At 38.4% G+C, this 72,089-nt stretch overlaps 2 protein-coding genes across 4 annotated transcripts; both read left to right on the forward strand.

Annotated features, from left to right (window-relative positions):
- Positions 1–13,916: 13,916 nt before the first annotated feature.
- LOC139976248 (alpha-(1,3)-fucosyltransferase 7-like) lies at positions 13,917–40,254 on the forward strand. 2 transcript variants are annotated; one of them, XM_071984856.1, is made up of 2 exons: positions 13,917–15,621; positions 37,086–40,254. In XM_071984856.1, the coding sequence occupies exons 1-2, from the start codon at positions 15,047–15,049 to the stop codon at positions 37,891–37,893; spliced, it is 1,383 nt and encodes a 460-aa protein (XP_071840957.1). In that variant the 5' UTR covers positions 13,917–15,046; the 3' UTR covers positions 37,894–40,254. The 2 variants fall into 2 exon arrangements, with proteins under 2 accessions (XP_071840957.1, XP_071840968.1); XM_071984867.1 differs by lacking the exon at positions 13,917–15,621 and adding an exon at positions 29,980–30,691.
- An 18,203-nt stretch (positions 40,255–58,457) lies between these two features.
- Positions 58,458–68,777, forward strand: LOC139976255 (myo-inositol 2-dehydrogenase-like). Of its 2 annotated transcripts, XM_071984895.1 has the most exons (8): positions 58,459–58,621; positions 59,578–59,922; positions 60,358–60,428; positions 61,353–61,461; positions 61,768–61,895; positions 63,355–63,578; positions 64,243–64,408; positions 66,407–68,777. In XM_071984895.1, the coding sequence occupies exons 2-8, from the start codon at positions 59,720–59,722 to the stop codon at positions 66,517–66,519; spliced, it is 1,014 nt and encodes a 337-aa protein (XP_071840996.1). In that variant the 5' UTR covers positions 58,459–58,621; positions 59,578–59,719; the 3' UTR covers positions 66,520–68,777. The 2 variants fall into 2 exon arrangements, with proteins under 2 accessions (XP_071841005.1, XP_071840996.1); XM_071984904.1 differs by lacking the exons at positions 60,358–60,428; positions 61,353–61,461 and having other exon boundaries at positions 58,458–58,621.
- The last annotated feature ends 3,312 nt before the right edge of the window (positions 68,778–72,089 follow it).

The following is a 72,089-nucleotide window of genomic DNA, read 5'->3' on the forward strand; positions in this document are numbered from 1 at the left end:
TCACACCAACCACGGCAAAATAACACCCGTTTTCCATGGTAAACTATGGTACAATACCAACATTTGACTGGGTATTTTGGTCCTATATGGATGCGGTTTACCACAGTTTTTCCATAGTACCATACCACAATTTTAACATGGTTTGTATCACTTTCTATTTCATCCTCACCATGGGTTTATCTCAAATTTACCCTATGTGGACTATGGCAGTACTATATAGTTTTACCCTAATAAACCACAATTTTACCCTAAAGCTGTACCAATTAGTTTTACCGTAATTGTACCAAGATTTTACCCTAATTGTACCATAGTTTTGCCCTAAATTTTCCAAAGTTGTATCCCAATTGCACAACAGTTTTCCCTACTTGTCTTAATTATAATCAGTACACCACAAATTACCTTAAATTTCACCCATTGATGGTTGATTGTATCATAATTGGGCTAGTTGAAACATACAACAGAGCAACTCATACTGTATGTCATGATGACGTATGTATATTATGGCATACTATTTTACAACACCAGATTTGGTCATTATGCCGTAGTCAAAACAAGCATGACAACAATATAAAGGTTAAACAGTTTTACAGAATATGGTATATACATTTTTTTTAAAGTAAAATAAGTATGTACCATATTTTTATTCTATAGGGCTACCGTGGCAAATTTACCATGTTTTACCCAATATAACCGCATAGTTTACCGCTGTAAGACTATAGGGTACAATTTTTGGCTGGGAGCATATGTATATGAATTGTTTCTTATATCTTATATAGGGTGATATATTATTGTATTCATGTACTTTTTAACTGTTCGACCACATTTTCCTGCCATTCCTGGACTTGCCGTTCTACTGCTTTACCACAAGTCTTTTCAAAGTGTTTAAAAGCTATGCTTTGTTTTCTTGTTACTATTTTCTTACAGTTTTACGTCACAAAGTTTTATGTAATACGAACGAGAAATAAAGAGACCAAAAAAAAAATAAGGTGTGTTGTCATAAAAGAAAGCTCTCTGACCAAAAGTCTCTCAAAGCTGACCTTATCGTGGTGTCATAGTGGCAACCACTGTCTTTTCAGTGGGTGAAATATAGCTTTGTCTGGTTATTTTAAAGCCAAACTGCCCTATAATGTGTCATATATAATTGCCTGTTGTATAATCTGCATGTTTTCACAAAACTAGTTATGCTTGAAAATATACCCAGTAAAAAGGCCCCTGTCTCGATACCATCAAGGCTCCATCAGCTGATTACTAGCAACTCCGTGTACAATTTCAGGAGGGTGAATTTGAAGGGGCACTGGCAGGGCTTGTACTCTTTGCAGTGGCAGGGCTTGTACTTGGAAGCGCACCAGCATGGGTCCATCTTCATGAGAGTTTCTAAATAAAAGTATTGCTGTTGATAAATGCAAACCAGTGTTGAGTGCCTGATCTCAGCGAGTAGTGCTAAAAGTAGCGATTGTTACGATTTATGGCATTGCTTGCATGTATTGTTATGTGTGGATGTGCCAAATCGATGTATTGGCAGTGAGTATTTCATGATCGCCAGGCGTCCTTATGCCCCTATCCACAGAGAAAAGTCATTTCACTGCCATGAATTGTTCCTCTTATCATTCGATATAAGCATGGAGTTCGATGATATAAGCAATTTCAATTCCATTAGTTTTATCACGCTTTGTAGTAGCATTTCGACAATACGTACCAACGTGGAACGGGACAGTCACCACTTTTACTCGTAACCTATATTCGTAACCTGTATTCGTGTGCGTATTTATTTGCCGTGAACTTGGCTTCGTTACATGATGATTTGAAGAGAAATGGATACACATTCGTGGTTAAGGAGTTTATTCAGCAAATATACTAGTTTTCAAAATTGGATATGATGATATTCATGCACAAAAAAACCCAATTTTTTTAAACAGTTCGAAAGTGGTTAATTTACGTTCGGAGAATACGGCCGAAATTCCCTTTCCACTCCTTTTTTGTGTCTTTTGCAATAACGATTGGATTAAACACCTTTCCTTCATCAAATTCAGTTATTACCAGACATATAAATTGGTTTTATGACTGAGAAATTGACCTTCGAAAATGATAAGTTTTACCATATTAAAATTAATGTGGAGTGACGTCAAGAAACCCGTGCATATTCTACAAAGAAAATAAAGCACTTTTCGCACCGCTGGGGCTGACTGTTAGCGTTTGTTGCTGCGGAGCTATTGAAAAGAGGGCGGCAGTCAACATTAATCTATATTAAAGACATAACGTTCATCTGAAGTAACAATAACTGTACCCGAGGTAAAGTCGATCTGAATCGTGCGGTGGTTTATTAGGGACAAAAATCACCAGGCACTACATCCCATGTCAAGGCAGATACATCCACCAACTAGTTTCTGTCTTGGCTACTGTTTAGGATGAGTTTGCGACATGCTCTTCCCCTGAGGTTCATCACTTAAAGTGACTGAATTACATAGTCTAACCATGTACAGTTAGAGCACCTGTGGAGCCTTCAAACTACATAGTTACAACGGTCTCCCAGGTAACCTATAAAGTCAAGGATCGAGGCGTAAAAGGCGAAAACTGTAGATTTGTTCTCTGTGGAGTTCACGAATGAAGGGTTTGGATTTTTAAAATGCTTTTATACATTCAGCTCGGGGAGAATTAAAACACTCTTAGGGTTGTATACCCCACCCCCTCCTCCTTTTATCAACCTCACCCAAGAGATCAAGAGTATTTTTTAGCACAACGTTGCTTCTAGAGCTAATTGTAGACCTAGTTTATAGTTGCCTCAAAGTGCACCACCCTGAGAGTTACAGCGTGTATTTAGGAAGAGGCTTCAACAAGCCCAGGCCACACACCCTTCTCTATAACATCATTCAGGCGCCTTTGGTCCTTTCACAAAGGTTCACGCCACTACCTAAATTACCTGGGGGGGGGAATTGAGCCTATACAACCCCCCCTCCCCTCAGCACTGCCCGTACAACAAGGAAGAGATTTGGAGTCACTCGCCTTTTATCATATACCTGCTTTAAAAACCTATGTTGTACCACAGCATTCAACCTACCAACATGAAAGAACCAATAGCGCTGCATCTCAATATCTATGCGTGCCGAACTTCATTTGTCGTTAAATGGGGAACACTCTTGGTATTCGGTGTGATTTCCCACAGTAGACACAAGGTGCAGTTACTTCATAGCTTAGTTTCTACGTCATTATATCGATTTCTGACATGACATTGATGCATTTCCGATTTAATATATCATCAAATGAAAACCTCACAGTTGGAGGTTTACGTAGAATGATACAAGCTACAATGGTATACTCGCATAGCCTAGGCTCTTACTTCAATTAAGGTGAAATTTGTTTCAGACTTGGCGTGTTAGGTAATAAATTAATATGAAATGGAAAGTTGATACACTTAACTCAACATCCTTTTTAATTGTTAATGTTGTTTGTTTTTGCTTTCCTTTTATGGATCTTTGCTTTCTTAGTTTATGATCATTATACACAAGATATCATCATCATCAATGATACAGGTAATTGGTCTCTGGTTTGACGCACAAGAAAATAAAAGAGATTTGTAAAGTGATACAAAAACGGTCTAAAGTTCAGCGACAACTTTATTACATACAGAGTGATTTTTTTCCGTAAGAAAAGGTGTCCATCTATCACTCCCTTGATTCTACAATATTTTGACCTTTTTTAGAATGTTACGCATTATCGTGTACAGTGTACATACGATATAAAAGAAAATTCAGCTTTTGACAAAAACGAATTTCGTATACGACTTTGACAATTTCAGAATCACAATGTGAATTACCATATGTACACTGTTTCGGCCAAAATAAACATATATAAGTAGTGAAGCATGTGATATCCTCGTTCGAATGCTAATTTCCTGCTATACAATCCCACTTCAACGGTAATCGTCTATTCAGATGTGATCCATGACTTTTTTCTCCTTATAAAGATTTCCCTGACAAATTATTTCAAAGAATTCCCATCTTGAACATATATTAGGCGAATATCCAATATTCATGAACAAGAAATTCTAATGCTTTTGTCGTGTGGGATTTAATGTATGACTTCTCAGGTCAGCAGAGGTGAACAAGTGCTAACCGTATTAATTAACGCGTTATGTCATAAAGAGAAACTTAACAATTACTTTGTAAAGTTCTTCCTTTCCCCAGGTCTTTTCTCAGTGTCCTTTCGAGAGGTTGGTAAAAGTTATTATATATCCGATTTCATTTCATTCCATACACACTTCATTGTAGTGATAATCAATGGTGCCTCCACCCAAGTAAGGAGAGATTACAGGGGAAATTACATCCATTTTCAACATTGTGTACAGATCTATTGATGGACCTAATCTACAGCCTAACTATGCCTCAGAATGTATACCATTGCATGTCCATTTTGAATCTGGGGGAGTATGCCCCCACCGCCCATAAATGGGAGTCTGCTTCCACGACCTCGGTGCAACCCCATGCCCTCCCCACCCCACCTCCACACACACACCTTTTTGAAAACCTTGATCCGGCCCTGCAATTTTGAAGTATTAAGTTGGATGCAAAAATTCGAAGCGCCGGTTGAGAAGTCACAATTTTTAGCCTACATTATACGTATTTGGAGCAACGTTATAACATGCCATGTATAACGTGTACACAGTGTGTACATTATTTGGACGTCAGCCTGGCCGATACCGGGAAAACGAAAATGTCTCTATCACGTCCTGTAAAGACTGGTAGATAATTATTCGTGAAGACATTTTAATTCTCCCAGGGAGAAAACAGTCGCCAAATATCCTTTCCCGTGGAAAAAGCATAGTTCATAACAATTTGTCATTTTTGTGCCTAAGACTAGAACAAACGAACATGGATAGCGAACGCTAACATTTGTTTACGTTTTCTCATCATTCAACATTAAAATGATATATTTTTTACGAACTAATATTGGCTGATGTCATTATGTAAGAACACATATAAATTAAGTGACAAACCGTTTGTTGTTCCTTCTAATGATACTCTCCAAGTTAATGGAGTGCATCTGGGTATTCAAGTAGTGAATAAAATAACATTAGAATATATACTAACAATTGCATGACGAAAGGAAGCCGTTTCACCATAATAAATGAAGCTATTCGTTCCGAATGGTTACTAGTACTTGGAAGTAAATCTCATGTTACATTAGCTAAGTAGTTGAATGAGTTACATCTTGCTTTCCAATGACAGGAAAAACCGGCGTAGTTTAAGAGGTAAAACATGAGCAACATTGGTAAATCATTACGTATATTTACACATGTTTTTGGTATACTTCGAAATGGCTGTTCGTCCTTTATCAGGGTTGACCATTGGCGTTACCCGTCTAGCTATAACACATGCATTTTTTGGGTATACTTCGAACTGGCCGTTTGTCCATTTCAGGGTTGACCATGGCGTTTCCAGTTTAGGAATAACGCTTGCATGTTTATTTGTATACTTCGAAGTGGCCGTTTGTCCTTTTCAGGGTTACATACTTCGGGCACGTTTGCGTATTTTTTTTCCTAGGAGGGTAAGGGGCAATTATCATATATAGGCGTATCCAGACCCTCGCGCATGCGTGTTACTCGTGGCTAGTAATAGTACATACAGTGTGTGCGACGCGATTCAAGTTTTGCATATGCGTTCATGCAGCGATGGAGACCTATTCGACTGACACCCAGATTTTAGACACAATGTACGGATTTCATATGTTGTCATCAACGTGCGCGACGGACATTAATTTAATGGTTTGGTTAATGTTAATCTGCTAGCCTACATTACATGCATTTCTAGCTTCACGGTAAACTTTTAAGGTTACGGTTAACTTTAAAATTCTATACATGATACTAATATAGTAGGCCTACATACAAAATTAAGCCTGCTTTTATGAACTATCAGTTCTATCAGATATTACTATCAGATATTAAATCACCAGCCGATACGCAGACTATTTGTCACCTACGTTAGCCACAACACCTCCAGAAAATTAGTAATTGAAGTGACGATTTGATCGCGCTTTAATTTGTATTTCTTTAGCCTGCGTTTCATCACTTATATTATTCAATTCTCACTTGTTAATCCTTGGCCAAAAAGCAAACTGCATTACGTGTAAAACTGTACAGCGGAGATATACTGCTTTGTACAGCGTACATAGTGCCCACACGTGTATTACAGCGATCAATGAGTAACGCGTGTGTATGAGTAACACGCATGCGCGAGGGTTTGGATACGCCTATATATGATAATTGCCCCTAACCCTCCTAGGAAAAAAAATTACGCGGGCCGTTTGTCCTTCTCAGGGTTGATCATGGCGTCCCCCGTTTAGGAATAACACATGCATTCTCGAGCTGGACGATGTCTTTCTTTTCTTTCTTTGCTTTCTCTTAGTAGAACGACGTAGGATAATTTGTGTGATTAGTAAGCTATAGACTAGAATAAGTCGATCGGTAACCAATCATTGTGCAATGTTTTGAAAAAACGATTTGAAAAAAATCTACGTTCGGTAGGTGTTAGAAAAGAAAATGTGTTTTGATATTTTCCTCTTGTATACATGCCCCAGGTAACATAAACACTATTTCAACTGAGAACTTCGAATGAATTTATGTTAGCGATTTGCATTTAAATGTGTATAGGCCTAACGCGTATCGTGCAGAACCTGTACATATCCTCGTATAATATTATGTCTTGGCGGTTCGAGACAACTTTTCGCTCCCCCCCCCCCAAAAAAAAGAAGGAAATCAAGGTAAAATGTCAACTCTTAATTCTTCTTTTCCCATTTTGAGTGATTTGAATTGCAGTAGATATGACGTAAAAGCTGATAATTCTTCTAGGCAGTTTACAAGGCTATGAGATGCATACCAGGGGCGTATCCAGGATTTTCTAACCCTGGAGGGGGGGCGCGAATTACTATCTAAGCGGAGCGCCACCATCGGTTGGCGCGCAGCGTACAAGAAAATTTCTGGTTTTGACACCCCCCAGATCACCGGAAATGACACATCTCGGGCTTGAAAATGACCAACTAGATGTTCACTATTGCCTGAGTAACCAAGTATTTTCGCAATATTTTTTTTCTCCATCCGTAACCTTTTTGAAGATTGTCACCAGTCACACATCATGTTCGACCTTATCGCATCTCTTGTGGATCATTGTTTTTGTAGGTGATTCTACGTCGCGGCCCACAATACCCGTCACCCCACTTTTCAAGGTTTTAAGCCCATTATTCGTTCAGAATTTGAAAATTCACACTTCTCGTGAAATCAGTTCACTTCAAAACATACCCATAATGTTGCACAAAATTTCATCTATGGACAGCCAATACAGAAAAACTTCCATGTTTAGGAATGTTTGTCAGGGAAATTTCAAAACTTCAGACACAGTTAACATATTGGTGCATGGGCGCAGATCAGTCTTGGATAATGGTGGGGACGTGTGCCTGTTCTCTGATACTATCTAAGCGGAGCGCGACCATGGGTTCGCGCGTAGCGTACAAGAAATTTTTGGCAAATACTCCTCCCAGATCGCCGGAAACAACATTTCCCAGACCCAATGATGCTCCCATACCTCCTTAAGTTTTAGATCTCGGGGCTTAGAAATTTAGTTTGGGGAAATGCATGGGCGTCTACAGAAAAAAATCAGGGAAAAAAATAATCCAAGTAGACTTTTGTATACGATGGGTCTGGTTTTGTAACTCATCGGGAAGCGATTAGAGGGGTGGGCGTAGGGTTGTGGGGATCCTTTTGGATCCACTACATGATCTTCACAGGAAATGTGCTCAATTCTCAAATCGCATGCGGAATTTATTTTTAGATTCATTGTATGAATTATGGTACTAGGGGTGGGGTAACAATTAGCATTCAGTTCGCGCTGTATAACATTTTAACTCTGCATGACAGTGTTGCATCGAAAGACATATGTCTAATGCAGTTCGCAAATAGATCCTGGGCTATTACCGAAGTCATGTTCCCCGACGACTCGGCCGAGTTCAAGACCAGCCACAGTTGGTTTCATAGCACAATTTTACAATTGTGTAAGGCGTCCATGCACACACACGCGTCATGATATACTATATATAGTATATATATATATATTTACATTAGTGAGAGAGGGAAAATGGAAACGTCAAAAACGGAGTTGTCGGTGTAAGGGGTAAGCTGAGGCGCACGCCCCTTCAGAAATCCTCGATCCGTCACTGGCTACCCTGTGTATATAATAGGGATCAGAGCTTTAATTATGACTGTTCCTCTTTCTCTTCCCGGTGTCTTGGCGTTTATCTTCTACTCCCTCCTTTTCTCCTTTTTCTCTCCTTCTTATTTTTCTTTTCCCTTTCTTCTTCTCCTTCTTCCTCTTTTCCCCCTCTTTTTTTCCTTTTTTTCTTCTCTCTTTTTTTCTCTCCTCTTTTTCTTACCCGGGGCGCGCGCCCCCAACGCCCCCCCCCCTGGATACGCGCCTGCATACAGTAGTAATCGAGCCATACTTAACACGTTAGGGTACATCAAAGCATAGACTGAAGGAATATAAGAATGTGTGTCCCTCGAAATGTTATAGTTATCTTTTCAACATTTACTTTTTGCGCAATAATCGTTATGTGAGTTCGAACTGAGTAAGCAGCCAAGTATGTTGTCATTGAGACTGCAGGACTTACATTCACTCTCGTGGTCCTTTATGGGCCTAATAACGATACTCCAATTTTTTTTAACAACATTCAGGAGGTTATTGAGGATTTTAATACCCCTCATATTATTATTGTTGGGGACTGGAATCTCGTTGTTGATCCTGATGTTGATACTTATAATTATCTTCATATTAATAATCCCAAAGCTAGACAGGCAGTATTAAACATGCAGAGTGATTTAGAATTGTTTGATGTGTGGCGAGTTTTGCATCCTAATGAGAGAAGGTTTACTTGGCGTCAAAGAAATCCAGTCAAGCAAAGTCGATTAGATTTTTTCCTAATTTCTTCTGGTTTACTCAACATGGTGTTGAAGTCATCTATCACAGCAGGTTATAGAACTGATCATTCTTTAATTACTACATCTTTTAACTTCAATGTAATTAGGATGGGTAGGGGCATTTGGAAGTTCAATAATTCTTTGCTTGATGATGAAGGTTACTTGAAGAAAGTCAATGATGTGATTGACTCAACGATTGATCAGTATGTATGCTTCCCATATATTCGCTCTAATTTAAATACAATTCCAAGAAAGGAAATTCAGTTTGTTATTGATGATCAGCTTTTCTTTGAAATGCTGCTGTTGAATATTAGGGGAGCATCAATTTCTTATTCCTCCTATAAGAAGAAGGTCCAAAACAGTAGAGAAAAATATCTTATTGAGGAAATTAATCGTTTTGAGCCTTTTTATAATGAGAGTGAGGACACAAAGAATTATATCGATCAGTTGAATCGTGAGTTGGAGAAGTTACGTGAAAAAAGACTTCATGGGTGTATGGTAAGAGCTAGGGTTGATTGGGTGGAATATGGAGAGAAGCCTTCTAAGTTTTTTCTCAATTTAGAGAAGAGAAATAAGGTCAGTAGAACTATTAGTCACTTGAAAGATGCAGATGACCATGATATTTACGACCAGGATCAAATTCAAAAGAATGTGCTCAATTTTTATCGCCAACTTTATAGATGTCATGATGCCTTTTTTAAGAAATGAAGATCTCCATGAGAAGTTCTCAGATAAAATTGTGAAATTATCTACTGATCAATCAAGTGATCTGGAAGGGCCTCTGACATATGAGGAAATTACAGGAGTTTTGAGGAATATGAAGAATAATAAGTCGCCAGGTTCTGATGGTTTCTCCGTTGAATTTTTCAAATGTTTTTGGGACGATATTGGTCCCTTCCTTTTACGGTCACTGAATTTTGGGTATAAAAACTATCTTTCTGTGACACAAAAGCATGGTGTAATTACCCTAATTCCGAAAGGTGGCAAACCACGTTATTACTTAAATAATTGTAGACCAATATCTCTGTTGAATGTTCCCTATAAAATTGCATCTTCTTGTATTGCTAATCGTATGAAAAAAGTATTGCCCAATATTATTTCTCCTGACCAGAGTGGCTTTCTTGGTGGTAGGTACATTGGTGACAGTATTCGCACAGTGTATGATATTATCCATTCCCTGGAGTTAGATAATACACCAGGTATTTTGTTTGGGGTTGATTTTGAAAAGGCCTTTGACAGTATATCAGTTACTTTCATTAGAAAAGTTCTTAATCTCTTTAACTTTGGGCCATCTATTATTAGATGGTTTGATACTTTCTATAGTGATAATTACTCCTCAGTGTTGGTAAATGGTTTTCTGTCAGAAAAATTTCCCATTGAGCGTGGTTGTAGACAGGGTGACCCTCTGTCCCCTTATTTATTTATTCTTTCTGTTGAACTTTTGAATAGCCTCGTTAACAGTGATGATTCTATTCGTGGTATTGATATTGGGGGACAGGTTTTCAAAACTGTTCAATACGCAGACGATACAACCTTTTTCATGCATGGTGATAGTACTTCTTTCAATAGGGTTATGGTACAACTTGACTATTTCAGAGATTTGTCTGGTCTCAAATTGAATTTGGACAAGTCCCTTTTAGTGGGACTGGGTAGTTTGAGAGGGCTTTCCATTCCACTTGATAAGAAGTATGCTATTCGTTGGAACACAGGTGAAGATTTCACTCTTTTAGGAATTGTTTTCAATACAGATTTGGGGAGCATGGTTAAAAAAAAATTACGATAAAGCAATGAATAAAGCTTCAAATGTGATAAAATTGTGGGAAAAGCGTTATCTCACAGCGCTTGGTCGTATTACAATTGTTAAGTCTCTCATGTTACCATGTTTCAACTATTATATCATGTCACTTCCGCTGCCTGACTTGGAGTATAGAAATAGGGTAAATTCTCTATTTTTCCGTTTCGTATGGAAAAATAAACCAGACCGTATAAGCCGTAAACAATTAAAGCTCAGTTATGCAGATGGAGGGTTGAATATGATAGATTTTTCTAAACACTGCGAGGCACTAAAAATAAGCACTTTTGGTCGTCTTCTGAAAAGTGATCATTTCAGCTTCAGCTCTTGTTATTTACGTAAATATAACATTTGCACCGACATGTTTTTTACCAATGGGGATTTCTATATAAAATTAGCTAGTTTGAGGTCTGCTAACCCCTTTTGGAGAAATCTCTTCGAAATAACGTATATATTTATTCGTGATGAGTTATCTACCATTAATGATGATGCGACCATATTAACTTTGCCTCTCTGGAATAATGGGCTGATTGAAATTGGTAACAGCCCAGTGTATTACAAGCGCTGGTATGACAAAGGTATCCGTTTTGTTTGCGATTTTGTCACAGTTGATGGCAGGTTTTATAGTTTTGACAATTTCATCCAAAAGTATCTTGTTTCCACGAATTTTGTAGAATATTATGGTATTATTAACTCCATTAAAACTTTTTGGAATGGACCTGCTCTGGATGGGAATATGGATATTGCTTTTCCAAACAATTGCTACTTTAACAAAATGCTTTACAATGGTATGTTCCGTTCGAAAGATATTTACAACAAGTTACTACAGGATTCGAAGTTGATTCAGAAATCCTATACGAAATGGTGTGGTACCCTCGATATTACTGAGGAAGATTGGTCTTTTTATTGTTCAGTGCCATGCAAGTGTTCTAGTGATGTTGATTTGAGGTGGTTTCAGTATAGGCTGCTTCAGAGGATTATCCCGTCCAATAAGTACTTGCATTTAATAAAAGCAATTACTCATGACACTTGTACTTTTTGTCATAGGTATGTTGAGACAATTGAACATTTGTTCTATTATTGCCCACTCTCAGCTAGGCTTTGGAATCATCTCCAAACTTTGTTAAACAATATAGATATTGGTATAGTACTAGACATTAAGACAGTGTTGTTTGGTGCGGACATTGCCAGAGAGCTGAATTTGATTATAATTTTAGTTAAGAAATTCATTTTCAACTGCAAAGTACGGAAAGAAATTCCACTGCAGAATAAGTTACTATTGTTTCTGAGGGACTATTTTCTATTACAAAAAAACATTTTGTTGCGTAATATGAAAAGCAGTGTTTGGAGGAAATATTGGTACCCTTGGTATAATTTTTTACAACTTCAGAATGTATTAAAATAAATACTTTTTAGTTTTTTCTAGGAATTTTCACTAAGTCACCATTAGAGTGCTATATTATGTTAAGTTATAGTCGCAAGAGAAATAAAAAAAGAGAGAAAAAAAAAGTATGAACAGTCGCCTCGACAGACATTTAGAAAGGGGTATGGGATTGAGGCGCATCAACATGAGAACAATATTTGCGGGGCACAGAATGCGGGTGATGCAAGCTGGCTCCCGGGGGGGGCAACGGTGCGAGCGCGAGGTGTAAAGCCATGGCGGTGTGGGGTCCCCCTGAAGCTGCTGTGCAGTTTTCATTATTAGCAGAACTTTTGTCATCTTTAAATCAGCAGAATCTTGGAAGAAGACGTATATTAAATAAATTATACTAGAAGTAAAAACGTTGTGTATCTTCTTGCCTATTGTTTATTGGACATGACATATTTCATTTGAGTGGGTGGCACCGAACAATTTCAACTCCCCACCCCTCCCCCTCCTCCCTAAACTACGACTGCTACCATGGCCAGCATGGCTTTATTAATGACAAGCCTCATGTTGATCGGTTCCGTTGCCTATACCCACTCTCGTGGATGTGTACTCAACGTTCCCAAACTTGTACTCGTATACTCATTACGTTGTACTCGTACTGCAGCACGTTACCCTATACTGCTCTCATACATACCGATGAAGGCTGCTGTCAATTATTGTGCTAAAGAGAGTTCTTATGAAATCTGGTTTCGCCATTTCTCTGTCAGAATGAGTGATAAAGCTATCCCACTTTCTCTGTGATGGAGTATACGTAACGAGGTAAGCATCTGTCTGCAATGTATACTTCCTTGTGAGACTCTGTCACAATACGTACGGTAATTACTATGTAAATTAGACACGATAATACTTACAGGACAGCACGCTAAATGCTCTTCCTGCATTATATGTAATAAAATCATAATGTATATTTTCATCTAATCTGAATAACAGGGAATCAACCCCAATGATGTTTCTGCCAGTTTCCTGTTCGTGATATATTCCTGTTCGTGATATATATATATATATATATATATATATATATATATATATATATATATATATAGTTCAGTATAATTCTGTTCTCGATGTAAATGGTTTCCCATGTATATTCCGCTTCTTTCGTTGCCATTGGTAAGGTCTGTTGCATTAGTTAGGAACGGTAGACTTTAAGACATAATATATGGAAATAGCCATGTGTCTTTATACACTGAGCGTTGATCAGTTTATGTTGTATCATGTTGCAATCTAACTAATCATAGTATTCAGTGATGTTGCATTACGGGTGACACTATGGTGTACTGTGGAGTTTGTTAGGGTCAAATACCGTCAACTTTCAGTTCATCACTGTGTTTAAATTTGGTATATGAGATATTTGGTAGGGGTTCAGAAAGACATCCAAGTTGTCTTGCGAGATTATTTCCGCAAAGGAGGATTTAAAAAAACTACAGCAAGGTGAATCTGTTTACCATTGGATCTTCTCATTGAGATGTGTTGGAATCGCCTTGTCGGACTATGGATATCATATTGACATTTGTGGAACTGCCCCTCGGTTTGAGAACCATCTACAAATTATGTCTGGAAAAATCATCCAATATTACAATATTATCTAACGACAGGTGAACTTTCTAGCCCTGTGTGGAAAGAGGGAGTCATCGAAATATTGCAGTATAAACCACAAATTCCTATTCCATACACACGTAACAATGTACTGACATGTCGAGTACTAGAGGCGTCTGTGAAACACATGCAGGTAAGGCCTACTGCATCGCAGCGTTGCAATAGTTGAGATCAACAACTCTATACTCTGTAACTTAAATCATGGTTGACTCATGCGTGCTGCATACCGGCACGGTATGTTCGATTGAATCGCCAGTTATGTGTACCAAGGATCATAACCATAAGTGATACGATACAAGCAAACGTCATAACTATAGCGCTTTCTTTTTAGGTATCGGAGCTGGAGTGTTAGCATGTAACTTTGGCAGCCAACATTTAGGATATATATATACATCACCGTGTGTAACAAGTGGAAGTGTTCGATGTGATTATGTTTGTGCATTTATCATTTACGTGAAGTTCATGCAGCTTGAGTCGACCACCAAAGGAGGACTATATAGCCATATCTGCATCTGGTTGAAACATACTCGGAGTTCTGGAACAATTTGTTTTTATTTGTCTAGCAACTTACAGTTATGATTTTATTTGACCACGGAAATAGTATAATAGGACAATTACATAGTTGCTTTATTTCACGTATCATGCGCGTAACAAGCGTTTGTCATTCAACACTTGCTTGACGCAAAAGAAAACACTAACGAAACATTCTGAAGAAAATAGTTCTATGTTATAGTTCTATGCCTATATGTAAATCTCATGATTCGTAGCATGCAGGTGTAATAAGGATTAATTCGATAATAAGGACACGATGGTGGCGCTGGTACTAACTGCAATTACAGAATACAACTCAAATCACCGACAGAGACGTAAACAAAGTCATACAGATAAGAACACTACATGTATAACCTTTACATGTATATATGCCATAGTGAAAGTCTTTAGGCCAACAGGTTTGAAATTTGAATGTTTAAGGAGAATATTAGTTTACAAAGTCATTATATACACGACACATACGGGTATAGTGATAATTATACCGGTAGTCAAAGCGACACAGTAATGTACCAAGATTGGTGGCGTGTATATTCTCATGGCTATATATATATATATATATACTGACTGGTGAGATACTTAGCAACATACAGTTATGACATCATACCACTCGATCCTTGATACCTGCTGTAGTCTACATGGATACTTTTGTCAACGGAACATATAGGCTATGACTGCTCTGTGTTTGACATTTTGAGGTAACTGAGTCTTTTCATTTGCAATGCGGTTGCTACGATATGGGTTCAAGGGTGGCAGGGGTTTTGTTTTCATATCATGTCTTGGGCTTATGTCTGTTCTGATCCTCGCGCTTCTAACATCTCGTGATTTCTTTACCAATATCGGAAATGAATATGTTGTTCGAGACATAGCCTTCTCAGACGACGTTTTTATTGGAACTACAAATATGAGATTAGTACTTGAAAGGGACAAAGCTGGCATAGATATGACGCAAGGAAACTACACTTGGTCGGGGAGTGGTATTAACAATACGACGATATCATCATATAAGACTACTCTCAACAGTGTCGGTAATAAAAGCAAGAATTTGCAACAGTCGTTAAAGAGCGAAATTAATTCTCATAGCGAACAAACTTTTAATGAATCGATGCCTTGCGTGAGGATAGGAGTGTACGCTGGGCGTAATGGAGGAAAATGGCAAGGTGGATATGTTTGTCCAGAGACTAATTGTTATGTTCTAGTGGTCCAGTCATTACATTATCCATATCTTAAAGACGCTCACGCACTTTACGTACCGCAAACTTCTCTACCCCAAGCTGACTTCAAGAACATGAGTAGGTAAGTGTCTGAGCTTCAGTGTTAACAATGTCTCAAGTCACACATAGGTGTGGGCAGTTTGACTTGGTTATGGGTATGGCCGTACATTCACCATTTCTCAAGGGGCTGGAGGTGTCGAGCTATTTCGGAGCCAACTAGCTCTGTTTGAAACCTACTTCAGTACAGCAAAAGCAGCATCTTGTTTTATATAATTATTTACCTGCACACTGATATTGGCTGGGAGTACAGGGGGGTGGGGCAAGGTCATCAGAAGCTGCTGAATTTTAAAAAGAGAAATACATTTCAGAAAGAGTATTTGTTCTGAAGTTCTATTAAGTGTGTAAAGTGGGAGGGTCCAGGAGGGGTATGTCACATGGACAGATAATTAGTCGACTTGAAAGAAGTCACTAATGTTCATTACCTCTCGGCGGACCTCATGTGACTCGACTAAAGTCGTTGATTCGATTAAGTTACTCGACGTTTGTTTACTATTTCAGTAGTTTTATAGATTTGAACTACACTCTATACTTATATTATCTATTTAAATAAATCTTAATCTTATATAAATCTATTTTAGCAGATGTTGAATGTGAAACAGGTAACATTCAAAGTCTTAGTGCAGTCTGAAACATAGAGAGTTGCTTTAAGCAAACCATGGTGAATATCTAAGAATATTGCAAAATGTACATACATGGTAAAGGATGGTTGAGTCATTGTAAGTGTAAATCGGTATACATTGGAATGACAGAAATTATCAGCAAGAGCTGCTATTTATAGGCTATAGGTTTATGAGTAAACTTAGTAATGCCCGTACATTTCTAATTATCTCTGTATATAAACACCGTTACACGGCTTGATGGTTATGAAATGAAATATGCAACTATACTAACTCGGATCATAACACGGTGGTCGTTCACTGCCGGTTAAAGGGTGTGAAGACTCGCGCAAAAAGAAACGTCTAATGCCGGTAATCTGACCTAGTTTCGAATGAGGTGTAACAGTAGTGTTAGACACCAACATCGATCCCAGAAAATACACACAGCTTCTACCGTCGGTAATTAGACACTAGTATACAGTCAGTACATACAGCTGCGGTCAATACCCACAGCACAGTGTACTAACGATACAGCGATGGACATCTCAGGTCCAGCTAGAGATAACAAGGTATCACGTTTCATTACTGTACTGTCTGCATTTTGTAGCGACACGAACAAAACGTCACTTGCAAGCGACGGAAAGTTAACTTTATCAGACGGCCGCAAGCGGTTTGGGGCGAGTCTTCAATGCCTTTAAGATAGGTCCTGGTGATAAAAGTGGTATCAATGAACTGTTTGTTGTATAGGTTTATTAGTGTAACGACTAATTCCTGTTCATTACTAATTATTGCTCTACACCTGGCAACTGTATACTAGCACGGATCATGTACTCGTGGTTCTTCAGCTATACCGGTTAAGGAAGCTGCTTCAATGAAATGTTGTCAGTTTGAGATGTAATATTTAAAGATATTCATGTGTTACTTTAAGCAATACCTTAAGACAGAAAAGTTAAGCCAGCCTCGCGTGAATCTTAATTTTCTGCTGTTGCAACGGTAATTTTATGATTTGAACCTTTTGAACGGTTAGAATAAACACACCAATTGTGTAATTTACCGACTTTTTTACAGTTTTATTCAAGATGAAACCAAGTGTGCCAACCTTTGGACGCTTTGACAGCCAAGCGGTAACGTTGAATTGCTTGTCAAGGTGTCTAAAGGTTGTCAATATAATGTCCGTTATAAGAATTTACATAGATGATTGTTGCACTTAACCAGTAATTGCCTACCAGTATTACCTAAATCGGATATGTGGCTGACAGGACGGCTGACAGTAATGGTGAAGGTGAAGGTTTTACAGATGTCAGTTTCATTGATATTTCTAGAAGTGGGAGTATTTTTCAATCCAGAAGGTGAGGTAACGATAGAGGTGAAAGTGAAGCGAAGCCAAGCATTTGTCGAATGCCAAAAACCACTCACAATTAGCTACTGCATGTTGGTAAATATGTCCTCCTTGGCACTTGCTATATAAAAAATATACAATATGTAAAATATCACGTGACCGTTTGTATATGTGTCTTATAGTTTGAAAGAGAAAGAGTGAATTCATCTCCAGGAACTGAGGAAAACACCGACATGAATGTTGAACATGAATGTTGAACATGTAAATCTTCTTTTAAAAGTCTTATCGTAAACGACCTTTAGTATGTGAATCAATGGTTCCATGTTTGATGAAAACTGTTAGACAGTCTATAAGAGTCCAGGCGGGGCCAGCCCAATATTAACTAACGACAAGGTACGTGTGTCACCTCCAGCGTTACATGTACCGTAGCGTCTAACAGCTAAAATATTCTAAACTTATAGCTGAATTATTAAGTATGGTTTTATCATTATATAGTTTTTGACAATGCCAAGCAATACCGTCGCCTATATGCTGCTGATATCTATATGTAACTGTTGAGATTTTACAACCAGTCAGAAACCGACTGCTGGCACTCTGTACCTACTGCATTATATGAGGCACGGAACAATACTTCCGTCGATAACAAACAAAACATATCCGTTGTATTGTGCGGCGCAGAATCTACAAGTGCGGGGTTGGTTTCTTCCACCGACAAGTTTTCTATAGCGTGAAATTAAAGGGGAACAAACACAACAAGCATCACTGTCCTATGTGATAGCGATGCTTGTAACGAACAGCCCCCCCCCCCTCCCCAAAAAAGAGGGTTCATTTATTGCTATTATTCCAAATGATTGGAGACTTGATCAAGTCTAAATATGACGTCACTAACTGCAATGCTTTCAGTGCTAACATTGTTCTCATCCTCCTTGAGAATATAACCAGAAAACCAAAGAGGAGATTAAGAGCTTTCACCTTTTGGAGCACTCAGTGGCGGAGCGTCCATACAGTCAGGGGGCGGATGCCCCCCCCCCCCCCTGACGGACTCAAATGGACTGTCCGCGCCCTTATCAGCTATTTACCACTTTTTACTTATTCGCGAATTATTTACTTTTTTATTGCGCCCTCATCTACCTATTGACATTTGTCACATTTTGTTGGCGATGACACCTATTTATTCTTCGTTTATCTGCAAATTAGCAAGGCCAGGAAAGGGTCATTTCCGGCGATCTAGGAAGTATCTTTACTCAAAAAATTTCTGTACGCTCCGCGCCAACCTGTGGTGGCGCTCTGCTTAGATAGTGTCGAAAGCGCCCCTATACAGACCATTCTCGCCCCCTTGACCAATACCTCTAGCTCCGCCACTGGGAGCACTATGACATCACAGATTGACAAAATAGCAGCCCTACACACAACTTTTGAACGGTGGTCGTACCAAATTTGATTTTCCCTATATAGCTGCCTATAGCCGAGTTGGTCAACACGAAGATCTTGTTTATAAGCTAGCGCACATGTCAAGTAAAACTGAGATATGCTTGCAAGGAGTGTGGCTATCTCTTGTATCAAAACCTGTATCAAAACCATTGGATTGCCGTCTAGATGGTGGATTTGCGTGCAAGTCTAGTGATATTGGTTGTATCAAATTCTTATGCTCCCATCCCTCCCCTACTCACCAGATATATTTCTATTTAGGGAGCCGCCATACAGTAAGGTTGAGCCTGTTGTCCAGTACTGATAATATACAGTTACACACATGTGTTTACTTTGTCAAGGAAACAGTAGCTAAGGCTGATAGCCGACGACTGATTTTTCAGTTTCAAATTGTTCTTTCAAATTGTTTTTTTATAAATTAACGAAGATCAGAGTGGATATAGAGAACTGTACCACGCACCGAACCACTGGACAGGTCTGATCCCCTTTAGCACTGAACAAGTTATAAACCAGTAAAATCTCGCGGAACTGAAACGGGTAATATATGTCACCGTGCCCCTCTTCAAGTCTTCATTCTTCCGTTAGTACATTATGAACATGAGAAGAAACTATTATTTAGCCCATACTCCTGTGCCCCCTGATTGACCCCCTTTGGCCCACTGATTGACCTAGGTACCCCGAGGCTGCTAAGTCGGAGTCTATGAGGTAATGTTTGAAGAAAATGATTACCCACTTTAAGCGTAACCAATTTCGTATTCATCTGAAGTTGGGTATTTATCAGAAAGATCAGGTCATCAGCTTACACAAGCGTTGAACGACTCTACAGCAGGATGGACATCCGGATGTTTAGAACTGATATAACCCATTTCGGAACTGTGCTTACCTGGATATGATATCACTTTTAAGTCAATCCGTTAGAGTATACCATGTATGGATTCAACTTAATGGACATTAACCACTGCTGCCCTAAATACACGTATATAACATTCGCGGTGATTTAATTATAGAAAGCGAATGATGAAATTATTAAAGGATTAGTTCAGGTGTTTGACATGTCTATTTTGTATGAAAGAGCACAAAAAGACAAAAAGAACAGTGAAGAAACTACCATGATAGCATGCTCTGTTAAGGAGATATGACACTTTGAAGATATCAAAATTTCTTTGAAAATGACTGGTGTAGAAAGACTATAGCTGTGAGGGTGTGATGTCACATCCTCACTTCCTTAACATGTTGCGAATATATTTCTTTAAAAATTATTTACATTTTTTAACACATTTGAAAATAATATAATCAAAAATTCTTCAGATGTTTAATCTCAAATACTTCCTTTGACAAATATGAGATCTCCTGACATATCTTTTGGTTGAAAGTCATGAAATCTCACAAAATATTTAGAAAAAAAAACAAAGACTTTTCAGGAATGTGAGGATGTGACTTCACAGCTAGTCAGATTTCAGCAGTTTCTACACAATCTGATAAAACTTTACACTTGAATATCTCTTTAACCGAAAAAGATATTTGAAAAGTTTTTTTTCACCATTGTGTTTCTTTTATTTTCCTTTTTCATATAACATAAACATGTATGGCAACTGAACCAATCCTTTAAGGGTGATGATATGAGTGGTTTTCAGGTTGAGCTCTGCTTTAGACGGCTAATGATGCTGTTAGCAACAAGATTCCCTCATGTAAATATAATAATTTATACCAACCAATTGTCAGTATTTGTGTGTTGGTAAGTGATACGAAAGCTTGCATATATATTCATTTCTTTTCACTGAAACTGCACAACTCATTGAACTAAATACAGGAAGCTCGTAACACAGCATGGATTATACAAACCTTGAACGACTTTGATTGTAAGAAATTTAACGTGGTCGTGGATATAGCAAAACTTGGCGAAGGGTAATATTTCTATTTGTAAGGTACCGTAGTTTGCATATAGATTAATTGCTTTGGCCCTAACGTATTTAACATGCAACAACTTCACCAAAGTTTTGAAATTACCTTACCTTGGTTCTGGCCTTTTTATGGTGTACTGCCCCCTCCCCCTCCCCCTTTTTCAACCCCACGCAACAATATTGAAAGTAGTTATTAGCACAAAGTTGCGTGCATACCTAATTAAAGCCTAATTAATGTAGAGCCTTTATATGCCTCGGGATGCACAATTTGACGTCTAACATTTACATATTTCGGGGGGATAACATTCAAACCCCTACATATATAGGAGCCTGCCAGTGCTTCAAAGACCTGTGCCACAAACCTCCCCGCCCCTCCTTTTAATAAGGAAATATGGATCCGTCCAACGGCAATACATGACATATGGTATGTCTGAAAACAGACAATTTCGTGTATTTTAGATATGTATTTCAATTGTCTACATTAGTACGTTGCCCTTTATATAGCTTACCTCCAATATACGCTAATATATAAACAGACAGTAATAATGAGCATATCTATGACACATAACTACTTCCTGAACGTATTGAGCCAAAGTTAATGCTGTGCCAAAATAGAAGGCTTAGAAGCACCAAGAGCCAGATCAGTTCGAGAACCAGATCAGGCCCAGAGCCAGATCAGGCCTGGGGCCATATCAGGCCTGGGGCCAGATCAGGCCTGGGGCCATATCAGGCCAAGAGCCAGATCAGGCTTAGCCAGATCAGGCCACGGGAACAATTTTGTCAACTATCTTCCCTTTTTGCACTCTTCATTATTCCTTATAGGTATAATAGTAAAATGCGAATCAACTATTCTTCCTCCCAAATTTTTCCCGGACTCCCAATTGACCAGGGTTGTCGCACCCTTCCCCCATCCCCACCCCTCGCCCGCTCTCGTCAGTCGATAGCAGTTATACAAGCAAACGGTTATACGTTACAAATTACGTAACTGTAAAATGTGATTCAATGCAGGAATAACGCGCATATATACGTACCTCTGGACCATCTGAATCCACTCTGCAGTGGAGATAATGTCTTATTTTCTGTACATCTAAAGAGGTCATTGTTATTGAGCGCCACCCTCAGAGTTTGATTAAATTCTTCATGTGTCAGTAGCTCGCACTCACATGCAAGTTCTTGATTTTCATACATAATGGGAAAAGGTGGGACCCACCCTGTGACCATCATTGTCCTGGGGTCTGACCTGGGCCACTCGGTGACCATTATTGTCCCGGGGTCTGACCTGGGCCACCCGGTGACCATCATTGTCCCGGGGTCTGACCTGGGCCACTCGGTGACCATCATTGTCCCGGGGTCTGACCTGGGCCACCCGGTGACCATCATTGTCCCGGGGTCTGACCTGGGCCACCCGGTGACCATCATTGTCCCGGGGTCTGACCTGGGCCACCCGGTGACCATCATTGTCTCGGGGTCTGACCTGGGCCACCCGGTGACCATCATTGTCCCGGGGTCTGACCTGGGCAACCCGGTGACCATCATTGTCTCGGGGTCTGACCTGGGCAACCCGGTGACCATCATTGTCCCGGGGTCTGACCTGGGCCACCTGGTGACCATCATTGTCCCGGGGTCTGACCTGGGTCCTCGATACCTGGTTTCAGACAATTATTCAAATATTCCGCATATAACTGGAGTCGTTTAAAATTTCTAAAGTTTTCAAATGAAATCAATGTTACAATTATCGTTGTTGTATAAGTATGCAGGGCCGTTGGTCACGGATGTTCTTAAAAGCTCTCTTCCAATTGAAACAAGGTAAACAATTCAATACTTTAAAACTTCAAAATTTACAAGTGAACTAATTCAAACCAGTTCGTCAAGTTTTCCCCGACTCTACTCAAATAAATAATACTACGGGACTGGCTGTGACTTAACAAAGTGCGCAAACCCTCTTTGTGTACTCGAGGGGGGGGGGGGTGGGGGAGTTGTTAAGTCGTCCAGGGATGGGGTGTAATGGGAGTGATATCCCTCCCCTTTGAGAAATGTAAGGTGCTTTAGACCTTAAACTGACGGCAATCGTTTCTAATATACAGAATGTAAACAAAACATGAAGTAAAGTACTCCTTTAAAGATAATTGACCTTCTATTGAATGGTCATCGATATATCCGTTATTTCAATGTATGCTGTGATTCATGGCATGATATTGGAGAGTTGAAGGAAGCCCTTCTCCCTTTGTCACTTACACTGTGACAGATTCATTTTCTCATTTATAAAAAAAAGAATGTTGCATTTCTAAAGGGTCAATGAATGCCTAATAAAACACTCAAATGCAGCATAGCTGGAATTATTGTCAACTACGGAAATGGGTTGATCCAAAGTAGGCGTAAAGAATGGAAGGGGATTTCCCAATATTATTAAACTCGCCATGAGACCATTCTTGTAAATGTGCTAAACGGAAATTCTCATGCGCTGCCTCAACTTATTTCCTCGTACACGTCTGTGATAGCGGTATGATCTACAGTTTAAGGGATGGTATTTGAAACAAGTTAGTGTTGATATGAAGAAAAGAAGAAGAAAGGGTTGTGACTGCAGTTCTGGTCACCGCTAAATATTAATATTATTTCATTGTTTTAAACTTTCTAATAACTTGACCCACATTGTGTTATACTTCATACAAACAAAAGATGATGTATGGAATCTAACACCATATTTTGTGGGACCAACTTGAAAAAGACAAATCATGTTATTTCAGGCTATAAGCGTAAATTGCCTATTGACTTTGCATTTGAGGAAATGAACTTATGGAATGCGCGCATGTTTTATTAAACTTATAGTTCCCGGTCACCTTTCATTGATTAGCCTCTGATGCATAAAGGAGTATTTCTCATAACAGTAAAAGTGGCTCAGAGGTATAATCGGTCTGATAACATGTGAGGTGTCTATAACATACCAAACTTCATTGTGTACATATACAGTATACTGCCATCCTTTAATATTCAATTGATTCGTGATGTGTTCACAAACACGTTGGTATACTGTAACAGATGTATGAGAGTCACGACAGTGTCTCCAAAGAGTACTTTATATATATATATATATATATATATATATATATATATATATATATATATATATACATTTACTTATTTATATTTATATACATATATATATATATAGCACTGGATTGGGGTATATGTTGACACCCTTCAAAGTGGGGTATATGTTGCCATTTGGATCATGTAACCAAACACCATGGTAGGGGTATCATGTTTTACCTTGTATACCACTTGTCACATACCAGGGGGTATATGATGGCAAAACTTTTTAGGGGTGATTCTATAACCCATAAGGGAACGGTATATCCATTTCGGTTAACATCAGTCCAGAGCGCATTTCATATCCCATATTCGGGGTGTTTGTTTACCACCATACATTTAGTGTAATATATATGGCACCAAAGATATCAAGGTGTATTTCTGTTGTGAAAGTAACAAACTTATGCAATCAATATATTTCTTGATAAAATCACTGAGTCAGTATACTGACTCAGTGTTTTTATCAATGTTTTCTTCCCAATCCGTTTGACATGTGTACTATTCTGGGGCAAACAAAAACAAAGATGGCGAAAATCGGTGGCTTTAAACTTTACACCTTTGGAGAAAATTATTGTGTTCATTTACCTATATCGGTCTTAAGTACATATACAAATATCGGGCTCCTACAAAACATGGTCGGGATACCAAAAATTCGAAGCCAAAAGCCCGACGGGCTACCACTTTGCAAAATATATTTCGAGCACTGTCGGATTTGCCTAACCAACATATTGACTAAACCAGAAGACTACGTCCTCCCACTCATTCGTATGATCATATGAGTTCCACTACGGTGCTACTATGATGATTTACGTCAATTATGGCAACTGCGTACGAAAGATGCCCTCCCATAAAACCCATCCAAATGCAGGGGCGTATCCAGGGGGGGGGGGCGCAACAGGCGCGCGCCCCCCCTATTGGCCGTCACCAAAAAAAAAAAAAAAGTTTAGCAAAAAAAAAAAAAAAAAAAATTGATGACGACCTTTGTGTGAGATGTCGGTGATCGCTCAACCCCCCCCCCCCTCCCGTATGCTTTATTTTTTGTTTGCCAAAAAAAGGTTCTGGCGAAGTTCGGCGGCATAATAGTTTTAGAAACATAGATGGTTATTGTGTTTGTATTATCACTATAAACACTAAATGACATGCCAGCCATACTAAATTGTGCATTTTGTGTCCATATTTACTGGAAATGTTGCTTATTATTAAGGTCGAAAAATGGATCACATATGGCCATGGGCGGCGATCCTGGGTGGAGGGGGGATATATCCCCCATGAAAATGGGTGGAGGGGATGTAATGCACCATATCCCCCCCCCCCCCCACCAAATGCCAGGGATAAGAATATTTTCATGCCTACATTTATGCATCTTCGTTAATGTACGGCTCTTTTTTAGCTTCATTTCTCGTCTACCATAAACGCAGTGCGATCTTTATGCGTCTTTATAAAGCAAAAATAGTTGACTGTAGGCTTCATTGGCCCTATAACAACAAAATGTATTATTGCGCCCACGGTATTGATATAGTACATATATGCACGCTCATAGTATTCATATAGGCCCTATAGTAGGCCTACACACGTACATGTTCCCTCGAACAGCTGAGAATCTCATGTAACCAGGGTAATGCTTAATACACGTTTCACCTGGATGCCCTAGCAATCGGTACCTAGGAATGTAACTATGTGTAATTGTGTATTGCATGTGTATAGGCCTATAATAGCCTGCATGAGGCCATTTTCTTCATCGAATAATATAACAGAGCTCTCGAACATTCTAACGTTGCGCCTGAAACAAGATTGACAGGGGCAATTTTCCCAAAATAACACCCGAAATTAAAAAAAAAAGTATTTTGGATCCTGATTATGAGATATTTCGGACATGACATCCCTATTTTAAAGTTGGGTATATGCCGCTTGGAAACCTCGGGAAGTGCCGTTTCCGGCCATCTAGAGGGTTTGTTAATCCCAAAATTTTCATGTACGCTTCGCGCCAACCATGGTGGCGCTACGCTTAGATAGTCAACAAGGTCATATCCCCTCCCCCCCCCCCACTCGGAAGTACGGATCGCCGCCCATGCATATGACACCATTTTGCATTTCAGCCCTTCTTTGAAAGCAAAAATTGTACACCCCTCCCCTTAGACCCATCCCCCAGGACGGCGATCATTCATGCCTGGCGCCCCCCCTATTGGAAAATCCTGGATACGCCCCTGCAAATGTATACAATGTGCAAATTGCATTGTGTCTGTACACAGTGTATAGGTGCAGAGTACTGTTTGATACAGTAAACACAGTAGGTAATAACGAACCAATATTAATTACGTACCAAAATAAAAATTGGACCAGTGGCTGTTTAAGGCATAGCGTGGGGTTTATTCTGCATTGTACAGGTGCAGAGTACTGTGTGATACAGTACACATAGTAGATAAAATTGAACCAACATTACATCCTACATACAAAATTGGACCAGTGGCTGTTTAAGGCCTAGCCTGGGCTATATTCTGGTGGGCCTCTAACATGGGGTGATGGCAAAATCTCAATTAACCAATGTATACAGGACAGAATTTGGAAAATGTAGTAGGTGGGTGGCTACCTTTATTTTCACTAATTTCTTATCCCAGGGAGAGAAATTGTTTTGCTGCTCATGAATAATTCATTGGTGTAACTTACAAAAAATGCAACATCCATTACTCATTAGGCTAATCCTGTAATGCGTCATTATGTTTGGGGAGTACAGCTGCTGCCAGAATTAGTTTACTTGTGAGACTGATTTCATACGCTATTACCCTTCAATTTAAGTCTTTAGTAGTATTTTTGCTACGATTTGAATCTACACGGTAGGCCTAGGCAGTTTCTGTTACTCTCGGCATCCCATACTTTTCGCTGATCACTTTCCGCACACAAATATCAGGTGCAGAAATAACTTTTATTTTTCACCTGTAAACATGTACATTGTATGTTCGTCTGCAATTTTAGGAAACCAAATCCGAGATGATGAAAATAATCTGGGAAAGTATTAGAGAAAGTCCCTTCCCAACTTTAAATGTCCCATGACTTCTTCAGTGCCACCTCAATTTTATTAGGCCTAACATAACAGGTCTCTGTTGAAAGAGACCTAGGTATCTACATTGACTCATCTCTGCAACCTTCTAAACATTGTCTTGAAGCTGCTAAAAGAGGTAATAGGGTTTTAGGTATGATCAAGAGGAACTTCAGTTTTCTGAAAGAGGACATCGTAGTTAGGCTTTATATAGCAGTTGGTTAGGCCTCATCTGAAATATGCTGTGCATATTTTGTTAAGGATAAGGAAGTACTTGAAAAGGTCCAGAGGAGAGCTACTAGAATGATTAGTTCCTTAAAGAGTGTTCCTTATTATAGGCGGTTACAATTGTTGAATCTCACCACACTGGAGCTTAGGAGGTTACGTGGGGAATTGATTCAGGTTTTCAAGATAGTGTATGGTTTTGACAATTTATCCTTTACCGACTTTTTCATGTTTGCTAATAGTAGTTGTACCAGAGGTCATTGTCTTAAACTCCAAAAGTCACAAAGTAGGATTAATATTCGGTATAACTTTTTTTCTAATAGGGTTGTGAATGAGTGGAACCGTTTGCCTGCGAAAGTTGTACTTGCAAGTAATTTCAATGGGTTTAAGAATGCTTTGGACAAGCACTTTTTGCATTGTAATCGGGTCTGAGGGTTTGTGTCTTCAGTATTTTTCTCTCTCCTATAGGGTCCTTGATGGGGACTTGAGTGTCCCTCCTGATCCCCTTTTTCTAATAAACTAAACTATATTGTTAGGCATAGTCTACATCAGGTTTACCACTGCCGTAATCAAGATTTAAATCATGCAATTAAAAAAAAAGGTTATACACATATATATTTGTAGGCTACCTAACGTTTGGCTATTTTGCTAGGTGTACACGATGCACCCCAAACCAATCTTAGCTAGGTTTTGCGTAACTGCCACTGAGCTTATTACTTTTAATTTTTAGAGTTAGAACTTACTGTTCATAGCCTAGGCAGTAACACTAACAGGTACAAGTGACATGCTGAGTAGGCCTATGACCAAGAATTAGTTACCAGGGTACGTGCCTAGCATAAATTGTGACAGTGGTCCATTTATATTCATTCATAACCAAATGTTTTCAAATGGGGTGACAAACAAAATTTTTATAAGGAGATTCTGGTCAGAGCAATTGTCTCAGTTCCGCCCAAAACATTTTAGGAGACGAACTGGTGCCATGTAGCTTAGCCTATGTCACATTGCAATGAAAGGTTAACGTTATGTCTTACTACGTAACGCTACGGCTAGGCTACTTTCGTGAATCTCGCACGGTATTGAGAACAACTTGTGCCTTAAATTCCAGACCCCGATAGGCCAAGATATTGTGATTTAAGCCAAACTGCTTTCGTCCCGCTGAGCCACTTCTTTTCTTAACCTACGCCTAACATTCAAGAAAAATACTTCAAGAATGTATAAGAAATATTAGTGAGAGTTTACATCACGTAGCTTTACCGAATATCGAAAAGGTATAGTATGTATAGTATCGTTGATGCAGTACTATTGCTGTCTGTTGATGGTTCGTATATGACATACGACATTACGTACACAACAAAGTCAACTCGGCAATGAATTATACGTGATGCATACGCACAGAAGCGTTTTCTGTGGCCATGGCTCCGTGCCAAACTTTTTGGTTTGACGTCATCATTTTTCTACAACTCGTAGTCTTAGCCAAAAAATGATGTAAACTGCAGTCATTTTCTTTACATTTAGATCCAATTACGACAAATAATTATAATCTGGAGTATAATATATACGTAAAACTGAAGTTTATATGTTATTAAACTTCATTTTTTGACACTGCTCTTAGGATTCAGTAAATTCGACATCGTGACATAATGTACAGATAAACGAAACGGCGTGGAATTCTGTCCCCCTCCAGAGCTGAGACCCACATCTAAGCTCGAGAATACTCTCTCGCAAAAAGGGGAAGCTCTGTAATAACCTTTACCAAACAATCGTCGATCAAATTGAGCATCATGGGAATATCATTGGTTTGGCGATTTCACTTTTACTTCAATGCAACTAGTGCTTTTATTCATAAATCTATCTCCAGTATCTCCAGTAAAAGTTTGCATTTACCTACAATGAAGTGTGAAGGTGCTTTTCCCTATAGCCAGTGGCGTAGGAAGGTACTTTTGAGTGGGGGGGCTAAATACTGATGGCCGGCCTGGGGAGGGGTCTAAGGGGAGGGGGTGTCCCCCTCCCCTTTGGATTTTTTTGCATTTCCAGGTGGCTTCAGATGCAATTTGGTGCAATATAGCACACTTCAACACCCACTCCATTTTGTAAACTTAATTTTGTATTTTCACCTGGCCTTAAGATGCAATTTGGTGCTCCAAATGAGATTTTTTTTCTCATTTGGAAATGAAAAAGGGGTTTTCTGACTTGCGAAGCGGGGGGGCGGAATGATACTTCCGCCCCTCCACATTTTTCACTGGGGGGCTGGCGCCCCACCCCCCCCCCCAGCCCCCCCGGTTCCTACGCCCTTGCCTATAGCGACCAATTGAAATTACATTCAATACTTATAGTTGCCGTTATTCAACATAACACCAAACATATAGATGAAGAATGTGCTGTATCTTTCTATTGTGATTTACTAAAACATAGTAGGATCACCCTTGCATGATTTCCTTCTGTGTGCAAATACAGTAGCATAATTATGTGTACTGACTATGTGAACATTCAACTACGAAACCGCATCAAGATCTTTAGAGGCCAGTTAGTTGCACAATTAAGCTTCACATTTATTTACACTTCATTCCTTCCACACATTAGATCCAAGCAGATGTAGCTGAAGGTTTGATCTATACAGCAACGAGAAAAATCACGTAATCACTGTGACGGTCAGTTGGCCAGAGTGGGAGATAAAGGGGGATACTGACGTCACCAAGCTTGGCTAACTTTTGCCCCAGATTTTCTAGCAGAAAAAATCGCTATGAAACGTTGTTGTTTTGTGTAAGTTCTTTGCCTAACGTTCTTTTAACTTCGTCAAGAGGCGGTTTAATTAAATGACGAAGCCCCACGATAAGTTTATAGGCGTATGTTAAGATATCATGGCGTTCACTTATTCGTCTATATCCGGCCTCTTGGATTTCGACTTAACTCTTATCTCTTCCAAGATTGATCGTCATTCTCTCTTCTAATAATTATCGTCATCTCTCTTCCGAGAGTCACAGAGTCATCATGTGTCTGTTTACGTCTCTTCGAGCATTTCGACGGCGAAAGATTTCGTTTGTCTTTTTTACGATCATATTTTGGATTTTCTTACGAAACGGTTTCTTTTTGTCACATTATTGGAATAACGATAATTTGATTACTGGTAGTAAAGTTAGGCTGGTGACTGGAACTGAGTGGAATTTGTCTACTGGTAACTTGTCTGCGGTGAATGTTAAACATAATGCACTACGTGTATCACATGGCCGTGAAGTTGATTTACCCACCGCATACACGGAACACACAAATAATGAAAATTCATCTAAGTTTAGCAGAAACCACATCGTGATTGGAGTTTTTGCCAATAAGAATCGTGGAAAGTGGGAGAATAAGTATATCTGTCCTGGAAGTGGAATTTATGTGCAAACTATACAAAATGACGACTTTTCTTTATTAAATGAAACCGATGCTGTATATTTTCCGGGAGGTTCGCTTACTTTTATAGAATGGGACAAACTACCAGCGTAAGTATATATATGTTTCTTGAAATCAGTTTCAAAATTTTAGCGACTTCTAAGCGGAGTGCGAACATGGGTTTGCGAGTGGCGCTCAAGAATTTTTTTGGCAAATATACCTCCTAGATCGCCGGAAATAACACTTCCCAGAGTCCCAGACCCAATGATGCTCCCAAACCTCCTTAAATTTTGGATCTCATGGCTTAGAAATTTAGTTTGGGGAAATACATATGCGTCTGCGGTAAAAAAAAATCAGGGCACAAATAATCCAAGTAGACTTTTGTATACGATGGGTCTGGGGTCCTCTCCCAGAAAACAATTAAAGACTGCCGCAAATACGATTTCCGTCCAATATTTAACAACTGTGGATAAAATACAATAAAATGAGAACTGCTGCATATGTCATTTGCACAATGCTGGATCAAACTGCGCCAAAGTTCAATACAGGGGAATTTGAAATGCAGCGTTTGGTCAAGACAAATTGGTGGGGACACGGTATATCATGTCCCCACCACTGAAAAAAAGTTGGTAGGGACGCGTCCCGCTGTCCCCACCAGGATCTGCGCCCATGATCAAAGTTAATGTTGTCTGCTTCATCGCGCTCAATACTAAGGAGTGCCAAAGCAGATAGTCTCGCCCGACGTCGTGGTATATATTTCCACTTTTCGTATACTGCCTTGGAACTATATACTGAAATACCCGAAATTTCCGTGCCATTAAGTTATTACAGAACAGGATAAAACAAAAGAGAAAATAGTCGAAATGGACTGAAAAGAAATCACAATCTCTAAATTTGCCAATAAAAACAACTACATTCAGCTTCTTATTAGTAACTGGAAAATATTCATACCTGTCGCGACATACATCAATTTCGTCATATTTTTCTAAAAAGTGCTTATTTTTATAACTCTCCTTCTCCCATTTCAGCGCCCCCCAAACCCGGCGCCCGGGCACGTGATCCCCCCCCCCCTTGAACCTCCTAGCAACGCCACTGCTTATAGAGTAAAAAAAAATAGAGCACAGGTAGGTTAAGCGCGACCCGCGGGCAAAGTTTCCAAACTCTCCTACAACCCCTGAGGTTCCAAATCCCTGTATTGAGGTATATACGTGCCGCTCGTGGGAAATTGATAGTGGCTTTAAGAATTACGTCTGTTCTATGCGTGTTCATGATAAATGCGGTACCGGTACATGGAGAACGATGAATATGGCTCAATGACCGGAGGAAAGGTATCATATTTTGGAGATGACTTGAAAATGTGGTCAAATTGTGACCAGTCAATTTTTTCTTCGAATTAACAGATAATCAATGCGCATGAAATACTACTTCATCATTTATTTATCCACAATAATATATTTCCAGAGCATGCATGCATTGCACGGACTGGGCCCAAATGTCACTAGTATACATGATTTGCACGCAATATCAATTTCGTGCCCACCCCTGCCTTAGATAGTGGCTTCAGTGTTTATGTATATGATATATACTGCTATAGAATATGTTACACAGGCCTATAGAAATGTGCGTGAACCTCCCATCAGATGTACTAATTATTTATTGCTGTTTTTTTTTTACATCAATTATATAGCCTACGTACCAGAACAGCAAAAAAACTGTAAAAGAAAACTGTATTTTGCGTTGAGGTGATAGTATTATTAGCTAATTACAACTTAAAAGGACAGAGACGTCATTATATCTGTAACCATAATCTACCATTTATTATCAGTTATCTTCATTAGCCTGTTCTGTATATTTTTTAAGGATATAGCCTAGCTGTACAACATCTTTAAATGTTTTTCAATCTTATATGACAAAGGCCATCAGGTGATTCTTGGTCGCGAATTATCTTCGTTCGATGATATTCTTGTTGGCGTCATTGCGCTCGTGTGTCCCCAACATTTATCATCTGAATCCATCAAAGAAATTCCTGAACTCTAGTCGTAGTTTTGTTCTGATAGTCAATGTCCTATGTTCCCTTGATAACCTATACACAATAAGTAACCGCCCCGCAAGGGACATAATCTATATCTAAGAATATAAATTGTGGTTTAATGTACAATCATCTCGCTGAACTGAAAAGTCATTTGAATTCTTCAAACTCTTCTCTTTGTCTTCCAATTTCAAGAACTCACGGTTCATTAATTTATGTATTTTAGTGATTGATTGCGTCTTTATCCACTTAGTCTTTGAAGCAGCAAATACTTCGCCTGTGTTTTATCCTTTTTTTTCTTTTTTCATCTTTATTACTATTATTATTACTGTTTTTGCTTTATGCAGCAATATATACCAAGTGAACTCAAATACTGTTTAATAGGAAAGGCCTACGTATGACAAACCTTCCTATTATGGGGTTCCTTATTTTGAAAAATTTGTTTTTCAGTTTTATTCTTTGTAAGATACGTAATATTAAGTTAGTCTCATTGTTTTCTTGAAATATTTTCGTTGTTAATAACGTTAATTTCCTTGTCCTCCGCCTTCTCCCGTCCCCCCCCCCACCCCACCCCATGCAATTATAGTTAATAAATATCCTTCAAAATCTTCGTATTGTTTGGTTTGATCATAGTAATGTTTAAATGCTTGATCAAAGTGCGCACCATGCCATGAAGAAGTCAATTCCCTATACGTTTTAAAAACGGCTGGCTGAGTAAACCATTAATTATTTTCTTTCCAGAACCACGTTTGAGAGATAATAGAATCACAAAGTATTATTGAGGCCAAAGGTATATATGATGAGCTGGTTTCATACGTTGGCATTGTTGATAGTCCCTATATATATTACGGCCTCTTAGATACTTTAGTACAAATGTGATGAGCTGGTTTCATACGCTGGCATTGTTGATCGTCCCTATATATATTACGGCCTCTTAGATACATTAGTACAAATGTGATGAGCTGGTTTCATACGTTGGCATTGTTGATCGTCCCTATATATATTACGGCCTCTTAGATACATTAGTATATATGTGATGAGCTAGTTCATACGTTGGCATTGTTATACGTCCCTATATATGTATATATTACGGCCTCTTAGATACTTTAGTATATATATGTGATGAGCTGGTTTCATACGTTGGCATTGATGATAGTCCCTATATATATATTACGGCCTCTTAGATACATTAGTACATATGTGATGAGCTGGTTTCATACGCTGGCATTGTTGATCGTCCCTATATATATATTACGGCCTCTTGGTTACATAGTATTATGTGATGAGCTAGTTTCATACGTTGGCATTGTTATACGTCCCTATATATGTATATATTACGGCCTCTTAGATACTTTAGTATATATATGTGATGAGCTGGTTTCATACGTTGGCATTGATGATAGTCCCTATATATGTATTACGGCCTCTTAGATACATTAGTACATATGTGATGAGCTGGTTTCATACGCTGGCATTGTTGATCGTCCCTATATATATATTACGGCCTCTTGGTTACATAGTATTATGTGATGAGCTAGTTTCATACGTTGGCATTGTTATACGTCCCTATATATGTATATATTACGGCCTCTTAGATACTTTAGTACATATGTGATGAGCTGGTTTCATACGTTGGCATTGATGATAGTCCCTATATATGTATTACGGCCTTTTAGATACATTATATATATGTGATGAGCTGGTTTCATACGGTGGCATTGTTGATAGTCCCTATATATGTATTACGGCCTCTTGGTTACATAGTATTATGTGATGAGCTAGTTTCATACGTTGGCATTGTTATACGTCCCTATATATGTATATATTACGGCCTCTTAGATACTTTAGTACATATGTGATGAGCTGGTTTCATACGTTGGCATTGATGATAGTCCCTATATATGTATTACGGCCTTTTAGATACATTATATATATATGTGATGAGCTGGTTTCATACGCTGGCATTGTTCATCTTGTTGTTGTCTTGTTAAAGGGTTTTATAGCAGAGTTTGTTACTCTTTAAATCTAAGTTATCATTCCATCACGAGAGACAAGAAGCAGGTTATCTGGTCTAATCATTAACTGGAGGAATTTCTAGTTAATACACTGGGGAATATATCGATACAAATACTAGTCATAGTATACTGTGTTAAAGCCTGTCAAGGTATGTTTATTACTGTACAGGGAGCCTCATATCAATCTCATGCGAGAGCGTATGTCATCCTTTCCAGTTAATCTGAATAATTAATATTCGTTTATTTTCACTCTTTCATATACATGCTGTGTGTTATGTAGGTCGGTGATGTACTGGGGAAGTAACATGTAAGGCTCATGAATTAAGAATGCGGATGGTATACCGATAAACAACCAAATTTTCCCTCAGAACTTTGAGATATTAGACGTAATATAAATAACGAACACGGTACTGAGTAGTTCTGCATTAGCATAAAATAAACTTTACGTCAGTTGGTTTATATAAATGATTGTTATATGATAGATTGAAATTCACGAAATGTTTATAGAAACAGGGACGTGTTCGGAAAGTCATGTGTTTTGTTAATTGAACTAACAGACGCGGCTGTTTGTACAAAAGTAAAGTTTGTTATTATTTATTTACAATTTCAATGCGTTATCACTTTGATACAAGAAAAACATGATGGATCACTCGCTTAAGAAACAAAATAATAGCCACTTATTGTCGCTTACGTTGTGTTTCACCCGCGAATTTTTTTTCGTGTTTTGGTTTTCTCCCCCTGGTCTTCGATTTAACATCTATTAGAAGGGAATTGGAGGAAAGCGTTTATAATATTTTTTGCACTTCGTGAACAATGCAGTATTTTGTTTTCAATGTCCTTCCATACTCAGTGACGTAGTCTACAGGTACCAAGATTGACGAATGAAAGACAAAATATATTGGAGAATGCGCCTATACTATAGCCATATACTATACCGAGCTATATATAGTTGCTTTCTCCACCTCCCAAAGAATGTGGTCCCAGTTCCCTTGTATGTCTGTATTATACGGAGATTGTACCCTCTCCTCTGTATCCACACCCTGGCTACATCGATAAATTGATTAAACAGGGATCGCATGAAACACGTATTCTGTATACTTATACATAACCACTAATTTAAACCAACTTAATCAAATGTCTCTCTCAAGTATGAATGGTTGGAAATGTTGACTTAATTCTCGTTTTCAAATAAAAATGATAATAAATAAACGAAAATACTCCGGGTTAACTAACTCCAAACTTTGGAAGTCTCTTCATATAGTCACATTCAGTGAAGTCATTTTTTATGTTCCTTCAATAAACCCTTCAGATACTTAAATATCAATATCAAATATCAATATCAAATATATATATCAAATATCAAATATATAAAAAATATCAAATATCAATATCAAAAAATACTTAAATAACAATATCATTTGTAGGCTGCCATCTTCTTCCGTTTTATCTCTCTCCATCTCTCTGTCTCTGCCTCTCTCTGTATCTTCACATGGTCCTCTTTCTCTCCTTTTGTCCTCATTGATAACCCTCTCCTTAGTTTGTTTCTCCCACTCATATTATAGAGGTATCACGCCGATAAGTTCACCTCAGCTTTTGTTGAGTTCCTCCTAGGTCTAATTTCTATACTGTAATATTTTAATGGAACTTTTTGACTTAATGATATGTGCTGGAAATGCGAAAACTAAGAGCATGCTGCCCTATATATAACGTAATAATGCTGTATCCAGCGTATCCTAATGCCTGTCGTAAGTTAGTACATAGGGCCTATATGTACAGTATTCGGACTGTTTCATTGACGTAATAACACACACCCAGCATCGATGCGCTATTCTTGCTAGACATACCCTGATTGTATATCTTACTCTTTCCTTTCACACTTATAGAAGTCTTTATTTGTTTTTTTCTCTTCTATAGATCACCGTGCGTACGTGTGACTGCTTACAAACGGAGCAATTATTGTCCCGCAAATTAGGTCGAATGTATCTCTGCTATAGTCTACAAAGAAACCGTGTTTTGTATTCATTTCGAGGAACATGTCATACTTTATCATACTGTTGTATTCACTGTACGTCCATGTTACGTCTATAAGGTATCTCTCTTTCTGTACTTATATGATTGTATTGCGTCCTGGGATAAATAGGGGTCCTGGTTTGTGACATGTTTGGCGTCTCTGCCATGCAAAGAGCAGGTTGTACTTGAAACATGGAGTTGTTATGGAAACTCCTTGCTTGAAATAAAGCACCGTAGTAACTGTAGCTGATGTCATCAAACACTATTCTGCCTTGTGATGTTGTCACAAAAGTTTTGCCAAAACTGTCTCAAAATAAGACCCCGTAAATTGTGAAATATATTCAATCTGTTTTATTTCGCTGCATCTTAGACAGTATGACAGTTTACATGTGGATTTATAGTTTCCGCCTCATTTATTTATTTATTCATTTATTTTTACATTCTCCACAGGTTGCGTTCTCCAAATCAAGTGTGGATATTTAATTCGTTTGAGAGTCCTGTACATACGCAGCCACTGGACAGTCACGTGGCCCGTCATGGATTTAACTGGACTTTCACCTATCGCAGCGATTCTACCTTCCCCTCTCCTTACGGCAGGTACAATCCTGGTGAACCTCTCATCTCAGATACCGACACCACCGACTGGGCAGTCAACAAGACCCACTTCGCTGCCTGGATTGGATCTAATTGTCACAATACACAATGGCCAAGACAAGACTTTGTAAGAAAGCTTAAAAAATTTATACCGTTGGACACTTTTGGATCTTGCGGGACTAAAAAATGTCCGAAAAACCCCAAATGTGGTGAAATTTTACGGAAGTATAAATTTTATTTGGCTTTAGAGAACAGTCACTGCACAGATTACATAACCGAAAAGTTTTGGAGGGCGCCATTTAAAAATAATATGATCCCTGTGGTCTATGGTCCATCCAAAGAAGATTACCAAAAAGTGGCTCCACCGAAGTCTTTCATACACGTAGATGATTTCGAGACGATAGAAGGTCTAGCCACTTATTTAAAATTGTTAGATAGGAATAATACGCTTTTTAATGAATATTTTGAGTGGAAGCGGAAAGGTTCTGTCCAGATGGATTTAATCGGCCAGTACTATATATCTCGTAAAGTAATGTGCCCGATCGCTGGTAGAATAAAGGCAAGAAGAGACGCGGGGAACAGAACAGCAGATATAATAGACATGCAAAAATGGTGGACCAATTCTTGCCGGGAACGATCAATTAGGGCGATGTTAAAAAGCTAAAAGCACAAAGTTTAGCGTACAGGCTATATGATGATAACTCCCACGCACCAATATTCTTGCAGAAGGTCTTGTAAGATGCTTCGATTCATGTAAATAGTGTTAAACTAATCGATGAAATATGGATTTATGGAATGCCAGCAGGGTCACAGCCTCACATGTATAATGGCAATTATTAAGTACAGGATTGTTTTGTAAAAGCGCACGAAATATGTAATATTACATTGAACGCCATTAGCATGCACTTTTATATTACACGCGTGCTATGTCATATAAATATGGTATATGCCTATATAGTCGCCGTGTGCTGACACATTATTCATCACTAATTTTGTGGCCCTTTCGGCCTCCAGACGTAGGAATATTAACATACGAGAGGATGCAATAGCTGAATGTCATTTAGGCATGTTATATAGCATTCTGCCAATTTTGAATTTCAATAAAAGAAAGAAATTTCGGTTTACAGATTTGAGTCGGTTACTATGCCAACCAGATCCAAATAATCCAAATAATATATATAATAACAGGCAAGTATTTTTGTTTATCCCATTCACTCTCTTACCCTTCAAATCCCTTCGTCTCTCTGTCCGTGTTTCTTATTAGGGGAGTGTAATCATTTTATCCGTGATAATTATTCAAGCTATAAACGCACCAGAGGTTTAACATTTGTTGTTACACGGTAAATATCGATGGCAGATATGTATGAGAGATTATAGTGCACTCGTACAGTGATACTCAATAATAAGATTGGTACACTGGGTACCGCCAAGGATGTTGTTGTTAAATCCATCAGCAATTAAATTATTGCTATGTACCGACTATTTTTTTTTGTGGTTGTTTTTCTCAGTCATGTTATTGAGAAAGCCGCTTTGGCGTATAACACGATTCCCATCCTTAATTGTGAGCGAACGTTTAAGCAGTCGTTATACTTGGTGAGATTATGAAGATTCTATAAGTATTTATACATTGAAGGTTAGTTTATACTTACTCTGTAAGTTATATTCCATATCAACATTCCAATTAGGCCTATGTACATTTTAAGTTCTAGAAAACTAATTCTTCTAATTGTATCATTTTTTCGGCACCTTTTTTATTCTCCTATACGAATGCCATGACAGCATCTTAGCAATGTTATAAGGTCTTTAATCAGTTAATCTGGCTCTAAGGAAACAAAATCGTCTACATCAGATCACAAGATGTAACGTAATGATAACTTTTGTACTTAGATTAATTAAATTATTGCTATGTAACGACATTTTGTATTTATTCATTGTTGTTGAGTTTTTTTGAGAAAGCCACTTTAACGTAACATTATTCCCATCCTTAATTGTGCCCGAAGGTTTTTTTTTCTAAGGAAAACATTTATTCTAAAGATAAGATTAAAGTTAATGACCCAGGTCAAATCAAATCTACCGTGTTAAGCAAATCCACATAGTAGACTAAAATGTAAATCAGAATGCGTCTGCAATCTCACATAGAAAATACACACATAGACCTTCAGGCACAATTAAATCTCGCGATGTTTCCCGACCAGAGGACCCGTAGAGTCTCCCGAGGGGGGGGGGGGTGAGAAGGCCTCGGTATCCCTCTCACCTTCAGCCTCACCTATGGGGGGGGCACTAGAGACTGCTGACGTTTCCCCGAACAACACGCGTACACTTAACTGACGGTCAGTCACCTTATGTTTCTAACACGCTTCACAAAAACAGAATTGTTATTGCCAATTATGTGGGTCATTATAAACATTATAAACATGTCACTTGCACCTCGGGCGGGATGAAGAGGGGGGTTGAGATATGTAGGTCAAAGCATTTACACTGAACACATATACTGAGTAAATGCGGCGTCATATCGGCTCATATGAGGCGATTTATAACTTTGAAACCAGTAGACGAAATAATGATGACTACCTTCTCCCTGGTGAAATAATGATGACTACCTATACTCCCTGGTGAAATAATGATGACTACCTATACTCCCTGGTGAAATAATGATGACTACCTTCTCCCTGGTGAAATAATGATGACTACCTTCTCCCTGGTGAAATAATGATGACTACCTTCTCCCTGGTGAAATAATGATGACTACCTATACTCCCTGGTGAAATAATGATGACTACCTTCTCCCTGGTGAAATAATGATGACTACCTTCTCCCTGGTGAAATAATGATGACTACCTTCTCCCTGGTGAATTAATTTCTTCGATAACAATGCCAACTGTCTTGTAGTTTTTGTCAAGTGCAATTAAAAAATTAATTATTGTCATTTCTTTCGATTTTTATTTCAATTTTTCATGTAAGATATTTTTCGATATTGCTTGGTACTGAACTATATTTATAATACAAAGACTCAAAGCTAACACCACCTTTGTGTTTTCTTAGTCTTTCTGCTGTCGTTTGCTTTTGTTTTTCCGCCTCTTTATCAAAAGAGGTGTATATACATGTAGATCATTAATACGAGAGTAATACAAACTTGACTGATGTTACAACATCCCTCTTGTGATTTTGCTTCACCCGATGTATTTTTACACTACATTTATTTGTGTGGGTGCGTGTGTGATGTGTGGTGCTACAGGTAGATCCTCACGTGGTGTTACAAAATCTCACATGTATAGCTGTGTGGTGCTAGTAACTCCAACTATGTCGATCACTGTTGTAAAGTCTCTCTCAAGGATATTTTACGATATCTCTAGGTCCCAGAGATAGGCTCACATCTAGAAATCTACAAGTTTGCTTCTGTTTGGTCCCTGAATTAATATGTCAGTCATAAATATATTTTAACAAAAGTCAAATCTGACCCGTGATTAGACTTTCATTTAGAAAGACTTATCTATCTAACATCGAGGTGCAAACTGAATGCGTTTATTATAATTAATAAAATTGAAACTTATACCAAAAACGGAAACATTATCAAACTTTTCATACAAGAATAAAATTATCTTGTTATATATACGGATGTCTACAACATGCATACATTATGGTATCATAAGTTTATATATTTTTTAAAACACTATACGCACATTAAAACCTTTAATGTAAAGATACTTCAGATCGAAGCCTGGTCATAGAATTTCTAGGGGGCAATAGAGGAACATCTAAAAACATTATGTGTCGTCCAAATATATACATATAGTGATGCTTTTGAAATGCGTATATATCAGGGCCTCAGGAGAAAATTTTTAGTGGGTGGGCCATTTCCCAATATATACCATGATTACACTATCTAAGCGGAGCGCCGCGATCGGAAAGCGCGTATCGCAATAAGAAAAGTATGGCCAAAAATGCCTCCAAAATTGCCGGAAATGGCACTTCCCAGGCCTTGTATAAGTTGCATCTAAACATTCCTAATTTTGAGATATCATGTTTTAGAAATTGACGCTTCCAACAAAAAAGGTAAATTAAAAAAAAAAAAAATCCGTAAAATGACTTTGTAGGGGTCAATAGGGCTTTATTTTACTTTATAAGCTCTGGTTTATTCATTGTTTTACACAGGTAAGATATAAAAGCATGCTAGGGCATTCTGATGGTAGCCGTAGTCTATATACGCTGAGGGGAAGCCATATGGGGAATTTAGCCCTGTGTAAATTAATTGTTAGTTGTTAATTGCTAGCTAAAATGTGACCTACTGGGGGGGGGGGGGGGGATGGAACAAATGAGCTGAGTGGGTGGGCCGTGTAAGGGACTGTGCCTCAATACTCTAAGTTAAAACATCGAGGCACTGATATAGGGGCTAACAATGAAGCTGACATGCCTGTATAAAACGTATAGACGTAATAAATATATTTATGAACTGTAGCTTCACATTAGACTGCTACACTGTTTAAACAGGTTAAATCTTAGGAGCTCTCTATACGTTTATTGTTATTCTAACAAAACTTATGAGAACCAAACAAACGCACTGTCATCGATCCGTGATCGTGCATATAGGTGACGAGCGGTTTAAATAAACCTTGTGTTCTCTTTGAACGCCATTCCTACAACACGTACCTATCATATTGAGCTTGCACTCTACTGACTAATGAAATCAGAAGATATGATATGATCATTTCGCTAAAATGAACTGAAATAGCGCATACTGTCCAGGCGTTCACATTTTCGTTTCGTTTTCGTAGGCCCTTATCTAGGAAGTGGAAATCTCACGGGACAGCTGCCACCCTGCCCCCCCCCCCGGCAGGCTACGGTCCTGTACTTGGCATTAGTTAACTTAATCACAAAATAAAATATTTTGTGAACATACATATAGTAACTAGAACTTGAGGTATAATGAGTAACATGGTTATAACAACATGACTAGTAGTTTAATACCCAGGCTTACCACCATATATGTAACTGAATCGAAACTCCTATGAAATATATAATTATCTAAAAGAAACAATCATGAGTGGCATCATAGGCGTACGAGGCGGGGGGGCAGGGGGGCAGACTGCCCCCCCAAATTTCCAGAGGACAAGAAATTCGGGCAAAAGTCCTGAAAAATTCGGGCAGCCTAAGAGGAGAAAAAATATATATATATATATTTCTTTCTTTTTTCTCCTCTTAGGCTGCCCGAATTTTTCAGGACTTTTGCCCGAATTTCTTGTCCTCTGGAAATATATATATATATATATAAATATGCAGTAGCTTGCCCGAATCTTTTTCAAATTTTTGCCCGACAATTCCATGATTTTCTTTATTTAGCGGCATGATGCCCGAATATTTCCGTGTAACACCACCGTAAGCGCAGTTCATCTGGGCTACCACGCTTTTTGCACGATCATTTTTTTTTCTAACTAGTCAATTGTATACCTGGACCAAGGGCGGCGGAACCGAGGGGGGGGGGGCACAGGGGGGACGTGCCCCCCACTTTTCCTCAGGTTAAAAATGTGCTTTTTTTCTACATAAAAATTGAGGTGCCTCAAGTTAGCAAGAGGCCAGGGAACCAGAATGAACACTCGGGAAGGGCCGTTTCCGGCCATCTGAGGGGTTTGTAAAACCAAAAATTTTCTAGTACGCTCCGCGCCAACCGATGGTGGCACTCCGCTCAGCTAGTCGTGCATACAACTTTGCAAATCCTGGCTAAGCCCGTGACTTTTAATGAATTTCTGTGGGTCAAACTCAAAGCTATTTCGAATGGAAAAAATTTGTTAAGATATTAACAAGAAAAAAACTCTAATTCGGAAGATTCCTACATTAGCAACTAGCATGATTTCACCTCATTTTGTCTCAAAAGAAAACTTGTTCCTTGTTTCCCAATTTGCGCATTGGATATTGCAGTGCTAGTATGCATATTTTCCTTTGGGGGGGGGGGGGGCGTTGATGGAGTGATGTGTATACACAAATAAGATATTACAATAAGAGTTATAAAGGGTATAAATGTAAGGCTGTATCATTCCAATCGAATTTCTGCAAAGTGCCCTTTGATGTCGGTGCCCAGCCCCCAAGATTAAAAGTGCTTCCGCCGCCCTTGACCTGGACATCCCCGATAATGAGTGTATATAAGAAATATTTTCTTTTTCATGGATGGTGGGGGGGGGGGGGGTGCCGACAAGCCTAGAAGTACAGGTTTATCATATTCTTTGTTATATTTTATACTTTTTGGTGAGACAAATTGCAGTCTCACCCGACACAGCGACATTATCCCGCCTACGTGTCGTTGAACAATGTATGTTTTTCTGGAGGTAGCTGAGTACTGTGTTAAAATATTAAATAAGGTAACTAAATAGGAGCTTAAAAAATATACTGTCCCATTTTTCCCCTTCAAAGTGATGTTACCAGTTTTTCTTCTTCTTATTTACCAAATTTTTGGGGAAGTGTAAACTTCTCAAACGTGAGATTATAAAATAAAGAATGTTTAGATGCAACTTGCAAGGCCTCAGAAGTGCCGTTTCCGGCAATCTGAGAGGCATTGTGTGCCAAAAATTTTCTTGTACGCTACGCGCCAACCGATGGTGGCGCTCCGCTTAGATAGTGTCACAGGAACTTTCGGGCACAAAAAGTTCTGCCCCCCCAAACTGAAATGGTCCCGTACGCCTATGAGTGGCATTGCTAACCAAACTGAAATATACAATATAATTTACATGTAGTGTTATAGTAAGTGATAATACAACATACTATAAAATATGAAAAATAATATACTGGAAAGGATATAAGCGAATTCTGCGGGCATTCATTATCTGCTGCCTTACCATATAGCCTCAGCGGTGTATGTGCGCGAACCCTCATTTAATTTATGCTGTAAATGATATCCGTAATTCTTATTTAAACCCATTTGGAAAGTTCTATTTTTCATCAGGGGGTGGGGGGTTGAACAGATGAGAATAAAACATTAATAACTACTAATCTTTAATCTAACAGTACAATGTTTGAGCTCTTTTTATGAGACACTAGTCATTATGAGCCTGATATATAGGACTAGGGCCTACATGAGTCATTCACTTCAGAAGGTGGGGAACGTGTCCCCGTGCCCCCCCCCCCCAATGATTGACGCCCCTGACAGAAGTTATACAGCAATGAGGCAGCTAGAACAGAAATGAGATAACTTTTCGAGTCTGGTTCCTTATAAAGTAAGACAAGAAGATACATAAATACATCGTGTATTATGAGGCCATGGTATCCCGTAATGTGCACACAGAATCATACTACGCTCAAGAAGGCTATTTACAAATATTGGACAAGTTTGTAATAGCAAACAGATGTTTCTTGTCAGTAGGCCTACGTTCCTTCTTTAGCATCATGTAGTAGGAACAGGGAGCTGTTGTAGGAGTCACATCAGTTCCTCTTTGCCCTTCGAGGACAGTTTTGCACCTTATGATGTGTATTCCATGTGTCCATATAAAAAACAAGGCTAAAAGCGTAACATTTAGTCATTGAATGGCACCGGCATATAGTGTTAGAATGTCTGACTGTTTATACTGTGGGACACGATGCGTGTTTTACACACTATTGGATTCATAGAATTATATAAATCGATCGTCTCTAATTCTCTATGACCGATTCCCCAATACTCGCATTATCACGACGGCAACTGGGGACTTGATTACATTAATGCCCAAATGTAATTACACATAATATGACTGTGTTAAATTAGGACTATTCATGACAATTGTGACTTCTATATAGCTGCCTGGAATCAGCAGGATTATTAATGCTGTGTACGTTTGACACTCATTTTGATTACTTTCAAAGAGCAAAAGTCTATAGTCGTGACGGAATTTGTGTCAGAATCTGACGGAATCTTGAAATATTCAACTACTCAAATATCGTTCTTGGCTTGTTCAAAGGAGGATATTTGATAGATTGTACCAATTGCAGCTTAGTTTTAGAGATCGACCTTTACGGATCACTGAATTGTAACTGACAGATGTTATTAAACTCTCAGTTGTAAACATCAAACGCGACAGTCCGTTTTAATGCAGTGGAACGAGTTAATCATCATATCGAATGATAACCATATATAGCTATATAGAATCATGCAAATTGTTTCAATCGATATAGCTTCAACAATTTCTGCCATTCAGAGAATGGGAATAATATTCACTGACGTAAATCCTTCCTTACTTTGCACTTTAAACAGGCTTTATCTTAACAGAAGCTTGCATGCGATATAATGAAACAAAGCTGTTCAATACATAATTAGTCTTAATGAACATTTGAAATGGAAAATGTCCCTCGTGATGCAGCCGTGTTAATATATACTTGTGATGCCTGAATAACAATGTACATGTAGACATGTTAGTAAGCTCGGTCTAGCCAGAAGATTTAGTTTCCACTAAAACACAAGTTTCAAGTTTCTAATCCACGATACAGTTTTCCTCGTGTTCGACTGTATAGTTATATAACATATTTCGTGCAGCTATATTCCCACAATATTCACGTAAATCAATTGCACAGTGTGCGATTTTCGCTTTAATTTCATTAGTCATTACGCTACATTTAACACAACTCTGGTTTTTTACAGGACTGGCATACTTATCTGCTTCACATTGGCCTTTAATAGAAGGAAAAATCTAACAAACTTTGTTAAAGCAGTTTATTGTCTTTTGCAAGAGGTGATTTTGGATTTATAGGTCACATTATAGTCAATTTAAAAAAAAGGCTCATTACATATAACGAATACAGCCACGTTGTCTCATGTGGCAAATGAAGTAAAGTTTACATATATGATATGTCCTTCAGAAACTCTCTCTAGACAAGGGTGAACAATTACATAAGTTATAACAGCTTATGCGTGCATGCACTTTAACGCCACGCCACTAGATGATCTAGATGTCTATACTCTCCCTTGTAATGAAATAAACGCGGCTATGCATGGTAAGATCAGGCCGAGTTATGAGTTAGGACTATGGGAGAGCTAGGGATGTGATTATAGAGAGCTTAGTGGGAGAGGAGGGGGGTAGGGCGATAGCGGTCAGGGGATTAGGGGTTAAGGTTTGGATTGGGGTATCGGGCTTAGAGTAGCTGCTGTTGGTAGACGCTAGAGGTGAGATGTTAGATTAGGGGAAAGGGTTAGTGTAGTGAAGGTTGTGGCTCTTACGTCAGTGAATTTCAGCAGTTCTTTTGTCAATAGTACACAGTAAGCACGTGACAATGATGTATACATTAAGTCTTCTGTGTGTAATTCTGTATGTATGCAGTCATCTAATTGGAGTCATCCAAATTAACGTTTGAAATGATACTTTACAGCTGTCAGCCATAATCTTTCTTTTAGGCATAGATTAAGCTTTATAACGGTTGTTCGTTCACAATTGTCTACACTTGAAGCGAAACGACTGCTAATAAACTGCACTCTTATTTGATTTTAGTATTGAATAGCAATAGAACCTTCCAAATTGAACTCAAAAACTGCTTTACATGGTCCCTGAAGGTACATTTTGTGGCTCGCGGTGTATTTATCTCAAGTACTTTTATACTCACTTAGAGAGAGACAAAGAGAGACTCATTTGGGAGGTCTCAAAGGGTCTTTCAAAGGGGATTTCAAGTGAGCATGTTGCTTTAAGTTGCTCAGGAGAGACTGATTTTGTCATCGTGTGTTATGTGAAATTCCAGCAATGTTGGTTTGAGATGCTTCACTTACTAAGTTGTTTGTTCTTGTCTCATGCACAGCGCGGGAGGATGGATTTCGGTTTATGAAAATGTTTCAGCGATTCGAAAAGTGCGAGAAAAAAATATATACTAAACGTCATAAAAGATGATGTTTTGTAATACTTCTTGTGGCGTCACATAAGTGTTTCGTTGCACATTTTTTTCCGTACTATAGTTACATGTGATTCTATACATTGTCGAAATGAGTGCAAAAACTGACTGTGTGATTCAAATAAACATGCATGGTGGTATTAAGGTAATACGATTATGTCGATACGTGCTAGTCTGTATTATGGGCTGTTGTAATGTAAATTCTCATTTCAGGGGTGTTATTCATGGCCATTAATATAGTATACCCTATTATCGTTTCCTGATTGTTACCGTTACGTGAAAAAAAAAGCTTCCTTCTTCTTCTTCTTCTTCTTCTTCTTTGGCACAGTCGAAGTTTGTATACACCTTAACAGACGACTTGGGTTATATGAGTTCATTTAGGTTACAGGTTTACATTGTATCCGAAAAAACAACGATTAAATTAACATTTCACTACAGCATGGATGCAAATTACATCATTCTGTTAATGATCAATTTGCATTTCCTATTTTGTATGCTTGACATGACACTACTGGTTTTAAGTATAGCTGATTGATTAATTATCATTAATTCAATAACAAGACCGTGTTTATATCATATTTGAAGGTTTATATTGAAATGTTTTCTATCGAGTTTAAGAAAGACAAGCATCTATAGTGAGTATACCTTCACCGTTAATGCAATTAATTCTGCCAATAGTTTCTGCTGTCTTTGGCAAAATGAATTTGTGACGTCACAATCGTGTTTGCACTGTTAAAACGTTTGGCGGCTAGTCGTAAGTTTCAAATGCCATATCCTCTCAAGCTGTAATTCAGATATATGTTTTTGCTTTGGTGAGGTGTTGTTTTGTATTGTCGAGTTATATATAATTAATATCCTCTCGACAAATGTTTTAAGTATGTATATATGCAATATGAAAGTATATATCTATAAGGTTCATGCTGAAGGGTGTATTGTAAGGTAGTTGACATTAATAGAGATGTATTTGGTACAAACAATTGAGATTACACTTTGCTCAAATTTGTTTACCCGACACACAATTAACTGCTTGACTCAAGAAAGCGATATATTTATTTATTTATTTCCTCATTGTGGAAACCTTGTAAACATGATATCTTAAGAAGGAAAGCGTGGACAAACTACATCTTGCAATAACCTCTTGTGTTTCGTTCTTTTGTTCATTTATTACAATATATCAGCTCACATTGTAAGAACTAGCTTTATGTTGGTTTCTTAAACTCTCCAATTATTCTTTGCATGTACAAGTACAATGTCGGCCGTACACTCGCTCAGCCCTTGTAAGCTATGTGATCTACCGTATCTCCCACCGACCAGCCTATTAGATAACATGAGCGTTTCGCCTCATAAAAAAGTAGGAGAGGATGTTGGCATTTGGAAATTAGCTTAAGGGCATCCGTAAATAAGAACCAGAAGTCTCGACCAAATCTCCATTGACTTAAAGTGTGTCGCTATTTGCTGTACTTTTTAGATTGAAGTATGTTGTTCATCCTGGCTACACCCTTCATCATGTAGTGTGTAATATTCATATAAGATAATTCATGTAGCATCATTGAAACCACAATGCAATTTTGCTGTCTGGTTGTATTACGATAGTGTATCTTATATAAATAGAAGACAATAACCAGGCCTCAAATTACCCCTAAATGCACGGAAATAGATTTTGCTTGTCATCTAAACAGTTGATAGGAATGAGTCTGCAACCGATTTATGTTTTCCTAGTAACCTTAGTAAAGCGAGAAATAATCCTACGAGATCTGATTATTCCATTCGTCTTACAATTTAAACTCATATTGTTTATGCTACATCAAGTTCATGGTGACTTATTTGTGTAATCTCATCACATATTAATTATTAATGGCATCACAGAATACACCATACATGACATAAATATTTCCTTGAAGCTTGACAATATTATAAGGGAGATCGGAATGTTCATGTCACTTGTAGGCCTACTGTAAATGTAAAATGTGAAATGTTAAACGCGCAGCAGGACATATTATGCAGTATACCTGCTGAAAAATAGATACGTTTCGTTCCATACATCGATCAGGGCGGATCCATGGTCCTTCAAAACAATAGGGGTATGGCCCTGAGGTAATTGAAGCCAATTCACATTAGGAGGTGGAATGGTCCCGCTCCCCCCCCCCCCCCGCCCTACCCCCCCCCCGTCCCAGCCAATAAAAAGTAGACGTGAAATGATGCATTCTGAAGCCTATTTAGGCTACAAATTAGGTCTATGATTAGGTCTACACGCAATGTTTTGCTAATAACTAATTTTGAGCGTTTTTGTGAGGCTGAAAAGGAGGGTGTAACCCCCCCCCCCCCCATAAGCCCAATCCACTGTCTATGAGAGCCTGAAGTTTTTTTTACACTTGTAAACAAACTTCTTTACTCCGTAGTAAAACAAATTTCGTACGCTGCCCCTGGGGCTTTAAAATGTTCTAAAAAGTGCCTCAAGTTTCGCACCGCATGTACTTCCATTTGTGTATTTTGACATCCAAGAAAACAAAACACCACATCCTGTTTGATAACTTATCGCAAAAGATGTTCTCTGTTTGCTTTTAGGTAATTTCCATGCAGGAGAACACTCTGGTGGTTATGGAGTATATGCCACCTTTAATCATCGGTAGTTCATTATATTGCCTTAAGTACCAATAACAAAGTCTACTAACCGAGGCAAGCAACATACGTGGCAACACTAAAAGAGGGTTGAGAATACTTTATATTCTTCATTGCTTATGTAAATTTGATAAGTTCTAACGCCGTTTGATTTCACGCCAGAAGAACATTTCCTCAGGTTATTTCTATTTAATAATTTAGTGCTATTATAAGTATAAACAAACCGTGGATAAATATTAAAACTAGGTTTGCGATCACCAACGTGTTTTTTTCTACTCTTCTCCATTAACAGAGCGTTTTAGACATTGATATAATCGTATAACGATACTGATATATGATCAACAACTCAACTTAAAATGTAAAGAAAATCAAAGAAAGTCATTTTCTTGCAGGAAGACATACCATCTTTTATATATAGTCAACGTGCACTAAAATTTACTAATGCTGGAAATGATCCAGCTAGTGGTTGAACCTATTAGACCAATGATACCATCGACCACAATCGCTTTTATTTGGAAAAGGTTTGTTGCATCCTTCCGAAATTCCCATGCGCATCCCCTGTCACTGCCTACAATTATAGTGCCCGGACAGTTCGAGTATACTAATGCCACTATTATATATATTTATATATATATATAGGTTATTTATATTACATTACTCAGTGTCATGTGGACGCCCCCGTCTCGTCGATGATGCTTTATATATGAGAACGGATCACCGGTCTGTGCACCTTGTAAGACATAGATCAATGGATATGTACTATATATAGCTATTGACAATCAATCTTGGTCACAAAATTGAACGACGTACTTAATTATTTATAATCGCTGTCAGAAACTCTCAATTTTATCAACGTGAATACAAAATATTGGCCTATCAAGTGACAAACTTCTGCAGATGGACAAATTGAATTGCGTGGTTTCAAGTTTAACGAAATTGATTGGAATATTGCGTTCATATCTGATCAAGGTTTACAATTAATGCAATAATACAGTGTTATATATGCGGGGAGGGGGGTGTATAAATAGGAAAAATATTGCTTAAATGTCAGAGACCAACCTCTACAACAACCGCCAAGCTTGTTGAGAGGTTAACATATACGGTGCCACGGTACATGTGCTAGTCGTACTACAGCCGTTTTAAGTCATTTTTCCTGTCTCTGTAAATTTTGATTTCGCTTCCATAGAATCAATTAGAGTCTTCTTTTCAAGCTAAAAGTGCAGCTGTGCATGCCATTATCCACTCTTTCAGTGTAAGACAATCTCTTTACATCTGGCATATAACTTGTGACATGGGATTAAAATCGTTCACCGGTTAAATTACAAGTTAAAAATATGATAATATTGACTTAAAAGACCTAATATCGTCGTGCTGCGCGACTGTCGCGAAAACTGGTTTGTTGTCTGACCCTTCGGATTAAAACGATCCACTGACGTCACTGTTTACGTCACTGTTAACTGTGGTAAATCTAGCTCATTGGCGGTAAATGATGGTAGATGCTGGCATTAACTTATAAAACACAATAAATGTAAGATAATAAAAATAAGACGACATTCAGCCCATTCGCCCACTACCACCCCTTCGCCCACTCTCACCCCTTCGCCCACTCCCACCCATTCCCTCCCAACCGCCATGCTGTCCTTTTGAAACAATGTATAGCAAATCGTACGTGATGTATGTAGGAATCATTTACTGTGTGTTTTTTTTTTTTCGCACTGTGCACATTGCAGCGCTGCCTTCACACGGGAGTGGTGTAATGATGATTGTGTAAGGAAACTTGGTGACAATCAAATTGAAAAAGGTGAATGTGGTTATATATTACCACCTTTCACTTCTACAGTTAAAGTCTGATAACCCCGTATTCCTTTTCAATATTTCTGCCAGTCAACGAATAAGTCGTGCTTATGTAGGCCGTTGCGATAAATATATTTAAATGGCTGATTGAGGTAATACCTGTTTTACATGCACTTGAAAATGAAAGAGAAACACATACGATATATAGCGCACTACTTGAACATGTTTATTCATACAATATAGTATAGGTCATTTGTCAGTACTGCTTTCAATGATTTTCATGGAACAAGGAGCAAACACACTTCGTAGCATTATATATTAAAATCAAAACATCTTTTTCAGTCAGTAATTGTAGCACATCTATCGATTAGTACTCAACACATTAGTGCGTTTTATTGTACTAACAGAAACCGTTCAAAAGATTTGTTTTTCACCAAACAAAGACTTTAATGATCAAGCGCTTAGTGATTTTCGAGGCTCTCGGCATCTCATTGTTGCTCTCCGCGTTATGAGCCGTTTGCAAAATCACTTGCGAGAGACTGGCACAAAATTACTTACTATTCGTTACTTGTAATAACACTTGCTATGAAAGTCAATGAGCTATAAATTTTATTTGATTTTAATATTGATAGCATCAAAACCATTCAAAATTCTGCATATTTAGACTATATGAATTATGTCTATAATGAGCTCTAAACGCAAGTTTGTGCTAATAAATACTCTTGATTTTTTGTGTCAGGTTAAAAACAAAGTGGCGTTCAGTACCGTAGTCTAATCCTGCACCGACTGGGTATAACCCCACCATTACTGAACCTCACCCCCCCCCCTCCCCTCGTCCACTTTCGCACGCCACTTTAAGTTTATGTAACAGAGTACAGAGTACAGTTACCGACCACAATATAAACATACATAGGCCTATCTATACATAGCCCAAAATTAATTTACGAATAATCAGATTCCAAAACGAACGTTTTTATTGCCATGAAGTGAGTATAACCTCATTAAAAGTTTGAATGTTACAAAATGCGAAATGTAGAGAACATGGGAACTCTGGTTGCTAGGGCAACGCGTCTGCATCTCATGCAAGTCAGGTGAGTAAATATCATGCGATCCCATTAGGCTAGACCACGTCATCCTAAACCCTAGATTCGCAATTTTCTGGTTTATCCAAGAAGGCTACATCGTTGTGGGCTTGATCTCAGCTATCATCTGCAGAGACCCGAGCATCGTTGATCTTGATGGGGCAGCTGACCTCTACCGTAGTGACCTTTCTTCACCAGAGTTGATACCTCAGAAGTTGAACGGATGGGAAGCAGGGTACGGCGAGATGCAGGAGGGAGATAGCACATCATCATCTGATGCCGCCATTCAGAAATGCCGCGATGCAATGCACTTCCCTAACATCCACACCCTGATACAAATTGTATACACCATCCCAACGACATCATGTTGGTGAGAAAAAGTAGAAGCACGTAAAGATGCTTCCAATCATACCTTCGTGTCACCAGGGGACAGGAAAGGTTGTCTTCTTTAGCCTAGATCTACATCCACTACACACACTGCAGGACTGATCTTGACCGTGACGTGGACATATAAGCTTCGAATTACCGTAAGGACTAGCATTTCAAGCCCCCCCCCCCTCCCCCGCTCTCCATATTGCACCTTACGCGTGTGCTCGCTCACTGAAATTGAGTTCCACTTTCCTGATAATCGCAACCCCTCCCAATCACCAAGCATACCCTGGTTTTCTAATTTAAGTACTTAACAAATTTGCAATACAAATGAGGTTGCCTTTGAAAGAAAGGTACCGGCATATTTCGTTTTAAGTTATTTCATAGCATTCTAATAAAATTAGCATGAGTAATTATGCATGACCAACGTCACAATGAAAATGCACCGTTTATAAACCTGAATAAAGTCATTATCATTTTAACGATATATATATTACAGGCATTCGATAGTTATGAAGGATTAGAGGCAGAATCATCGTCATTTGTGAGCAATTTGCACGGAAATTATATGATACCATTATAGTTGTAGATCACACTGTTACTGCAAGGTATAGTATGTAAGTGCTTTGTAAGAACTCATTTTTTTTAGACGTATCAACTATATGGAATTTGGCCAAGCTTACAAATTATTGCCAAACAATACGTACTATATTGGCGTTATACATAGCACGTCTATGTGTTATGTCTATAGTTGCGAATATAGTACCGTAACAAGCCTGTTCGGTGCCTGGTAGATCAATTTACAATAACCTGCTTTTAATTTGTGATATGTGACAGGTTATTCCGTATGTGTTGATGTCGATGGATCAAGAAAAGGCATTTGACAAGATCAGCTGGGAATTTATGTTCAAAGTTTTAAATCAGATTAACTGTATATCCACTAAATATTTAATTAACTTGTTTAGCCAACAGATAGTTATTACCCATAGGTTAGAAATCTAACTTTCAACACTAGAAGAATTTCACAAGTGGGGGGGGGGGGGGGGAGTGGAGATGGTCACTTAGGGAAATCCTGCTCTGAGTTCACGAAATGTTTCGACGAGCGGTTGGGGTAAACTTTCTTCTGGGTATATTTTCTTGCGAGGATCATCTCTGCCTATACTGAAGCGCCAGATTGTGGAAATGGTATACTTAATGGTTGGTACTGTAAAACATGTTATTACCGTATACGCAGTTCGAGGAACTACTATACACCAGCAGGTGCAGGTCACTGTACACAGCTTACTGTGTGTACCGTACTCAATAATTTAGATACATCGCATAATAGGGTCAGATGCTTACCAGTGCATACCCATTTAAAAAAAATTGTAACTTTTTCAAGTAATATTTTTCAACTATCCCAGCATGTATAACAAAAAGTGATGCTGATAACGTAAACTGAAAGAATTTAGTGCTTTATATTAATTTATGCAAAAATATATTCATTTGGTTCAAGCAAACAATTGCTATTGATTACACGGTGAAACTATATTACCACTTTTAACTTCTATATATAAAGTCTTAAACCCGCTTATTCCACCTAATGTACATAGCTCGATGAGTTTGTACTGTGAATAAGATACAACCGTTAATCAGTGTAAACTAAAGTGTGTTGTAACACCTGTTAGACTGTCAGCAGATGCTACTGTGCACCCAATGTACATGGCTTAATCAGTTTGTATACTGTAAATAAGAGACAACCGTTAATCAGTATCAACTAAAGTGTGTTATAACAACGTAACACATGTTAGACCTGTCAGCAGATGCTACTGTGAGAAAATAATTAAGACGAATTCATAACTCAAAGGCTGTTTCAACTAAGACTGGTTGGGAGTCGAAACAAATGTCCCTACGTTGGCTAGAAGGTACACCTTGTAAAGATGGTTCCAATTGCAGATCTAAAGCGTTTTGCAGTAAATTGCTATCCACTATAAAATGTGTTAACTCTAAATGTATATGTTGACATAAATCAAGTGACTTGACCCCCTGGGGTCGTTAAAGTCGACCACCATGTAGGTATTTGGGGACCACAGTTGTGGACGTCAAATGGTGAATTCTGAGGCATATTTCGGCTAGGCCTATATGAATGAGATGTATTATAATGAGCTCTAAATGCAAGTGTGTGATAATAAATAGTCTTGATCTTTTGTCTGAGGTTAAAAAGGTGGCGTTCAGTAGTCTTTTCCTGCACCGCCACCCTACTAAGCTATGCCCCAACTCTCGCGCACGCCACCCTACTAAGCTATGCCCCAACTCTCGCGCACGCCACTCTACTAAGCTACAGTATGCCCCAATACTCGCGCACGTCACCCTACTAAGCTATGCCCCAACACTCGCGCACGTCACCCTACTAAGCTATGACCCAACTCTCGCGCACGCCACTCTACTAAGCTACAGTACGCCCCAACACTCGCGCACGTCACCCTACTAAGCTATGCCCCAACACTCGCGCACGTCACCCTACTAAGCTATGCCCCAACTCTCGAGCACGTCACTCTACTAAGCTATGCCCCAACTCTCGCGCACGCCACTCTACTAAGCTACAGTATGCCCCAATACTCGCGCACGTCACCCTACTAAGCTATGACCCAACTCTCGCGCACGCCACTCTACTAAGCTACAGTATGCCCCAATACTCGCGCACGTCACCCTACTAAGCTATGCCCCAACACTCGCGCACGTCACTTTAAGTTTATGTAACAGAGTAACGAAGACAGTTATCGACCACAAACATATATCTACATATATCTATATACATCAGATTCTAAAACGAACATCGCTATTGCGATCAACCTCATTCAAAGTTTGAATGTTACGAAAATACACAAAACTTATAAGAATTTTCTGATGTATGTTAGAATGACTTAGTTCATTTTCTTTTCAAGATCGCTGGAAAAGTTACTGCCAATTGCCAAGCTATTGGAGAGAAAGAGAAACCACTGTCAGATACCCGCTTCATCAAGACTATACATTCATAGCCCTGAGCGGTATGGATTGAACAGTCTCACTTCTTAATATTTTCTAATATTTTTTTGTATTATACTGTCATCTCCAAAGTGAATGTTACAACGAGATTAATCGTCAAAGGAGTTCAAAACGATACTTTCAACAGTTGATTGCCCAAACGAGATTCCTTCACGCTTGTAGTTTTCATATTGAGCGATTAAAACTGTATTATTAAAGTTCGTATAGGACTCCAAATACAATGATAATTAATTACAAGCAGAAACACCCAGAGACCTGTGAAGGCAATTATGATATTACCAATTAATGCAATATTAATATAAAAAACAGGAAAAACAAATCATGCTTAAAGAGGAAAAACTTAGCATTAGGGATTTCTATTCAACCAAAATAACGACGTGAAATCACGGCTTCAATGTACCAGTTAAAAAACCTCTCTCCGTTTTCCAAAAACCGCTGTTAAATTACGTCTTAGTGCAGGCGTCCTGGCTGCCGCAGTATTCTACCGCAAAATACAACATTTTTTCTAACACTGTGGTTTAATCTATTTCAGTTTTTTATTATCATGAACGGTTATTCATTCATGTAATCAAGAGCAATGTTGTCAAGAGCAATAAAGAGAAAATAAAACACAAGTAAAGAAACAAGTAATAAAGATTCTTATTCCTATAGTGGTAATGTGGCTGTTACCCAGAGTTTATTTAAACTATCATTGATAACATATGTTATTACCGTACAATGTTGGTATGTTATGATGGAGAGCGGAATGTGTCAGGGACCATTTAGTTCTGGCATAAATCATATAGCATATGCATTTGTCTGCAAATACCCAGTATTGAAGTGCGCGTGGAGTGCTTGCAGTATTAGGAAGAACTTTTCGGTTGCTCGTGGTGTTATTTTTTAGGCGGACAAGACACCAGGGAGTATTTTCATGTAGGTAGGTACCTACAAAGTGAGGGCGCTTGTGAGCACCGTGACGGGCTCAGAATAAGTTGGCTACTCAGCTAGCCTCTGAAAGTGTAAATGTAAAGAGACTATATGAAACTTTAAGTTTCAACGTGCAGTCTTGTAGGTATCGTTCACTTGGTCAGTAATGCCAATTTTGTAACGCGCACTCGCACTACAATAACAAGCGGTGAAATTTCCAACTCAAATATAAGAAGATACTCTCTGCTTGTTTTCAGGCTGCTTGCATTCTACTGTTTGTATTTTGGGGGGGGGGGGGGAGGTGGGCGGGGGTCAGTCCCTGTATAATCTGCTGCCTGATCCTGAACAAACAGGAATAGATTTTGTTCGAATCAAGACATACCGATAGTTGTTGATAGCCAACATGCATAAAAGGTTTTCACTTTTTACCCTGCTAATCATGTGATCCTACGGAGGCCAATGATTGGTCAAACGAAAAATGTCGCTCTGCGATAAACGACAAAAGTTGAATCATGTTTAACACAAGTTTTTCGCGTCGCGTCGCATGGCCCCTAGTGTGAAAGAGTCTAAGTAAATACATTACTGCAACTTTTTTATCGCGTCACATCGCGTTCGCCTGGTGTGAAAGGGCCTTTACAGTAGTATCGTTAGTCCAGTCAATCATTATGCATGGAATATAGTGTGTTTAGCATATTCTGTTTGTGAGTCCCCAGTAACAACTGGTCATAAATGGAACACATGTTAATAAATTATAATAATAATAATATTAGCTTTTTATATAGCGCTTTATACCAGCGATAGGTCTCAAAGCGCTTTACAGACGTTGTATTACCCCTGGTCAATGATAACCTGTCCCAGAGACAATCCCTCCAGTCGGCAGCAGTTATATACTGCGCCCAATGACAAGTTACCTCACAGGTACCCATTTAACCCCTGGGTGGAGAGAGGCAAGTGAGATAAAGCATCTTGCCCAAGGACACAACGTAATGAACTAGGCAGGAATCGAACCAGCAATCCTTGGATCACGAGTCCGACGCCTTAGCCAATTGGCCACCACGCCCTCATAACACACATCAGTTGTAACTGAATATCGGTTGCTCACCTTTACTAGCTTGAACTGATAAAGCCATGAGGATCGGGTGCCTATCAAGCATTGTAACCATGCTATTTATTTTTCTTTTGCCATTTTTTTTTTCTTTTTAAGCCGTCCCGGCTTCGTCCCTGCAAATTAGTGTTGCACGGAGAAAAGATTAAAGAGAATTGTAACAACTACGCCTGCCGGATATGCCTAATATCAGAATGCCTTAATGAACAGCCATTTAACTAAATTTCCAAGTAATCTGTTTCGTCGGACGGTGACCTATTCCAAAGACAACTTTGTGTTTATACCATATCACTATAGGTGCGTGCTAATGTACAGATTGTTGTACTAAAGTGCTGAAATACACAATATGCCTATGAAAGTTGCAGGAAATGGAACGGTCAGTGCATGTGTGAATGGTACTGTTATATATATGGTATTACTGTGATATTGTCACGTCCCTCGGGTTGGGTACAAAGTCCAACCTATATTGTTTATAAACTGAAGTACATACACAATAAGATAACCAAACGACATATAGGCCTATAGAACACTATACATAGGCTACTATAGTATAGAACTACACAACGGTGATTATCGGATAACATCTACGAGGTGGGAAGACGGAGAGTTTTATGAGGAGATTTAAATTTTGTGACGTCAAATCTTCGTGATATAAATGAAAGGTATGTCGAAATCAGTGTTGCCTATATTACAATAGCTGGTGTGGGTTTCACTATTAATTATAAATAATACGTACAGATATAGATGTATATAGAGAAGTGTATAGATAAAGAACATGTTTATGCCGAGTGCGCCAAACAAACACAGTGTATAATCTCTCTTAATAATCTTTTCAGAGTAATTCTAAGACTTCATATAGAATACATATCTTCACAATATATTTATTTAGAATCCAATTTGCATGTATAACATTTACGACACCAATTATAATTATGAAACTATAGTCAGTCTAATTACCGCAGACAACATATAGTATTGGATGAGGTCATGCTCTCCCTGTTGTGATAGTTAACGATATATACAGCACTCAGTCTGATAAAGTCCCTACAAGTTCATATGGAGGTAAGTGCGCATTATTTATATTGGCCTACAAGTCATAGCTGCACCTCTCCCTCGTTCAAATATCGTCTCACTACAAGATTCTATAGTCAGCAAAATTCCAGTTTGGTTTCACTTAAAGCCCTAACCACTCATTAATATGCATAATCTGGTCTAAGAAACAATAGGGTTCAACGTCATGTCTTTGAGTACGTATCATTGTACCAGATATCGACCTATCGACATATAAATCGATTTACTGTTCTCGTAGATTCGTGTATAGCAGCTGATTGCAGGGACATATCTTATAGCCATGCACACGAGTAATGATCAATTTAATTGGCAAAAGAGGAAATGGCGCTGAAAATGTTAACATGCTCTACCAACATATCAATTCCAAATATTAAGTCAATATATGGTACCGATATGTTCAATTAAATTCTTATGTGTTTTTTTTTTTTTACTTTTAGTCCCACCCTGTCATTAATATGAAATACATTATCTGCAGGCGACCTGTCTCAATTTAAGAAACATAATCCTTTTCCATTCTAACTTTTTATTCGGTTTCTCTTTTCCTCAGAATTTTGCCTCGTTAGAGTCGTTTTTTACGGGTGTCAGTGATCTTAAGTTTCTTAGTAATTTAGCAAAGTTTAGCTTTCAACAGATTGGAATTCCTCAGTAGTATTACCTCTACCGTAGAACCAGCTGGTAATCGCTTCCTGATGGGTAGATTAATTTTGGCTGTATTTGGGGCCGGCAGGGCCGGTAGCATACATGCGAGAAACGCAGTCATGACCGGTCGGGCTGAAATAAAGTGGATTGTAGATGCAGTACCAAATAATGGGAGAAAATTATCTGACGAACTTCCCTCACAGGCGAAGGTGGTTAAATTTGGAGACCACGATCAGGTCTTACAGGATAAAAGGTAAATGGTTATATCGCTCCTGTTACAATGAAGCTACATTTCAAGGGCTTGCATCAATATGCTTGCTCCTTTAAGTAGTCTTGAGTGAACGTATGCAGGATAATATCAGCAACAGTTCTTGATATAGCACGTTGGAATATACTATTCAGATATTTTAAAAAATGCTAGAAGCGAGTGTTGTCATTGTTTATATTGTTGTTTTTCTTTACATATTTAATGGTTCACTGCATGCCTCGGAGCTTTAGGCATATTCGTTATAGCTCTATAATATAAAAAAGGTGACATGCCTATCAAACTCAGAGATGAAAGATACTAAGGTGAATTGTATACTTCTTGGTATTCACTGTGTGTCACAACATGCCATGTAACTTCCAACTTCCAGACTCAATTTTTAGTTTGACTTCGTGTTCTGTTGATGTCTGTGTTTGGTTTCAGTGTCAATGCCGTGATTGTTACCGTACCTAGTCTGATGCATGAGGAAGTTATCAAAGGGTGTCTGAAAGCAGGTAACATATATGTTGTCAGATGTGACAGCCATCTTGACTATGTAAGAGTTTCACATATGTTGTATATGGTTGCGCCAACCTCGCAGCTTAACACTTTATACACGTACTTCGAGGCTGTTACTGCGATCAAGGTTAACGATATACACTGAAGGAAACATTATATGAGAAACTAATGTATTAACTACGTCCGTATGGATATTATTCAGTGAACTCCTTAAATTCAATTGACTTATTCTTCGGATGATTAGCAATAACAAATATTAAATGTTCTATACAATATAGTGGATACGGACGGATAACTGCCTCAACTATGGGACATTCTACTCTCCCTACTACACTTTCTAAAGTGTTTGAAGGTGATATGATCCATAAAGTAGCGTAATTGTTTTCAACACGTTCAATATTCATTAATTGGATGACTTATAGTTAAAAAAGAGTTAAAGTTGAAGGTTTACAGTCTTGTGTGAGGCTAAGGCTTCCTCACACGACTTTAAAACTTAACCCCTGGTCGTTGACGGTATTATATATGCTTCATATCATGTGAAAGTCATGTCATAATATTGAATCAACTTAGTAAACTATTCGTAACATACAAGGAACACGTAAGCGTAGGAGGGTTGACGCATCAACGGTCTTATTACCCGTAAAATGGTAAAAGGCCAGCTTACTATGTTTTAACTATATGGTACGATATAACAATTACGTACTTAATATATACTTGAAAAACATTTACAAATAGGCACCACGGTTAGCTTCGGAAGCCAACTATACATAGAAATGTCCAAACGTGAAAAATTGTATTTTTAATATTATATTGTTTCTTCTTTTGTAATTTGCTGTATATGTGTGAAATATTGTAAAGTGATAGCTAAGTCTTTACATTTGTCTCATTTACAGATAATTATTATTAATGTATGTTCACAGGAAAAGCAGTATTCTGTGAGAAACCTTTGACACTAGATAGCTTATCAACTAAGGAATGCTTTGAACTATCCCAGGCCAATGGCAAACCACTTATTTGTGGATTCAATAGGTTAGTGGTTCAATTTGTAAAGAAGGTGGTGGATTTTATAATATATACTTTAGTTATTTTAGGGTGTTTCTGAGTCGCATACCCCCCCCCCTCCCCTTACAAAGTCCTTATTTTGCTTCTGGCCCTTTCACAACAGTTCAGGCTCAAACCTGAATCAGTCGGGAAATTTTGAATTGGCCTCCACACGTTTGAAATCATGTGCACGCCACTATGCAGACACACACCTACTGCTTACAACCCGTCTTATAAACCTCTGAAGTTTCAACGTGGTATTTTTTGTATTTGTCTTTTGTTTTGTTTCATTAGGAGATTTGACCCGACCGTCCGGTCCATTCATGACCAGGTTCAGAGAGGTACTTTAGGCCAAATCAAGAGCATAAAAATCTGCAGCAGAGATCCAGAGTACCCAACAGGGGAATATGCTAAGAGTTCAGGTAAGGAAGTTAAATATTAATAAGCACGGATATCTGTTGCACTGCCATGTCTTTTCTAGTGACGTATGTGGCGAAAAGGGCAAGTATCAACAACTGCCAGCATTTACCTTACGTCACAGAGGTACTTGCTACAACAAAGCATAAAATAATCAGTATTGCCCCAACAAGATATCTAGTCAAATACATGCTCACTCAAGATCAAACTTCATCAATGCCAACATATTTACGTCTCATCGAAACATTTATATTGTGTAATAAATACATCAATTATGATGAACGTTGAACTGCTACGAAACTGCTAATCTAAACATTTACAATATAACTTATTCCACTTGGAATATATCATCATGTTGGTGTTGTCCCTTCATATGCAAGACTGGGGACTTGAGGAAGTGTACAATTTCCCCACAGACCCACTAGTTTGAATGAACTTCAATAATCTGCTTTCTGTGGTCTTCTTAGGGAAGGTGGTATTTGATATCACTGTAACTATAAACACTACGGTCATGGTATCTAGCATTATTAATATCATAACCATGTAAATACGCGAAGAAAACAAAGGTGATGTGCCTCTATATCTTCAGTTGCAACATTATGGAACTTGTTATGATAATCATTGAAAATAGAGCACAATAAAAGTTCATGTCGATATGCACTACTAACCTCAGTCCCCGTACATTTGGATTGTGACAATGTGATCCGGTGTTATATATATGTTGAGTGTAGCATTGCGATTTCATTGAAATAAACCAATTCTACACATGGTGTTATATAAATGTAAAAGAAATCACAAGCTAGGTAAATGAAATAGCAAGATTTTTCATTTTAAAACGAAAATAAATGTTTAAAAAGTTCTCCTTATTAGGGGAGGTGACATCCTCCCGAAGATCTCACAGAGTTTCAGTGACTGCTGGATAAGCTTAACCTTTAATTTAAGACGCGTATAAGATTCGTTTTACAGTTCACCTTTATTTATTTCAAATTGGAATTTTTTTTCAGTTTACATTTAATTACGGCATCCTTACCTGAGGTAACATGGGCTGTTGTGTTTTATTTACCTAAAGGAACGTTCAGATCGTTATCCTACACTCCGAAAGCCCAACCACCATCGAGAAATCCATAAACTTATGAATATATGTAATTATATTCTTTTTGAATAATCCGAAATTATTATTTCTTATTATGGTAAGTGAAAAGTGGTTCTGACTTTTGAATTAGGAACTGGATTTATAAAATGTTCGGCTAATCCAATGTCTGAAGATGGACCATCCATTTCCTTTCCGACAACAGATGCAAGGTCTCATTCCAGTTACCATGTAGGATAAGAGAGAGGGAATACAACACTCGTCACAGTAGTAAATAGTCTCTGCTATTTCAAAGCAAACGGAACAGCTTGTCCTGCTGTAGTCATATCACATATGAGTTGGTGATTCCTGTATTCTTTATATTTTGTTTCCAGGTGGGATTTTTAAGGACGCATGTTGCCATGATATCGACATAATATGTTATATTCTGAAGGAATTTCCTGAAACGGTTTACGCCATCGGTCATGCATTTAATCCAGACATTGCCAGTGTCGGGGACTACGACCAAGTTTTCATAGTTATGAAATTTCCTAGCGGGGTAAATGCCAGTATAGATATGAACAGGAAAGCAGTTTATGGATACGATCAACGACTTGAAGTAAGTTAATTCGGTCAATAAAATCACAATTTCAAATTACTAACATGTGAATGTATATAATCATATCTCTGGCATGCCCTTCAGATAGTAAGATTAATTTGATTTAAACATGGGACTCAATTGATTTGTAATCATTGATTCATTCACGCTGACGTCTTATCACCTTCACGTCTATCTGAGATGATCTTCCGTGTCCGGTACATATTATACGCCTCAATGAACGCTGATGGCTAATTCGCAATGGTGTCACAATGCGCAACAGAACCCTGGTGCAGCAGACGATATGAGCCACCAATAGAAAGTTCAAATTCACCCAATGTTTCCTATTGGGTGACGACAGCTGATATATTTGACACCTCCAGACGCCCGGGTATGGCACTCTCTGGCTTTCTTTGTTGAGGACAGGAATTCAACGGATGGATGGTTATTTTTCCATTAATTGTCACCGGGTTCCCGTGTGCCCACCTGTCGCAATGAAAGCACTCACCCCACTATGGCTAATGGTGATACGAAACATCCAAAGTTTGTCACGATCAAGTAGAATTTAACTGTTTGCGAAAAGTGGTTTTGTTATTATGGCTTCTAATGATTAACAGTTTTCTTGATGTTATTGGTTTTCTCTTTCTTCATATTTAAGGTGATTGTGTATTATTTTTAACGTCAGGTGTTTGGCAGCAAAGGAATGCTCCAAGAAGGTAATCTGAGACCGACTGCAACGATTTTGAACACCTCGGATGGAGAGCGACAAGACTCCCTTGTAGTTCAATTTTCAGACCGATACAAGGATGCTTATCGAAATGAGATGGACCACTTTATAGATGTCATAGCAGGTAATAGCCAGTTTAGAAAAGTTACAATTTATGATGTAAATCCCAAATAGTTCGATATTTAATTTCTTCTTGTTATGATGGTGTTGGGCGGGGTGGAGGTGGAGGGTGGCGAGCTTGCGGCGGGCCGTCCGTGGGTGTTTCTGTTTTATTAAATAGATTCCGATTGATTTGATGTATCGGGTGGGGTTGCGGTACGTGGCGTCACTTATTGCTGTTGTTTTTGTTTTTTTGTGGTGTTGTACTGCGTTCGTAGTGCCGGTTAAGCGGTGACGTTTCGTTTTCGTTGGCAAGTCTCATAAACAGGTAAATAGCCACACTTACATCGTTTCGCGGCCTTTTGACTAAAAAATGTGCAGGGGCGTATCCAGGGGGGCGCAACAGGCGCGCGCCCCCCCCCCTATTGGCCGTCACCAAAAAAAAAAAAGTTTAGCAAAAAAAAAAAAAAAAAAAAATTGATGACGACCTTTATGTGAGATGTCGGTGATCGCTCAACCCCCCCCCCCCTCCCGTATGCTTTATTTTTTGTTTGCCAAAAAAAGGTTCTGGCGAAGTTCGGCGGCATAATAGTTTTAGAAACATAGATGGTAATTGTGTTTGTATTATCACTATAAACACTAAGTGACATGCCAGCCATACTAAATTGTGCATTTTGTGTCCATATTTACTGGAAATGTTGCTTATTATTAAGGTCGAAAAATGGATCACATATGGCCATGGGCGGCGATCCTGGGTGGAGGGGGGATATATCCCCCCATGAAAATGGGTGGAGGGGATGTAATGCACCATATCCCCCCCCCCCCACCAAATGCCAGGGATAAGAATATTTTCATGCCTACATTTATGCATCTTCGTTAATGTACGGCTCTTTTTTAGCTTCATTTCTCGCCTACTATAAACGCAGTGCGATCTTTTCAAATAAAGCGTCTTTATAAAGCAAAAATAGTTGACTGTAGGCTTCATTGGCCCTATAACAACAAAATGTATTATTGCGCCCACGGTATTGATATAGTACATATATGCACCCTCATAGTATTCATATAGGCCCTATAGTAGGCCTACACACGTACATGTTCCCTCGAACAGCTGAGAATTTCATGTAACCAGGGTAATGCTTAATGCACGTTTCACCTGGATGCCCTAGCAATCGGTACCTAGGAATGTCACTATGTGTAATTGTGTATTGCATGTGTATAGGCCTATAATAGCCTGCATGAGGCCATTTTCTTCATCGAATAATATAAAAGAGCTCTCGAACATTCTAACGTTGCGCCTGAAACAAGATTGACAGGGGCAATTTTCCCAAAATAACACCCGAAATTAAAAAAAAAGTATTTTGGATCCTGAATATGAGATATTTCGGACATGACATCCCTATTTTAAAGTTGGGTATATGCCGCTTGGAAACCTCGGGAAGTGCCGTTTCCGGCCATCTAGAGGGTTTGTTAATCCCAAAATTTTCTTGTACGCTTCGCGCCAACCCATGGTGGCGCTACGCTTAGATAGTCAACAAGGTCATATCCCCCCCCCCCCACACTCGGAAGTACTGATCGCCGCCCATGCATATGACACCATTTTGCATTTCAGCCCTTCTTCGAAAGCAAAAATTGTACACCCCTCCCCTTAGACCCATCCCCCAGGACGGCGATCATTCATGCCTGGCGCCCCCCCCCCTATTGGAAAATCCTGGATACGCCCCTGATGTGTATCTGTTTACGTACACAATTCACAATAGATCGCCCACCAACCTATCATGTGTATATAATCCATTCACATTCGAATGGTCTGTTGATACCTCGCTTGACATAGCACCGTCATGATCACATGACCACATGAATACAGTTAAAGTGTAAGTGGACTGGGCTTGAAAGTCGATCAAGCTTTTTGGTTTCGTGTCAAAGCTCCACCTTGGAATTTTTCTGAAAATATATCCATTGTTCTCTTAGTCGAACCACTTTAACATACATCCGCAATGTAATGTTCCCTTTTTCGTTGTTTTAGGTCAAAGGGACTCTCTCGTGACCGGAAAGCAGACAGAGGCGGTTATAAAGATAGCCGAAGCTTGCCTCCAATCTGTGGAGACTGGTCAAGCAGTAAAGATGGACTACTCTTAACGTAATAATCTAAGTAAGGAGGTTAATCACAAGATTATTGTCGAGTGTCACAACATCCACTTTTAGCTATTTGAATCTATATGACGGTGGTATCACATTTAATAAATAATGGAAGGGAATGGTTCCTTAGCTATAGTTAGTTCTTACTTCAGCTCTCGACGATGGATCCAACGATGAATTAGGTGTGTTTGCCTGTACAGCAATCATCGGTAAAGGCATGCATGTGTGGCAATGCCGATCGGATTCATTCATAACATATGCAATGTTCGTTCCGTCTGGTTTTCGACCCATATCATTGCATATAGGACTTCTGTAAAAGTGAGTGGCAGGACGGAAGCGAAATGTAATATTTGTGGAGTAAAGGTATCATTAGTTGTCCTCAGAGCAAGTGATATACGTGAAGCCCAATCAGTAACTGTGCCTTTTGCATACCAGGTACAATGTTGAAGAAGCTTCTGGAACAGAAAATCTGTTGGAAGTTACGAACTGCTACATCTGTTTCGAGTCTAATTTGCGATCGAAAACTAATTAATTAAAATTTAATAAACGTGGCCTGTTTTGCGGTCTACATGTTTTCCTTCAGTTTTACAACAATCAAAGCAGATTTGCTATACCAAAGATTATTAAGAAACCAAAGATTATTAAAAAAACAATAACAAATTAAATAAATCCTTGAGAGATGTGAACAATAAAGGAATAAGCCTGAGGTGACTAATTGAAAATGACGATGAACAGATACTGTCATCAGATCTGGTAGAAAATTGTTTTTAACAAAGTTTTTCAGACGCAATTCTCATTACTGGATTTAATGGTAACACATTGTGACATAGGCGTAGCAAAAGGCGGTTCAAGGTTTCATTAAAGCAGGGCCCTTCATGTTCATGGGCCCCAAAGGATAAATTCTAACGTGTTGAGTCCACTGATTAATATTGTTAGTGATATTTTTGTATGATATCTTAACGAGTGTCAACATGCCATGTTCTGTCTTATTTCACCCATAATTAATATTTCTAGCTAGTACACAACGCCCACACGCTTTTCACACAGAGATGTTTTAAGTTGTTTACCGGGATGAGCATTAAAACAAATTCCGTGAACCTGTCTGAAATACTAATGTCAGTATTGCTAATATATCGGTACAATTAACAAAGTAATATTGTTACACTAAAGTTTCATTTATTAATTTCGTGCAATATGAAAATAACGACTTCTGGCAAATTATGAGAACACTACCTATACGTTTATCTTACGTAACATTTGTTATACTAGATAGTTGGCTTCATATTCCTCAACATACTATGTGATAGCACGTGTTCAATATTCTCATACAACGTATGATAATACTGATCAGTTTATGTCATTGTGTATGCGTGACTCTCTGGACTTTTGAGCGGTAAGATGGTAAATATAAAATCAAATAACTGTAAACTTGTTAGTCTCTGTGGTGACTTAAAACAGGGAAAGGGATTAACATGTAAGCGGTCATTTTCAAGCGCCGAACAGAAACATGTTTATGCAAATTCCGCACCTTCCTTATCCAACATTTGAATTCTCAAAACCCTGGCTATCTGGAATACTGTGGCAGCTTTGTTGACTCGTCATTCTTCATTTTGTGAGCGAAATCTGCGCCAAAGGTTAAATCCTTCCTTGGGAAATGTAGGAGTCGGGAGAAATTGAGCACGGAATATTCTTCCAATACGCGGTAATTTTGTGAATGGTTTCTTTCAGACCATTTTGTCCGTGGTTTTGGCTAACAATGTTGAACACATATGTCAGAACTCCTGTTGGGCAATGTACACTGCCTTTCATTAAATGGGGATGATTTCGGGCATCTATCCGACCTTAAACAAGAGAAATATGTGCATAGAAAATACATAGGAACTGAATAGTATAAGAAAGATGTGCATAGATAGGTGTGCATAGGTATTACATACAGGTGGCTGAAGTCTTCATTTTGGGTCTTCGATTCAAGTCATTGACATGTTTTACGTCTGTATTCAAGTAATTAGCTCATCACTGTGTGATTGTAATGGTTAAATTTCCGTAGCATTACCCCTCCCCCCCCCCCCCACACATCCCTTACCAGGCCTGCAGGCAAGGAGAACACCGATTTGAAGACAAGGGTTTGGCTTACTTGCGCAGTCACTAGAAACTACAGCCTGATGGTGTATATTCTATACGTAATGACAAGACAAGAAAACCTGTTATGCCGCTATACTGACTACCTGATTAACAAAATAAAGGGAAGTGAATTATCAGTTCTCCCAGTGTCGAATAATATGTCATTCATGATTATTTTGCCATTTAAAACTTATGAAACAGTTCCCTATCGATATAGCACATGCAAGAGTTTGCCATATGTTATAAAGCGCAATCATGACTCGGTTCTGTAACCTCCATCAATGTATATTTTCATTATATTTGTCACAAGGTATCTGTGTGTCGAGCTTCGCCAAACCATACTCTTTAGCAATTAGTGTGAGGTTCGCCCATTTTGTTCACAGATTGACTGGACTTAACACAATCCAGAAGTTAGATATGTAATGAGTTGAGGAAATGATTTGACGATGAGTAGAAGTTTCTAGTTCAAATTCTTCTTATTAAGTACGCCATAACTAGCATTTATTGTTTATCTGTTATAATAGTTTGCATACTTGCATAGTTTGCGTACTTGCATAGTTTGCATACTTGACAAACGGCTGTCGCATATAATTGATTCATTAAACAAAACAAGCGAAAATATATAAAGCTTTGAAACATACCAAACATATAGTATGCAGCAGTCTAAGTCCCACTGCCCCTCGAAATTATCCATCCTTCTTCTTCTTCTTCTTTCATCTTCTTCTGCTTCTTCACAGAAGCTTTAATTAAACTTCCTGATTTATGCGTCAAGGAATAATGACCATATCAATTATTTATAGTTAAAATTATTCTGCATATTGGCAACTATAGCTCCCAGTTTCAAATACATGAAAAAGCAGAAATAAAATCTTTATATGGATCTACAGTAACATGCAATAAAATTGAGCCTCAAGCTCTTGAAAGTTAATTGAATTTACACAGTTTAGTTTATCTATGTTTAGATCAGGTATTAATTGCAAAATACCGACTGAATTGGTTCTGTTTATACCAAAGTTAAACATTACCTTGCGGGCAAAAGGGTGCAATCTTATAAGGATATGGAGAAGTTTCACATGTTTATAATTTAGTGGTACTGATAATAATTACACATAGGAGATATGTTTTGCTATCCTCTTTCTTAAATGGCTTCTATGTAATATACAGCTAGTCATGATAAAATCTCAACTATAAATTATATAGGCCTACTTGGATAATTAATCAACTGTCATATCGAATGAGCGAGAGATCAGGCAAGATCACACAGACCAGAGCGAAATCCGTGCCTGTAAAACTACATTTCATTACATAGTTCAAGTTAGAATATATTTTATTAGGTGGTAACATGCATCATCCTCAAATACATTATAAAAACTGAAGAAAGGGAATTATAATATTGTTCAGTTAATTTGATGGCACGTTTGGCGGTTTATGCATGGTGTACACCCTTTCTTTATGAGTGTTGGGATCCAAGCATGAATCAAAAGTCGTAAATAAGACAAGAGTTGGTTTGTGATTGTGTCTGCATGTCACTAGTTTGAATTCAACTAATCAATAGCTAACATGTTATATATGAGCCGATGCTTTAATTAGATTCATTCACGGCAATCCGAAAAAGGTGCGTCGGTATCACATCCATACACAATGTACACAAATAAAGCATGGTGTTGTAGAACATATTGGTGTTCTCGGTTGCTTACGACGCCGGCAAAATGAAAATGATTAACGCAATTATACAATGGCGTTCATAGAATTTAAATATTCATATGATGGGTGGGGTTTATTGCGATCCTAACGGAAAATATCTTCGAGAAAAACAACGTTCATAGAATTTAAATATTCATATTATGGGCTGGGTTTATTGCGATCCTAACGGAAAATATCTTCGAGAAAAACAACGTTCAATGTTGTAAATTTTTCGACTTTTATTCCATCATTTGAAGTTAAATTTGAAGAGATAAGCTAGTTATGTATGTCTTTATGGCATCGCGTGTTCAGTGAGGTTGAGAAAAATCATAGAAAAGGACGCAAAAGCTGCTTTAAGTGATGCATCGAACACTCGTTCTATCCCGTGTATATATTATTGTATGCGACGTGTGACACAACAGCAATTGTTTCTCAAAAGGACAAATTATCAGTGACAATTCTGACAGTCCTTCCACAGAACACTGGCGAGAAATCTAGAATAATAATTAATGTAATGATTGATTGGTTTCATTTTTACTGTAACATTGGCCTATCACATAAAGCATCCAGATCTGACTCTAAACAATGAATTTATCCCGTCTGTGTAGACTCACCCAAAATGTTTTCTGGTTGCTAAAATCCCTTGATGAGTCCGTATGCACTACATCTGCTCCTCCCCTCTCTTTCCCCTCCCCCTTCCCCTCCCCCTCCCCTTCCCTACCCAACCCAATCCGCTGTTTTGAAACTGCCTATACGACAAAGTTCCTGTCACTGTTAAAAATAGTCCGCTTTGAAAAGTTGTCCCTATAGGACTGGACGGAGATTTATTAATCTTAAAATTATGGAAAAGGCCAGAAAAGTAAAAAATCATGCATGTTAGTTGGATAATGCCGCCAGTTCACCCTCTTTCAGTTGCAGGAAACAAAGTGAAATAAGTTACCATCGCCGAAAGAAAATTAGATACATATTTGATAACAATATGTAATAGATGGCCATTATGCAACTCTTAATAATTATTGATATTGATGAGAATATATAGTAAAAATATTCAAAGGTTTCGCTATTTTTTTACTTTATTATAAAATTATACGTGTATACAGTGATAGTAAGATTAATGTCATGAAATGAATATAAACGAACAAGTCATTAGTTAGTTTTGTTCAATTGTTGCCATTTTGTTGCACGAACACTTTTCATATTAGTGTCAAACACCTTTTAATGCATTTCAACCTAATTAATTGCAATCCAACTTTAATTTTCGACTTTTACTTTGTTATTTACAAGTGGCACGTAATCATGCCTGTTCAATCTAATGATGTACATTGTTAAGGGTATTAATTATTGAAAAGCATCGAATATTATATCAAAATCCCCTCACTTAACTGACTAAAACTGTTTTAAAGGCATTGAAGACTCGCCCGAACCGCGTGCCGCCCTCTGAAAAAAGTTAACTTTCCGTTGCTTGCAAGTGAAGTTTTTCGCTTGTCGCTACAAAATGCAGACAGTAATGAAACGTGATACCTGGACCTGAGATGTCCATCGCTGCTATATGTACACTGATTTATGGTTATTGACCGTAGCTGCATGTATTGACTGTAGTCTGTACACTATCAGGTGCGTATCCAGGGGGGGGGCGTTGGGGGCGCGCGCCCCCCGGGTAAGGAAAAGAGGAGAGAAAAAAAAAAGAGAAGAAAAAGGGAAAAGGAGGGGGAAAAAAGAAAAGGAGGAGAGAAAGGAAGGGAAGAGAAAAAGAAAAAAAGAGAGAA

Source organism: Apostichopus japonicus, chromosome 2 (genome assembly GCF_037975245.1).
Source record: "Apostichopus japonicus isolate 1M-3 chromosome 2, ASM3797524v1, whole genome shotgun sequence".
Lineage (NCBI taxonomy): Eukaryota > Metazoa > Echinodermata > Holothuroidea > Aspidochirotida > Stichopodidae > Apostichopus > Apostichopus japonicus.

Excerpts from the sequence above, each read along its gene's own strand:
- LOC139976248 (XM_071984856.1), top strand. The coding sequence starts at position 15,047 with ATGCGGTTGCTACGATATGGGTTCAAGGGTGGCAGGGGTTTTGTTTTC. Across the intron at positions 15,622-37,085 it reads GACTTCAAGAACATGAGTAG|GTTGCGTTCTCCAAATCAAG; the intron begins GTAAGTGTCTGA and ends CATTCTCCACAG.
- LOC139976255 (XM_071984895.1), top strand. The coding sequence starts at position 59,720 with ATGGGTAGATTAATTTTGGCTGTATTTGGGGCCGGCAGGGCCGGTAGC. Across the intron at positions 59,923-60,357 it reads CAGGTCTTACAGGATAAAAG|TGTCAATGCCGTGATTGTTA; the intron begins GTAAATGGTTAT and ends GTTTGGTTTCAG. Across the intron at positions 64,409-66,406 it reads CTTTATAGATGTCATAGCAG|GTCAAAGGGACTCTCTCGTG; the intron begins GTAATAGCCAGT and ends TCGTTGTTTTAG.